Raw genomic sequence first — 72,089 nt, 5'->3', positions numbered from 1 at the left:
TCATTCTCACTCTGGATTCAAAATATTTCCTTTTGTAAGAGTATTTTCAAAATAACTTTTTTTTTTCTGAAACTATAATGGAATGCGTGGAACAATTACACACACTTTTCATTTCTCCTCTTAGATCTTGGCCTTTATGTCTGTTTAAAATTTCTCAAGATGGTTTCCATGTCTCTTTCTGGGGAGCAGTCTTCATCTCTTTGGTGAGTGCCACCCGGGGTCTTTCTGGGTTGTGAAACCATCAATGTCCCCTAGGCCTGCCTGGGGGATTGTTGGTGATACTAAGAATGAGAAGCAGATGAGGAGAGGAGATCTTTGATGTAAAAAAGACCTAACCAGTGTTTGGATGGTTGGATATGCAATAAGGGGCCCACGTGTGCCTGGGGTTCCCAGAAGATGTTCAAAACAGAGAATGTTCCAGGCAGAGTACTGGCGTGGTTTCATCCATGCTTGGTAGTCTGGCAGTGGGTTTATTTTCTGGGTGTGGGGAGGCCTCCTTAGTGGAAGAAGCTCTCAGAGGTGACTTTTCCTCATTTCCTACACTGCGAAGGAAAAGAGCAGAGCAGAGTGGGTTGGAGATCAGAGCACGGTGCACACATGGGGGTGGTGTGTGTGTGTGTGTGTGTGTGTGTGTGTGGCAGGGTGGGGGGAGTTCGCAGTTACTCTCCTCTGTGATTTCTGGTGTTCACTAGCAACTCAGCCTCTCAACTGTGATCTGGGGGGGCCGCTGGACACTCCAAGATATTCTCAGAGGATTTGTGAAGCCCTTCTTATTTTCTGACTACTTAATCCTGTGAAGCTGAAATTTCTTCAAATACTCTAATTAAAAGAACATACTGCCACACGTTGAAGGCAGAAGCAGATTTGAGAAACTATCGGACTTGTATTAAGACAGACATTAAAGATACGTGCAAAAACATAAAGCAATGTTGCTCTGCTTGCTAATTATCTTGTTTTGGAAAATATATTTTTTTTAAAAAAATTTAAAAATGTCATTTGTGTTACTTATGTGTTATTTATGTTAGCATATAGTGGGTTTATTTTCCTCTTAAAATAAATGTATACTTGAATATTTTAAAATGTTATCAGTTTTAATTTCAAATATGGTCACTATAGATAGGTAGGATCCACATAAACAGAAGTTCTTTGGGGTTCTGGATAGGAAGGGTGCAAAGGGATCCTGAGACCAAGGAGTCTGAGAATTGCTGCTCTAGGTAAGAGGTTGAGTTGTTCAGCCATCGCTGGGAAGGAATCCCTAGAGAAGGTGGATCTGTTACAGGCACCTGCTAACTCTAGAATGATCTGCCCTTCTGCTCTGAGCCAGCAGCTTGATCCTGTCCTCCAGGTGAGGTGCAGCTGATCCCGGTCCAGGTAGAGCTGACTTCCTTTATTTCACATTACTGTTTGATCACACCTTACTCTTCCTTGTTGACTGGCAGAGAATAACACCACCTAACTCATGCCTTCTTCCTTCTCCTGATGTCTGGATGAGAGGCAGCAGGAACCAGGGAGAACCTGTGCTCCGTCCAAAGGTTTAATCAAGAAATAAAAGCAAAAAGCTCTGGTCCTGGTTTTCCTATTGGCTTCAGAATGAATATAATTAGAATAATTAATGGATGAACACATGTTTTGAAATGAGTAATTGTAGGTCATGCTGCCATGAAGTTATGAAGACAAAGGACTCCTTCAGATCTCTGTTCCTGGCCACTCGGCTTCTTAGGGCAGGACTGGGGCCTTCTTCCATTCATAAGCACGGCCACACAGAGGCTGCTGACCCTGGAATCAGCTTGGCTTTCCTCTGTAGGCAAGTGGGCTTAGAGTCCTTAAACCCAGAATCTGGCAGGCTTACCCACCCAGAAGAGGCATCTCCGAAAAAGCCAGGCCCCCTTGAGTAGAGCCATTCACTAGATGGCAGAGAGAGAGGAGCTGAGTCAGCATCTTCAAATTATTCTCCCTCAACACAATTCCCTGAACATATGTCAGCTGCCACATGGGTGTCTTGCTCTGTTCTTCCTGCACTTCCCCTTGGCCAGTCGTCCTCTGGGTGCCATGGTCCTAGCCTCAGCATCCTTGAAGTTGGGAGGGTGTCCCTCCTCCTCCCCACTAATGGCAATGATCCTTGGTCTTGCTCTTGGCATTTCACAGTGGCCTCCACTGAGACACAGAGAACAGGTTTTGTGAATCACAGTTGCTGAATCCTGAAGGGCAGCTCTCGGTGGCACACTGATGGAATTCTTCACTCACTCTGAATCACAATATGAAGGTGGATGATGTGAGAGATGATCACATCACTTGTGGTTCAAACTGTGACAATTTTGAGAGTGAATGGATGTTCTATGAGTAATGACACCAGATTAACAAGGGTACTACTGGGATTGACTTTCTGTTCTTCGTGCAGCATGCCTGTTGTGTTAAGAGTAGGGTTCAGGTGCCCTACCCTGAGTCTGACAGTTTCCTTCTTGTTTTGGGGAGGTGGGTACCTGGGATGGAACTCAAGGGCACTCACCCACTGAGCCACATCCCCAGCCCTATTTCGTATTTTATTTAGAGACAGAGTCTCACTGAGATGCTTACCACCTCGCTTTTGCTGAGGCTGGCTTTGAACTTGCAATCCACCTGCCTCAGCTTCCCAAACTGCTGAGATTACAGGCACTTGCCACCGCACCTGGCGACAGTTTCCTTCTTATTTTCTTCCAAGAAGACCTAGGAAGTTCTCATACAAATTTCAGTCCTGCTGAACTGGTCTGACGAAATAAAAATAGTGATTAACATCTGTATAGCATTAACCACACCTTAAGCACTCTTCTATGGAATTGACATTTGTTAATTTATGCAATCCTTGTAATCCCATGAGATTGATGGTCTCTTTTTATTCCCACTTTATAGAAGAAGAAACAGGAACACATGGGTTTAATAGCTCAGCTAAGGTTGCAGAGCCTATTAGCAGCAGAGCCAGGATTTGAACCAAAGAGCTGCCAGGGCTGGTGCCTGTGAGCATGACAGCATCCTTTTGGCACCTTGCAGCCTTATTGTTTAGTTCAGCCAACGCTTATTGAGAGCCTCCAATGTGCCTGGCCATGTGCTGGGTGCTGATGGTGCCAAGTGAATAGACACAGTGCCTGCTCTGGTTCAGTTCCCCAGCAGAGAGGGTCAGTCCGGCCTACCTTAGTACTAGGAAAGTAATCTACAGGGTCTCCTGTGGGGAGGGCCAGCCCTATCCTCTTGCAACATGCAAGTTAATGGTCAATTGCAAGTTATCTCATTTGGATGACCACCTCTGAGTTACCTGGGTTCTCAAGTCTCAGACTTCCTTCCTGTGGGCTGTCCTTTGAACCAATAATTAAAATCCTTCCATCAGCGGCAGAGGGCCCACAGCAATAAACACCATTTATGAGACTGCCAAGGAGTTATTCTCAATAGATAAGGAAGCTTAATCAATGTACTGGTGACTTTGTCTATTATTGTCAACATCCCAGGTTGCCACCACCATCTTGTTTTGGGGGTGCTCTGACTTTTCAGAAAGAAAGATGGGAGTGGATTCTCCAGTAACAAGCATTCTTTCCCCCATCTACTTCCTCAAGAAGTATGATATATGATGAAGTATGCAATTTCAACTGCACCAGTATGGTCTCCCCTAAGAATTGGTGTTGTCAAAACACAGGCATTGGAATACAACAGGGGAAGGCTTTAATCTTGGTGTGGTCCAAGGGCTGTTTGCTTTTTGTTTTTTGTCATGAGCATATTTGTGAGAAACAGAGTGTTATTGTCCAGCACATCAGGGCTCCGTTCAGGCCAAGGAAGTCTGATCAAGTGCATCTGCTCTGTGGAGGGGAGAGGGATGGCAGGTCCTCATGGGCAAAGAAGAGAGCAAATGGTTAACAGTGTTGAGCTTGCCCTTCAGGAGAGCCTTCCAACAGTGCAAAGGCATGGCAGGCCTGTGTGTTTAAAATTAGAAAAATGACAAAAACAAGCAAGGAAGCCTAGTGGCCTCACTGCCCCCTGCTCATGACATAGTTTTACCTGCCGCCGTGATGATGTGGCACTGGGTTTCGTACAAAGCACATGGACATACCTCTGCCCATCTGAGCTCCACACAGCCCTCTATTTTTTTATTTTTATGTGGTGCTGAGGATTCCACACAGCCCTCTGACTGCTTTATTTGAAAAACTCTGAAGGAAGTTAGGATGTTAAAAATGTGCTTCCAAAAACGGGCATTTCTCAAGTACGGTTTTTCCTAAATGAAAATGGGTCCAGTCTGTGGAAGCTGATTTGTCAGCAAAGCTAAAGGAGCACTGTATGCTGAGTGCCCATCTCAATGAGAGGTCTGTACGCTGAGCACTTTGTTGGGCTCAGGAATAGGCTGGTACTTTCCATGGCTCATTTCTACCATCATATGAAACTCACATGAGTTTCATATGATGGTAGAAATGATGGGGAGAGTAAGTCTCACAGAGAGTAGACAGCTTGACAGCTTCGGGAACACTAGTTCTAGGATCCAACTCCAAGCTACTTAGATCACACAGAAACTTGTTGTGGGCTCACCCTATTTCTTCCTGTGTATGTTGAAAGGCTCCTTGGAGATGGTTCTTACTGATATGTTTGCATTCAAATTAGTGAACTTTATACTGGGGGCCGGAAATTCCTAGAGAATAGGGTAATATTGTGTGTGTGTGTGTGTGTGTGTGAGAGAGAGAGAGAGAGAAAGAGAGAGAGAAATAGATATTGAGATACTGAAGGATTCAACAGTCCCGAATCTTAGTAGATTTATTCTGTGAATTTTGTTATAAAACTTTTCAGACAACAAAGCTGAGAGAACATTGTACTGAACACTTGTTGATTTACCACCTAGATTCTATCATTAATATTTTATTATACTTATTTTATCATCTGTTAATCTTCTTTTTCTCTCCTACCTATCCCTGTATCCATCTGTGAATCTTTTTTTTTTGATGCATTTCAAAGTAAATCTGAGACATCGATAGAGTTCTCCCTAAATCCTTTAGGACGCACATATTTAACTAAAGTTCAATATTCACTTACAGGCCTTTCGTTTTGGTGCATGATTTACAATCAATGAAAGGCACAGTCTTGAGTACACATTCACTGAAGTTTTGAAAAATATGCACACCTGTGTAACAGCCAAACCCTTCTCAAGGCAGAACATCTTACCATCATCTTTGAAGCTCCCCAAGCCCCTTCCTAGTCGATTTCTGCCTCCCCTGGCTCCCCACAGGGACAACCACTGTTCTGATGTTTCTGCCAATAACTCTTGTGGAGGAGGTTCTTCCCCTTAGTATAATGTTTTGAGATTTACCCATAGTGTTCTGTGTAGTGAGAGCTGATTTCTTTTTATTGCTGGTTGATACTTCATTGTATGGATATTCTATAGTTTATCCATTTCCTCCTGATGAGCTTTTCCTAGTTTTTGGATTTCCTGAGTAAAGTTGTCATGAATATTCTTGTGCAACCTTTTTATGAATGTTTTTGCTTTTCTTGGGTAAATACCAAGGAGTGGAATTGCTGGGTCCTGGGGCATATGTATGTCTAGTTTATATAAGACACTGTTAGAACTTGTCAAAGTAGTTAGACCATCTTAACATCCTATTAACACCATATGGTATTTCTTCATGTGTTTGGTATTGTCTTTTTTTTTTCTTCCTCTCTCTTCTGAATGTAGTCATTCTGGTAAATTCTGGGCAGAAAATTGATCTTGACAGTAAAAATAAAGCCAGGTGTGGTGGTGTACATCTGTAATCCCAGCGGTTCGGAGGCTGAGGCAGGAGGATCATGAGTTCAAAGCCAGCCTCAGCAAAAGTGAGGTGCTAAGCAACTCAGTGAGACCCTGTCTCTAAATAAAATATGAAATAGGGCTGGGGATGTGGCTCAGTGATCAAGTGCCCCTGAGTTCAATTCCTAGTACCCCACTGCCAAAAAAAAAAAAAGTTCAAAATGCTTGGGATGTAGCTCAGAGTAAAGCACCTCTGTGTTTAATCCTCACTAGCAACAACAAAAAGAGTGATAATGATTGTTATGATGAAGTGATTAATAGCACTCTAGCACAAATTGCCATTGATGTTCCTTGGATTTCACTTGGAAACTCATCACTCTGGCCATTGGGTCTGACCTTAGCTCTCTAAGAAATGGCCCTGATGTTTTCTGATTGACAGACGTGCTCCCCGCAGTGCTGATTTTCAGGCTGATGCTTCTAGTATAAGAAGCTCACTTAGGGCTTCTTTGTGTAGCTCCGATACTTAGCTTTCACCCTTTGACATTTTTTAGCGTTACTTCTTTGTCAGACAAACTTCTTCAGCAGATTGCAATTTCTCTTCTTTTTCAGAGTTTTGCACCCAGCAAAATGTTGATGATTTAAATGTCAAAAGAGGCAGACTCCAAATAAAATGCAGAATAAACAATTTTGATGACTTAGACCTTTCTCTTCTGCCATTGTTACATTTCAAACCTCTTCTAATTCTCCCCCCACCAAAAAAAAAAAAAAAAGCCCACGTGAAAAAAAAAGTGAGCAAGGAGTCAGTTGGAAGAAGGGGCTCAGCACTGGGCTTTTTCATCTTGAGTGATTACCTTGAACCTGAGGCCTCAGTTTCCTCGATTGTAGAAAAACAAGGTTGGAACAAATGAAATGTAAGATGTTCTGCCTTTTTGAAATATCAAAAGTAACTTTCCATTTTGTTTAGAAGAAATCTTGAAAGCTTGAAGGTAAAGATTTCCCTTCTTTTAATTTTTTAAAAATTAGGTGGCCCTTTAATATTTCTTACATTCCCTCCAGCAGCTTCATGATCCTCTGATATATTCAAGGAAACAGGTCTCTCTTTTATATTTTGACTTCAAGGTTTCTGTAATTATGCCCTTGACTGAATCAGATGCTGCGGTTCACTCTGGTAGGAGTATCCTCTCTCATGCTGGGGAATTGTGTTCCTCTTGCATTCTCTGAGATCTTTTTGGACACACCGTATGCAACACATCCCCCCCCCCCACTTCCATTGTCATTCTGGGCTGTTCAGTGGTGGTGGTACAGAGAGAGGAGACAAAGAATGTTTAAGACAGTCTACTTGTAGGCAATCATTTTGAACAGAAAGGAAGGGGGTTGGAATAGCCAGAGAGGATTGGCTTCAGGGCAAATAGCCCAAATCTCAGTTCAAACAAGATAAGGGTTGAAGAGATAGAATCAGCTGATAAAGGTGTTTTGCTTTGCACTGTTGCTAATGCCTTAAATGTGTGGAGATTTTCCCTGGGCTTTCATTCTCTAAAGTCCCCAGGAAGAGAAAGTAGCTTGGTCATAGAGCAAACCTACCACTACAGACAACCTGCAGTCTCCAAATCCTGACAAGCTCTAAGGTTTCAAGCACAGAATTCTTGAGCAAACACACCAGGTGCCTCCCTGCATCGATTGTGATTTTTTTTTTTTTTTTTTTTGGTGCTAAACAGAAAGCACTGCAGATAATGCTGAAGGTCAAATGAAGGTAGAGAAGCCGCAAAACAGCAAGAGGCACCACCCAACTGCAAGCTAATTGGGAAGGAAATGGTTTCAAACTGCCAGACTGTGGCCTGATAACTGAAATCTCATAGGGACAAAAGGTTCGTGTCATTTAAAGGGGTAGCTTTGCCTATTTAAATTGTGCAAACAAAAGAAATGAAAACCCCCTCGTGGGGATGGGAAGTTCTATTAGCAGATATTGCCATCCTTGCTTTTATGCCCTCCTGTGTCACAAACCCTGAACATGTGCTGTGTGTCCTCAGGCATTCATTGGTTAATTTACTTATTCAAAGTAAGGCAACAACAACAACAAAAGCAACAGAAAAACCCCAAACAAATTACACACTGGGGCACAGACAGCATTAAGATGCAGTGCACAATTGTGATATGTGGGTTTTTTTTTTTTTTTAAAGAAATATGTGTGGTCTGAAATTGTACATGTGTTAAACTCCAGAGAAAGTGAGAAGCTTATAATGGCTCTCCTGGGAATTTAAAAAAGGGGTCTTTGAAGGTACCCCTGTATTGAGAATCAGGGATCAGAGGTAGGATACCAGGTAGGATTCCATGGCTGACAAGAGCCATTTTGGGCTTGACTTTAATCAAAGGGGCCACTGGAGGAGGCCACTTTTTTCCTATCATATGGATGTGGTAACAGTTGATTATGTACTTAATTATATCCTTTGGTTCTGAAGTCTTTATAGAACGCCCACAAAAGTAAACCTTGTGTATATTTCCTTATATTTTCAACCTGAATTATAATGAGTGAAATGATACTTTTAAACAGAAGAAAGCTGAATTATATAATGAGTGAATTAAGCTTTCAACTTGGCAGGGTTTTCAAAAAAGACCCTCCGACAAGCTACGGTGACAATGCTTGGCAGTTGGCAAGACATTGCCTACATTTTGCTAATAGGAAGATTAAAATCTAGAGAGGTTTAAAATATATTTATTTTAGCCAACCTTTTTCTCTGGGTCTCCAAGATGAATTCTTGGGTTTTTCCAGCCATGGACTCTGATCATCCTGTGTATTTTGTGGATTTCGTTCAGAACCCAACATCATCACCACAACATGTAACTTTGGTTTGATGACAGGCACCCATGTTTAAGAGAAAAGAATATGAGCTAGAAGTAAGAAAATTGAAAATCTGTCTGGAAGTGGTAGAGCATATGCACAAAGGTCTGGGTTAAATTCCCACACTAAAAAAAAGAGAGGAAAGAAAATTGTAAACTCAGTTACTTTCCATTTATGCTTCCAGAGAGAACTTTCTTTCTAGAGCAATGTTGCTAGTACTACTACTAAAACCCAAGCAAACTTATAGTCAAAAGGAATTTGATAGCAGACGTGGTGGCACAAGACTGTGATCCCAGCAGCTTGGGAGGCTAAGGCAGGAGGATTTCGAGTTCAAAACCAGCCTCAGCTAAAGCGAGGCACTAAGCAACTCAGTGAGACCCTGTCTCTAAATAAAATACAAAATAGGTCTGGGGATGTGGCTCAGTTGTTGAGTGCCCCTGAGTTCAATCCCTGGTACACACCCCACTCTAAAAAAAAAAGAAGGCATTTGCTATTATAATCCTTTATGTATGTATTCTTTATATATGGAAAGAGTTCATTTGAGATTTGTCTTTATTACTTAATCATTGCCTCATGAGATTTCCCAAACTTGAGAGCATTTAGAATCAAGAAACTTGGAAGTAACAGGTCGTATTGATTGTGTTTTATAATACTGCAGAGACTTTCCTTTCTTGTCCAGCATGGATGACAAGTCCCTGCCAGCTCTGGCCCACATGTAGAATTGGGAACCATTCCTATGAGTAAGCTTTACTTAGGGAGCTAGGCTTCTAGTGGCTGGTGTGTGAATAGAATATTCCCGTGAGAAGTGTGGTTTTCTGGGCAAACTGAGTTTTATTAAACTCTGAGCCCTGAGATGAGAAGACCAGCTCTACATGCAAAAGTGTGATTTGAGGGGAAATGAAAACTTACCTGTCCTATAATTTCTCCCTTACGAAATTTATCACAGTACCAGAAATGACCAACCAGTATTTGCAGGATTTCTTTGGTTTAAGGCTTTCTGTCCAGAAGGTCCCCATTAAAATGCAAATGTGCTACTCAGAAGGAGCTATTCATCAATCCATTCACACCTTAGCAGGGATTAGTTTATCAGATCAGAGGAAGGAGAATAAGGCCCCAAGGAATGGGAGATGGGAGGTCTAATTTGATTGGAAAGAGGCTGAGAAAAGTACTTCCAATAGGCCCTTTGCAAATGTATCTTCTGCTTCTTGCCACCATTGAAATTCAAATCTCCCCTTACTGTTTACTTCAATTCTTATCTTTTCCTTGTAGTATTTTCTGAACTACCTGGAGGGAGGTTAGTCTCCTTATCTGAATTACTAACTTTCATTACCTGTACCATTTATTAGTTAAATCTTATCTTTGTTGGCCAGGGTCAGGTGGCCCATACCTGTATCCCAGAGACTCTGGGAGGCTGGGGCAGGAGGATAGAAAGTTTGAGGCCAGCCTTAGCAACTCAATGAAATCCTGTCTCAAAATAAACAATAAAAATTATTAGGGATGTAGCTGAGTGGCAGAATCCCCACCACCAGTTTCAAGCCCCAGTACCCAAATAAATAAATAAATATTAATAAAATAAACAAATATCCTATCTGTGTTGTAGGTAATCTTCCCTTCCTATGCGTCTCAATGGCCAATTTTAAGGTCAGGTGCTGGAGTACTCAGGAACCAAGCTAGTGATCTGGAGGAAGAGAGGGTTACTTGGGTGGGAGGTGAGAACAACGACTCACCTGCTCACCACAGCATCTGGGGGATTCGTCATGAGCCTGCACCCAAATTCTTCCCCTTTGTCTCTTCATTTTGAATTGATGACTTCCAGGGTTTGGTTTTGGTTTATTGTTCAGGTGGTGCTCAGCCTCCGATCCAGAGGCCCCATGTGTGGTTATGCACCAAACGCTGAATGAATTGTGGGGTCATTCTGCCAAGTGGAGTAGCTGCCTCTGGTCGAGTAGGCAGCTCTGTGCCAGAGATGGAGGGACCAGTACCATTCTGAAAACCACTATAGCTCTGATTTTTTGGTCAGGTTCTGGCCTATAGAAATGAAGGCCTTGACAGAATCAGGTCACTGAAGAATGGTCTCTGGGTATCCAACCTCTGGGAAGCGGCTCTGCCTACTTAACCAACCTAAGGTCTGATTTTTTTTTTTTTTGAGTGAAGAACAAGGACCATGTTGAATGAAGGTTGTTCAGGTGGCTGCCAAATTCTGGGGTGCAGTGAGCTTTGATTAGGAAGCCTGCTGTTTATGGTTTCTGTTTGAATTTCTTACCTTGGTCATATGCCCACAGTTCTTTTCAACTGATTATATGGTAGGGTGTGGACGCCTTAGGCTTCTTTTTTTTTTTTAAACATATTTATTTATTTATTTTTTTAGTTATTGGCAGACACAACATCTTTATTGGTATGTGGTGCTGAGGATCGAACCCGGGCCCCACGCATGCCAGACGAGCGTGCTACCGCTTGAGCCACATCCCCAGCCCTGCCTTAGGCTTCTTAATATTCTGTTATATCACTTAGGATTTTTTTTTTAAATTGCAAACAGCATTGAGCTAACCTAACTAAAGTGAACATTTCATGATGTTGGTAAATGATCAGTTGATGGATAAAAATTTAGATGAAACTTAATCACACACTTAAATGAAGCCAACGCCACCATATTGCTCCAATTTTCATTTCTCTTCTCTTCTGGGTTGGTTGTGCTCTCAGGCCCAAAATCTCATGGACATTGCCAATGTCTGGCTTATGTGGTTCTCAGAGCACCAGGTCAAGTGGCAGAAGAAAAGCACATTCTTTTCTCTCTCCTTTCATGACAGCCTCTAAAAAGGACTCTGATTGTCCCCACTTGGGTCACACAGTTACCTCTACTGATTGGCCACCCTGAGTCACAGGCTCACCATTTCTGAATAAGGTGCTTTCTCTTGATTGACAGCTCCATCAGTATTGCATGGACTAGTGTGGAGGCCGGTCTCCCACAGAAACATTACAGGGTAGATAAAAAATAGTAGATGTCCATCTCACTCATAAATAGATTCACATTTTGGGTACTCAACTCTGTCTACTAATAACAATGATGGAAGGTTTCCTGGGAGACATCCAGTTTCCAAAGAAGGGAATGCTGGGTCTTGTGGGGGCTCTATGAGGGCACTAGTTGGGATATAGGAGTGGCCGAGAGTACTGAGGGTGAGGAGAGATTTACCAAAAAGAGGTTGGGGTACAGATGTTACTGATAGTAAAGATCCAATTTTTCTTATTTCACATTTTGGCCCATGGCTGATCCTGACCAACAGGAAGTATTCGCAGAGCCAAATGACTCTATAAAAATAACATGTTTTCCAGCAATTTCTTTTTGTTGGGGGAGGGGGTGACACACACAACACACTTTCTGGTTTTGATGAATAGTCCCGGATAGCAGGAGGCTTTATTCTGTTTTCCTACTAGATCAATCTTCGGGTCTCAAACTGTGTATCATAATTAGCAGTGCAAACCCCCAGAGACCCATCTCTTAGTCTAAAGAAAATATTATGTGGACTGCGTAGAGGATTCTTGTTAGCTTTTCTTTCTCCTCCTTTAATGGGTGTTTGGTGTCCAAACTGAGTGAGAAAGCCACTCTTAAGAAGACAGAGTCTGACGTTGAGATTTGTTTATTAATAAGTTCAAGCGGAATGGAAGAATTAGCTTTCATGTTTAATGACCCTTTATTAATTAGGCTGCAGTATCACAGAGAGAATTACAAAAAAAAATCCAACTACATTTGTTTGGAAGGAGAAAAAAAATTCTGTTAGGACAGTGTGAAACATTGAGATCCACTTCTTTTGGAGCTCTCTGGGGGAGTACATGCTTGCTCTTTACCCCTGGCCTTGAAGTACCTTCAAGTATAAGTTCATGTATAAGTTCTGGAATGGCTGAGTCTCTATGGCAGGAAGTCAATATCGAGAACAGAGTCAAGAGCCAGAGAAAGCATCAAATCTTTGATGACATTTTTGAAGCCCTGATGGAACCTTACCTAAAGCCTACCTCTGTGTGCCAATACATTTCCTTTTTCATAAGCTAGTTTGACTTCAATCAAGAGTTCTAATCGTCATGGCATGTAAAGATGAAACAGAGACTGTGACAAGAGGAGCCCTTGCATGGTTAAGATGATTAAGATAAGCGTTTGCGGTGTAGCATTTACTTCCCCTCTGTGCTTTTTCTTGACTTTCCTCTAATTAGGGTCCTGCTCTGTCGAAACCTGCAAACAAGCCTGAAATGAGTGAAATTTCCTGTCTGGGCTCCGGTGGGTTCAGAGAGGGTAAGGGTTTGATGTAGGTGTTAAGGCAAATGTATTTTTGTCATCTTGGGAGTAGTATTTCTACAAATAAGAGACGGATGTACAGAAGCAGCATGTTGAGTTCCCAAGAGCCCTGGGCAGGAGGCAGGAAAGAGTGGGGCTGGGCCTCTATTAGCACGTGACTTGGGAATTAGAACCCGAAGTGGCCAGGGTTCAACTTTTTCATTTATAAAACAAAATGATCTGAAAGATCCATGCATTCATGGGTTATAGCACCGGCAGGCCCGTCCAGGGCAGCAGGAGGCTTCTCGGCCTCCTGGGTGACCCTGTGGAGATGGAACTCTTTTGAGATGAGTTTTGGGGGCTGTTTGCTTGAATTTTTGGAATTATCACAGATGCCATGGGCAGCTACCATCTTATGAGAAGAAAACAGTTATGGCGGGTGGACCCCCTTCTGCTATTCATTTATTTGAGCCCAAAAGTCTGGATAATAAGCCTCTTTGAAAGATCAGTGAGACTTGACTGAAGTCAAAAGACAAGTGAGGGCCATCTCAGGGGAGCTGGAGAGCTGGAGAGACAAATGTCACCTACTTCCAAACTCTGCCAAGGGCTGCTGTCCAACACATGTGCACTGGAGCAGCCCAGTACCCTACAGTGGCCTCTGCACTGCTGTACTGGCAGCTCCAACAGCAGGGGCTACAAAGGGGCCCTGCAATGAGGCTGTTCTTGGCCATGACTCATGGACACCTTTGCAGTTCATGGATCTTGTTCTCTTTTTAAATTGAGATATAATTTACATATTCTAAAAGTCACTTCTTGAAAGCATATAATTCAGTGGTTTTTAGTTTATTCACAAGGTTGAACAATCATCATCACTATCTAATTCCAGAACATTTCCTTTTCCCCCCAAAAGAAACTCTATATCCATGAGCAGTCAATCTTTCCAACCCTTGGTTCTCACTCACTGCTTTCTGTCTCTATGAATTTTCCTGTCATGGAATTTCACATAAGTGGAGTCACACACTCCATGGCCTCATGTGTTTGGCTTTCTTCACATAGGTTCATACACATCATTCACTCAAGATGTATCCGTGGTTTTCTTTTTATGGTTGTATAATATTCCTTAGTATGGATATACCACATACACCATTTGATGGACATTTGGGTTATTTCCATTTTGGACTATTATGAACAAGGCTCCTGCGGATATTATTGCACTTTTTTTTGGACAAAGAAATATTTTTATTTCTCTGGGCATAGTCCTAGGAGTGGGATTAATGGGTCATATGGTAATGATGTTTTGAAGAACTGCCAATCTTTTTTTCCACATTAGGCATTTCTTTTTAATGGGAAGTACACAAAGAAAAAATAGAAATGGCTATCATCTTTGGATGGAAAGGATGGTGCTATGTTATCCTTTATGTATCTCTCTTATAATACACACTTTGGGCTCTTATGTTACAGTCAATGGTGAGCTGGAAAGAATTTTGATGTTGGAATTAGAGACAGTATACTAAAATTTCCTCATCTGTGAAATGTGCCCAGGATTGCTGTGAGTCATGAATGAGACTGAGGTCCAAGAGTTCTTGGCAAAGGCCCAACAGTGAGCAGGCATTGATTCAACATCAATGCCCCTTGACCTCCTCAACCAAGGGTCAATGTCATTGTTCTCTGTACGCCCAGCACCTGGCAAAAGGTTCCTGACACTCAGTAACTATTCCAAACTTGGTCGGTTAACGAATGAAAACATAAGAGAATGAATGAAAGAAGAGATCCACAAAAAAAAAAAAAAAAAAAAAAAAGAAAAAAGAAAAAAAAAATTCCTGCATGTAATAGGTGTTCAATAAATGGCAGGGAATGGAAAGAATTAATCCAAAAAAAAGAGCATTAAATCTGCAGGAAAAAAATATGCTCCTCTAAAAAAGTTCCCAACAGAAATATTTTTCTTGGCTCTTGGGAGCCTGCCGAAGACCGTTCATGGGCAACATATGTGCAGCTGTCTCTTCCCCTTTGAAATTAATTGGTCTTTGCTCAGACTTCTGTCTATATAGAGGAGAAACAACCTTCTGTTTTGGAGTAAAAATCCCGTGATGTTTCCCTGTCTCCCATCATCGGGGACCCAGTCCTGGGAGAGCCAGAGCAAGCCTGTCTGTCCTGCCTCAATGCTCCTGTTGACTGTTTTGGGTACTGGCATCCTGGGCCCTGCTGGGACGCAGTTTCTGGACATGCTGGGGACAGCCCTGCACACAGGGAGATAAGACAGTTAAGTTTAAAACAATCGAACGATTCCAGCCTCAAGTCCCAATCAAAGAGATTTACTATGTTTTTAAAAAGACACAAATGTTGACCTGACTGGTGAAAAGATCCACGGGAGGCTATGCAGAAGGAGCCGCCCATGAACCACTGAATAAATGTGGCTGCAGAACACGTTAGTCACCATCATCTAGAAATAGAAATCAACCTTGAACTCCAAGATTGAGAAATGCTCTTCAGATAGCTGGCACTGTTTGAGAACAGTTTTTTTGTTAGAAGATTTTAAAATGCACCAAAGATCTATCAATAAGAATCTGGGCAAATTTCCACTTTTGAACGGAATGATTTTTCTCTGCTCTGTCTACAGAGGTCAGGCAAAGTGCAATTATTTGCATAACTCAGGCAGAAAAATTCTGTAGAGGGGAGGGTGGGAAGGAGTGGAGGGTCCTTGTGTTACAGATGGTCTGTCCTCGTTGATCAGGCTCAAATACTTCACTCCTCATTTCTTCTTCCCTGGGAAGAGGGGACACACTGATCAATTCACCACAAAATACATAGCGTGGCATGGGTTGGACATGTGCTTCTGGTGGTAGGGGTCAGGAATGCAGGGTGGATGGAGAGGATAAGGGGTCTTTTTGAGGGGCTTTGTGGTTTGTGTTAGATACTCAATGTCTCTGGTGGTCGATGATGCGCTGTGGTGATCCTGTTTTATAGGAGAGAGAACTTGGGGCTGAAGGTGAACTAAATCTCTCTTTATTCAAGAAGGTCACCATGATTTGGCTAACTCAGAGACCATGGGGTCAGTATGGATCATCTGCCTGGCACTGGGAGAAGGGAGACTATTTTTATTGCCACTTTGGAAGAGCTCACATGTTGACCTTGGACCAGTCTCTCCATTTCCCTGTAGCTCTGCTTTCTCCACAGTGAGAACATCTGACTCATCCGTGTTTTCACACAGCAGTCTGAGGAGACCTAGGTTTTGCCAGAGAACTCTCCTGTGGCATCATGGGACAAATGGGAGGGGCCAGGCAGAGGTGGGTCCAGAGCCCCTAACTCTGCTTCCAAAGTCTTGCTTTTCCTGTTCTATACTTTGGTATTCAAAGATGCTGTTTACACAAAGAGAGTTCTACTAAAAAATGTTTGGAAACCCATTGGACTCGTGTGCCTCCTGAGTTCCCTTCTCACTTTGAAATTCAGATCCCTGCCCCATACAGTGGGGCACACCTGTAACCCCACCAACTCAGGAGACTGAAGCAGAAGGATTGCAGGTTCAAGGCCAGCCTCAACAACTTAGCAAGCCTCTGTCTCAAAATAAAAATAAAAAGGACTGGGGATATAGCTCAGTGATAAAACACCCTTAGGTTTCATTCTCAGTTAAAAAAAAGAAAAAATCACAGCCCCCTGAACTTTGGACAGTTCTTTGTTCCTGGTTTCTTTTCTTGGTTCTGGGAGTAGCAAGATGAGGCTGTGGGCCCAAGTCTTATCTCAGTTTTCCTGTGAGAGCCCGTTTCTATAATTGAGGATCTGCTACAAATTCATGTGTTCTAAACCCTTGGAATGGGAGCAGAGAAGCCTGCCAGCTCTCATTACAAGTTCCACACACTTTGATGGCCTCATTTAGGCAAAGGTGAGTCTCTGCATCTGGTGTTTAAATCGCACAGCCCAGGAACTTGTTCTTTTAGAGTTTCCTAGAAGAAAGGGATGTCTCACAAAATGAGCCTCCAGAGAGGTAGGAGTGGGCTATTCTTTGCTTAAAATATATTGCCTGATGGCCTCAGGGCTTGCTTAGGAAGAGGGAGGAGGAGGCAGTTCAATGCCCTGTAACTGGCCGCTTGGTCTCTATGCAAATGAAGTGACCATCTGCATCAAATAATTATAAGTGGTCTCCCCTGACTGATCTCCATGTGTTGACACAGACTGAGAGGAGGTGCCCCCTTTACGGCCGCTGCAGCCCGGGGAGGAGAGGCTGGGGAGCAGATCACGTGTACTCCTTCACTTGAAGGCACACAACCTGCTGAGTGGACAGGTGCTGGCAGTGTGATGTCCATGGGCAATGAAGCCTGCCTGTCCTACAAGCTGACATCTATATCTCCATCTATCAGGATTTTAAAACTGACACAACATAAGGAATGTCACTCTCTATTACTCTATGTTCACATGTGTCTCTATTGCACTGGAAGCCCTGTGAGCAAATATCTTGGTCACAACAGCCCTCTTATTCTAGCTTGATGGGGTAAACCGCTGTGGGGCAGGGTGGGGGTGGGGCGGCAGTGGTGAGAGTCACTAACTTTCTGGTTTTGTTTTCCAGCTGTGGTTGCTATCCAGCTTTTGCTGAAATGGTTACGTGATTGGTTTTTGTGTTGATAATTCTGGCCAAGTTCAACCCTTTCCTTTGTTGGTTAAATATACTTGGCATTTAGATCTGATATCTGCACACTTTCGTGCATGACAAGTTTTACTTGCTGATTTTCAAAACAGTGTTGCTTTGGAACCCATGTGCTAGCACCAGTGTATCTTGAGTTTGCACAGCCAACTCTTCCTTGTCTGGGGGTTTCCTGATTCTGTCTTTGGCTCTCTGCCCATTCTTTCTCCGTTGGCACTTTTGTCCTAAGAAAATCTTGGGCTGGGCAGTTTCAGGTCCAACTGGACAGACACCATCAGGTGAGGGTTTGTGGTTCAATTTTATGTAACTAGGAGCAGGGAACCTGCTTCTGTTTGCTGAGAGAAGCTAAAAAGGCTTCTGAGAGGTTGAATCAGCGTTTTATAACTGGGAGAAGATGACAGATATATTTCCATTGCATTTTAATGCAGAATTTAAGAAGGTCACTCCAGAGGAAGGGTTTCATATATACCAAACCTCAGTTGTTTTTAAATAAAGACACATACAGATCTATTGGATATTTCTTTTAATAGAAAATAAGATCTATCTATCTATCTATCTATCTATCTATCTAGCTATCTATCACCTGTCAATCATTCTAAAAATCTAGCATTCATTTGTCTTTCTAGGTAAATGCACTTCAGGATTTTTCTAAGTAAAGTGAGAAACCTCAAACAGGACATATGCAGATAAGAATAATTTATTAATGAAAAGGACTAAACTCTTAAAAAATTTTTTTCTGTGCTGGGAATTGAATCCAGGGCTTCAGATATCCTAGGCAAGCACTGTATTGCTGAGCTACACCCCAAGTTCCTCATTGTTTTTTTTTTAAATTTTTGTTTTAGTTGTTTATGGACCTTTATTTTATTTATTTTTATGTGGTGCTGATGATAGAACCCAGTGTCTCACATATGCTAGGCAAGTGCTCTATCACTGAGCTACAATCCCAGCCCCCCTATTGATTTTAATTTGTTTCCATATATACAGTTATTTTACATCATTTTCTTATTTGGTTCTTATGATAAAATTGAGAAAAATTATTATTAAACTTTTTAGATGAGGAAATGCAGCTCTGAGAGAGGAAAGGAGATGGATATAAAGCAATAAGACAGAAATTTGGAAAAGACAGAAAATCAGGGTAGAATTTGGATTATTTGTTTCTAGGAAGTTTTTGTAAGAATTCATCAGTGAATTCTTCATGTGAGTATTTTAAATTATTGATTAAATTCCTTTATTGTTCCTAGGGCTATTGAGATTGTGTATTTCTTCTTAAAGGAGCTTTAGTAATTTGTGTCTTTCAATTTTTCTAATCATCTAGTTGCACATTTATTGGCATCCAATTAATAATATTCTTTTTTTGTAATAGCTATATGATCTGTAGTGATGTTTTATATTTCATTACTGATGTTGGTGATTTGTTTCTTCTCTTCATTTTTCATCAGTCTGGCTATAGGTTTATCAATTTTGTTCATATTTATAAACACCAACTTTTGCTTTTCTAATTTTTCTGTTTTCAATTTCATTCATCTGTGTGTGTGTATGTGGGGGGGACAGTAAGACACAGAGCCATCTTATTGCCCACAGTATGATCTATCCTAGTGATTGTTCTGGATACACTAAATACACACACACACGCACACACACACATTCTGCTGTAGAGTGGAGTGTTTTACAAATTCAATTGGGTCAAGTTCATTAATGGAGCTGCTCAAATCTTCTGTAGTTGCTTTAATTTTCTATCTACTTGTTCTATCTATTATTAAGCAGCAACTTTAATTGTGGATTTGTCTATTTTCTCTTTGACTTTTACCCATTTCACTTCATGTATTTTTGCAACTGTTATTTGGTGCATACATTTGGATATTATGGCCCTCTTGATGAACTGACCGCTTTAAAAGCATAAAACTGTCTCTATCTCAGATAATCGGTGTTTTAAAATCTATCTTGACCACTTCAACTTTCTTTTTTTTTTTGGTACCAAGGATTGAACCCAGAGCTATTAACCAGTGAGCCACATCCCAGCTCTTTTTTTAAAAAATATTATTTTTTTATTTAGAGACAGGGTCTCACTGAATTGCTTTGGCCCTCATGTTAAGTTGCTGAGGCTGGCTTTGAACTCGCAATTCTCTTGCCTCAGCCTCCCGAGCTGTTGGGATTGTAGGCATGTGCCACTGTGCCCGGCTCCAACTTTCTTTCTTTTTTTTTTAAATATTTTTTTTAGTTGTTGATGGACCTTTTTAAAAAACTTATTTATATGTGATGCTGAGAATCAAATCCAGGACTTCATACACGCAAAGCAAGCGCTCTACTACTGAACTACAGCCCCAGCCCTCCAAATTTCTTTTGAAATTATATATATTGAAATTATATATATATATATATATATATATATATATATATATATATATATATATATATAATTTCCATCCTTGTAACTTATTCATATCTTTACATTTAAAATGTTTCTCATAGATGCTATATAATTGAATTTTTTTATAATCTGAGAATCTCTGCATTTTAACTTGAGTGTTTGGATCTTTTATATTTTGTGTAATTATCCATAACTGAGTTTGAATCTCTTATCTCGACACATTTTTTTCTATTGGTCCCATCTGTTCTTTGTTCCTTTAGTCTTCTTTTCCTGTCTACTTGTAGAATAATTTATTTTTTACGGTTTTACTTTAGTTTTTTACTCAATTTTTTAAATATAATAAAACTTGCTGAGTTTTATTATATTTAAAAAATATATTGTTGAATTTTGTCCTGGTGCACTATCAAGTGACTTTGAGTTAATGTGTTCTTTTGATATACTTTTAAGCTTTGGTAGAACAGATTCAGAGCAACCTTTAGTCTGAGTCTAACTGAATTCCATTATGAAGTCAGTATCCTTGTATGGATTCTACTTAATTTCCGTATTTCAAGATCTTCCTGCTTTGTCTGATGGGGCACAAAATCATTCTCAGTCCCATGCAGAGCATTCTATGTATTCATTTCTGGTCATTCTTTTTCTTACCTCTGGAAATTTCTTGTGTTGCATGTTCAGTTCGGTACTCAACCAAAGACTTGAGGAAGCTCATCCACAGATCCTGGGAGTTCTTTTGCCAAGTAGTTTTTGGTGCCTGATTTTCTGCTTCTTCACTATTAGCTTTCTTGGCTTTACTGAACTCTGATCTCTCTCTCTTCTACTCAGCAAAGCTGCTGGTCTGGAAGCCTGAGAACTGACTTCATTACCTGTAGTCGGCCATTGTTCTCTTGAACACAGTCCCACAGTGCCATGGCTTAATGTCTGAAAACAAGCCATACATCTAGTCCCATTTTCTTCTTAAGGCAGGAAGATAAATTCAATTTCTTATTCCATTCATAAGCCAAAATCTTGTCTAATACATCTTTTTTTTTTCTTATTAAAAGCATTTTAGAGTTGGAAATAAATTCCGAGGATGCATAAGGTCAATTCTTGGTCTTCCACTTCTTTGCTTCCAAACCTCATTATAGCTCACTTGCTTCCCAGAACTCCAGAACATTTTGAACTTAGTTTTATTGATAAGTGGATTAAAAATAAAAAAGATGGGTTGGGTCTGTTTATTGCACATGGAATTCTTCATGACTATGTGCTGTTTGCCTCCTTAAACAATCCATAGTACCGCCTGATGATTCTGCAGACCTATAAGAGATGGTCATATTCTTGGTTTTGACCAATTTGCATTTGTTTATTTATTTATTTTCTTTCTTTTCTTTTCTTTTTAGTACTAGGGATGAAACCCAGGACCTCATGCATGCTAGGCCAGGGTCCTTTGTCCTGAGTCCTTTCTTTGTTTATTTCATTTTGAGACAGGGTCTTACCAGGTTGCCCAACCTAGCCTCAAACTTGCCTCCTGCTTCAGCCTCTAGAGGAGCTGGGAGTAGTGTCACTGCACACTGCTGCATACATTTCTTAGAAGAATGCAGATTACCAGTGTCTCTCTGTGTGTCCATGAGAAACTTTGAGTGGCAAGTTCCACTGGTGGTAACAGAAAAGCTCAGGAAATGAAGTTCTCAAAAACTTATATCAAAGAACCCTTAGAGACAAAGGAAAGTGAGTGTGTCCCCTTGAGCGAGACAATTGAAGCAGCAAGCTGCTACTAACATTTTATTAAAAATCTCTCATTTTGCATTAAAAATCCATGAAGAAATCCATGAATTTAACTGAATGTCTCATAGGTTGAAATCACATATTCTTCACACTCTGTGGCTGGAAAGACTATACCACATTTGGCTTATTTTTTCTACTACCACCCAATTAATTTTAGGAGTTGGCCTGAGAAGCACCCTACTATGCTTCCTCCATTTCTGTCAACCACATGTAAGATTAGGCATGATTTTTGGGGATAGGGGTCTCACTATGTTGCAAGTGCTAGCCACAGACTCATGATGTCAAGCGATCCTCCTGCCTCAGCCGCCCAAATAGCTGGGACTATAGGCTCATACCATGAAGCCAGGCTTAGGTATAATTTTTACTTTCTCCTTCTCCTTTGAATCTTAGTACCACAGTAGAACAGGAATTGATACCTTGTTACCTTGATTTTTGGAAGTGGCTCCCACCTGCTCTGTTGGCCCCATGAATGGGCGCCTTCTCTGTGGCGACATGATAAATGGCCTGTGTTAACATGTCTGGAGCATTTCTTATGATTCCCCCAGAGTCTGGAGGCAGAAAAAGGACCCAGCCTTTAGTGACGTATGAAGTTAGATCAAGGTGGCTAAGAGCTCTGAGTTTTCTTGAAACCATTAAGGATTTAATTGATTTTCAGTTAATTACTTTTTCTCTTTGATCCCTGATATGTAGACTTCTCTACCTCTCTGCCTCTCCCTCTTAGCTGTAGGGAGTGGTATAGGAAAAGGGGGACTAGAAGATGGGTCAGAAGGTCAGCTCCTGAGTGCCTAAGGCAGAGGAAAGAGCCACATTGTTATTCTGCTAGTCTCAGCTCCTGTGTGCCTAAGGCAGAGGAAAGAGGCACACTGTTATTCCTGCTAGTCATCTGAATGTCTTTGTGTGGTAGGGAGATCTGAAGTCATTGCTTTTAATTTACTAATGGGAAACAGAGACTCAGAGGGGTTAAATAATTAGCCCATGGTGACGGGTGGAGTAGAGAGAGGGAGGAAAAGGGGACACTCCCCAATCCCACTGTTCTTAACATTGTGCTTCCTGTGTGGTCCAAACCCTCAACTAAGTGACATCTGCACTTTTAAAAAAATACAGATTTGCTTTTCTAAAGCAAACACGTTTTATGAAGTGGAGATCAAGTCAATGTAACATATTTGGTCCAATCAAAGAATGAGTCGAAATCAAGTCAAACCTCAGGGTGCAACAGGACAGCTAATTCATGGAAGTTCCCTCATTGGTCACAGCACCGAGCTCTACTTGAAGCTTCTCTCTGTAGGGACACCTCCAGGGGCATTTATCCTAGAGTAATCATGAATGTCCTTGCAAAAATTAGTTGCCAGAATTCTATGTGGAAAGGGCTAATCTTTATTTCCCCAGCATTTTAAAGGTGTTACTTTAAAAATTCTATATGCAATCTATAGTGTAAATAAACTGCTGTCTTTATGTAACGTACACATAATTTCATACCTAGGTCTAGTCTGCTAGCCGTCCTTGGACACCTGAGGTATGCAATGAGAATAGCAGATAAATCCTAAAAAATCCTTTGTCTTAGAGTTACCACGTTCCATATCCAGTTTGCAGTTAGTCAAGGTGTGGGCCGCTGAATTCTTTAAGAGTCAAAATGGACTTGTGGCTCAGTGGTAGAGCACTTGCCTTATGTGTGAGGCACTAGGTTCTATTCTCAACACCATACATAAATAAATGAAAAAAATAAAGGTCCATCAACATCTAAAAACAAATTAAAAAAAAGTCAAAATGCAATATCTGGCAACTAGTAGAAAGTCGGAAATTAACTTACTTTGTCTTAGACTGTAAATCTTTCTATTTTATAAGGTAAACTCTTCTTATTTCCAAGACTATCCTTAAATCTTAAATAGAGACTATTATTTAAATAAAGGTTATTTTCAGGTGCAGTAGTGCAGGCCTATAATCTCAGTGTCTTGGGAGGCTGAGGAAGGGGGATCTCAAGTTCCAACCTGGCCTCAGCAACTTAAAGAGGCCCTGAACAACTGAGCAAGATCTTAATAAATATAAAAAAGGACTGGGGATGTGGCTTTAGTGGTTAAGCACCCTGGGTTCAATCTTCAATCCCCAATACCCCCCCAAAAAAGGTTAATATTGTAATCAATGCAAAGAAAAAAATGTAGAGCTTGGTTCAGATTAGAGTGGTGCTTGAACTTGGTTCTTTTGAGGAGGCTATATTCCTGCTGTTTTGAAAATCCGTCTCTATTTGACCAGGTGGAGCAATCTTACTGTAATTAAGAAGAAATAGTGGGTTCATTCTTTGGAGCTGAGCTGTGCAGTACAATAATCGTTAGCCGCCTGTGACTACATAGCACTTGAAATGTGGCTCAACTGGGTAGATAGCACTGCTGTGGACCTCTTTCTACAGTGGTAGTTTGTTTCTTATTATCAAAAAAGCAAGAAGCAAGGGGGCATGGTCAACTGGGCAGACCTGAAAGGAGGGCTAAGCTAAGGAAGTACCTGAGCACTAAATTCTTTCAGTTCAGCCTCAGAGTGTTGGTGAATGTGGCAAGTACCTCACCTCTCATGATTCTTTTGGGATATCTCTGGGTTTTCACTCTTTAAACTAGCATTGTCTAATAAAATATAATGTGGACTGCACATGTAATTCAGAGTTTTCCTGTAGGCCCATTATAAAGAGAAAAAGAGAAAGAAAAAAACAGGTGAAGTTAATACTATTAAGATGTATTTTATTTAACCCATTATATAGAAATTATTGTCATTGAAATATGTAATCATTGTAAAAGTCATTCATCTTTAGACTGGGGTCCAGAATAAAGGGAGAATACATCCTGGCTGTATTCCAGTTTGTATAGATCATACTAAAGTATAAGTATGGTCTTTGAAGAAATTTATCAACTTAGATTAATGTGTATCTCAAGAAATCTAACTGCAAGTAAAAAAGAAAAGAACTAGTTATCTATTGATTGCCTAAAATGTGCTGGTTGCTTTTTACATATTATTTCATGAAATCCTCACCTTATTAGTGTTATTATCAGTCCCTTTCACTGTTAACAAAACTGAGATGCAGAAGGATTAGGAAGTCTACCCAAAGAAACAATAGAGGAGCTAGTACCCCCAAGAGCCCCTACTGCCTGAAGGTTGACATAGCCTAATTCATCCTAAGATTTTAGAGCACCCTATACCCAAGGATAGTTAACCTTAGATTTGATCATTAAGCCCTTTAAAACCAAGCAAGAAACAATACTTGATTTCCACTTGTAGTATTTATTTGATAAGTCTGATACATTTAAAAAATGAAAAGGTGAAGAAAAACACATTCATCTTGTAAATAAATGAATAAATAGACACATAGGTGTATAAATAGAGGATATTTTTGCAAATGGGAAATACTGGACACAATGGCTGTTGTTGGATAACATTGGGCAAGTATGCTATTCATTTGCCTCTCTCTCTCTCTCTCTTTTAGGTACTGGGGGTTGAACTCAGGATCGCACTGCCACTGAGCTACATCCCCAGCCCTTTTTATTTTTTATTTTGTGACAGGGTTTCAGTAAGTTGCCCAGGTTGGCCTCAAACATGCAATCCTCCTGCCTCAGCCTCCTGAGTCCCTGGGATTACAGGTGTTTGTCACTATACCCAGCTTCATTATCCTCTTAATGTCTCTTTTGTCAATTCATGTTCTTGCTGAACACTTAGAGTTTCTTATATGTTTATTGGCTACTGAATCTCCTCCCAACTGGTAAAGTGAGGTAGAGTCCAGGAAATACAGTTGTGGGATGTGATCCTGATTTCTTTGCTAAGGCTCTAGCTTTCCTTTCCAAATAGTTTGGTTTCTTACACACTATAATCAGGGCCATTTTCCAATTTGGAAAAACCTAGGCTGGTTGTGTGCAGAAAATGGACATGGTAGGTGGCTTCATGAGTTAAGCACAGTGGATAAGGACGACTGGCCTTTGAAGGACTTGGGGAGACAGCAGAGACTTCAGAGGGAAAGCTACCAATTGAACATACTCAAAATAACATACAAATGAGCACCAGGTCACTTTGTTGTTGAAGGCTGAGTACTCTAACTGATGAGCAAATATGCCACAATTAGTTCAAGATCAAGCATACACATTGAGCTACAACCTCATTGTGCAAACTCATTCAAGAGCAATTTCATCCCAAGTGCTTTCCTTAGTACTTCCATGACATTCAACAGATGCAAAGATTAAAAGCCCTGGTTGCATTTGGAGATTAAATGTAAAGGCGTGCAAACTATTTTTTCCTGGTCACATGAAGTCTCTGGATCATTGTGGTCAAGTTAGATTCCTCACTTTTGGAGAGATGAATAAATCCATTCTAGAAGCTTTCTGTATGGGAAATACTAAATTAATGGAAATTGTGGTATATTTTCTGAAGGTAGTGGGCACATTTAACTCAGACTAGGTGAAGAAGGACATTACAATGCACCACAGTTGTTATGGTTTTAATGTGTCCCCCAAGTTTCATGTGTTGGAAATTTAATCCCCCAATTCATATGTTGATTATATTTGGAGATGGGGTCTTTGAGAGATATTTAGAATTAGATTAGGTTAGGTGGGGCCTCCATGATGGGACTGGTGGGGTTTTAAAGCAAGAGAGACCTGAGTTGATACATGCTTGTTCTATCATGCCATGTGCTGCCTTCCACCATGTAATGATGTGGCAAGAGGGTCCTCATCAGATGCCACCCAGATGCTGGTGTCATGGCTCTTGAACTTCTCAGCCTTCCAAGTGTGAGCTAAGCAAACTTCTATTCTTTATAAGTTACCCAGTGTGTGTTATTAAGTTATAGCAACAAAAAATAGATTAGGACATAAAGAGTTTTGTTTTAATGTTTTAAAAACTGTGAGGGGGATTATCAAAATAGCTAAAGACCACTTTATGCTCTAATAAGATCACACAATCAGGATATGCTGATTTGTTTTAGATGTGATTGTTGTTTTTATATTATAAGTCCTTGCTGGTCTTGCAAATATAGGTTTTCATGAAGAAAAAAATGGAGATAAAATGACCCCCAATTCGAACCAAATTGCTATGGTATTTTGGTGTGTCAATGGAATTACGTTCTTTACAGCAGTGATTTTTAGTCACGTGCACTGAGTTAGATTGATTGTCAAATTTGGGGAACAGAAAGAATTTCCCTCTGGGGTGTACTGGCAATTATTTCTCAGTTGTTTTTGCCCTGCCCTGGAGCATGAAGCCAATATCATTTTTAGGATCAGGTGAGTTTATCCAACATGATCAATTTCCTGTGATTGTCTGCTGTTGTCACTGGGGGGAGGGGAAAGCATCCCTCCTTGATCACTTTGACACTAAAAGCTGTCATTTGGAAATTGACCAGGACATAAAAACTCTGAGCCCCTAATGACAGCCACAAAAAAGATCAAGAGACTTAAATGAAGTCGTGGGGAGAGTCGGGATTGTGCAAAGCAGGTCCCCCCTCGCTCATGCCTCTACTGCTCCCTCTAATGAGGTACAGCACTGGGTAACTGGTGTCAAGTCACAATGCATCAGCCTCTGGAGTGTTCTGGCAGGGCCTGAAGAGTAATGTGACATGGCAGATACAGTAGAGGATAATGAGTCAAATTCTCCCCGTGCTGAACATTGCCTGATAGGAACCGCAGGTGCTGAAGAAGGCCATGTGTCACCATTTAGAGGAGCAGTGGGCTCCACTGCCACATCTGGACAAGGAGACTTAGTTGATGCTTTTGTGGATTTGCTGGGAACCTGGCCAAATCACGTGAGTGAGATTGTCCCCTCGCTAGATGGATCTAAGAGCACTTTATCTGTTGCCTGGAGCCTCCCTCTTGGGGTCTATTTCTGTCCTCCAGACCTTTCAGCTTGCTGGCTTTTGAAGGACTTGGGGAGACAGCAGAGACTTCAGAAGGAAAATACAAATTGAGCATACTCAAAATAACATATAAATGAGCATCAGGTCATTTTGCTGTAGAAGGCTGGGTACTCCAATAAGCAAACATGCCCTCATTAGTTCAGGAGCAAGCATGCCCACAGAGCTACAGCCCTATTGTGCAAACTCCTTCAAGAGCAATTTCACCCCAAGTGCTTTCCTTAGTACTTCCATGAAATTCAACAGGCACAAAGATGAAAAGCCCTGGTGGAACACAGTCAAAATAGCAGAATGAAGTAAGAAAATGACAAAATAAGAGGAAGAAGAGGAAGCCAGAAATAGTCCCAAAGAGGGAAACATTCATTTCGTTGTAGGAGGATGAAGAGTATACAAAAGGGGAGGAAGAGGGAGAAGTCATTGGGAGCAAATCTTCTTTTCAAAATTCTTAATTAAACATTTCAACAGACAAATAAAAATTGTATAAGTTTATGGGGCCCACTGCGATTTATTTTTAATTTCATTTTACTTATGAAGCGCTGGACATTTAACCCAGGACCTACTAGTGTGCTCTACCACTAGGTTACCACTAGTAGTACTTTGTTATATGTATAGATTGTAGAAAGATTAAATCAAGCTAATTAACATACCCATCACCTCACCTACTTATCACTTTTTTGGAGTGTGTGTGATAATATTATTTAAAATTAATCTTCTGGTAGACAATCCATTATTTTTTACTATGGTCACCATATATTGCAATAAATCTCTAAAATGTATTCTGGAGGCACACTTCCAAGAAGGTTTGCCCTGATGGGGATTAACTGGGTGGTAACTGTAGGCAGGTAGAGGGTGGTTGGAGGAGGCGGGTCCTTGGGGCCACTTTTGAAGTATATATTTTATTCCTAGTCTGCAGGGAATTTTATTCTCTGTCTCTGTGCTTCCTGGTGGCCATGCGTCAATCCAGTCTCCTCCACCACACTCTTCTGCCATGATTATCTGCCTCATCTTTGCAATAGAACTGGCCGTCTATGGACTGAGACCTCTGAAACCTTGAGCTCAAAATAAACTTTTCCTCCTCTAAAATTGTTCTTATCAGGTCTTTTGGTTATAGTAACAAAACACTGATTAAAACATATGCTGATGGGCTACTTCAGTGGAGAGCTTGGAGATGCAGGGGAGAAGGGTTACCATGGAGAGTTGGGTGGAGGAGAGTCTGCACACACTATTCCACACAGCACGGAGTGGTCCTTAGTATCAGGGTATAGGGCAGAGCATTGACAGAGATGTGAGTGGGTTGACAGATTTATTTGGGAAATGTCAGGGGCTAGAAGGAAATTCTCCTTCAAAGAATAGCCTGACATTTACAAGAAACAGCCCCCTGGGAGACATCCTGCCTGGGAGACATCCTGCAGCTACCTATCTCCCTGGAACATCCTGCGGTTATCAGATCTTGCAGCTGGCAGTTTTACCACCCACATCCAGCAATTGCTGATTAGAGAGCTTCCCTATCCCCAGCATATAAATACCCCTGTGTGAACAATAAAAATTTGCAGCTTGATCAGAACTCCTGTCTTGCTGTCATCTCTCGTGTCTCTTGTCCCTTCATTCCTCCCCACCTAGGTTCGCTGCCCACGTTGATGTGTCCTGCTTGTCGGGAAAGGGAAAGAAGCCAATATGTCCCTCGGACTGTTTATCTCTTCCCAATAAGCATGAGATAGTCAACAATTATGAGACAAATATATGAAGTGGTGGTTGGATATTTGAGAAGAAAGGAAAAGGTATAAAAATCATCTTTCTTTTTTTGAAAGTGGGGGAGTAAACTAAATAGGGGAGCATGGCAGGGTGTGCAAGCAGAATGAGGCCTGAGGAGTTGTGTCATGAATTTAATGAGGGAACATGAATGTGTTTTCATCTCGGGACTCACATGTCTGCTGTGGCTCCTCTAAGGCTAAAGGAAGCCTTTGCAACATGATGAACTGCCTGGTCTGAACCAAGCAAGACCCAGGCTTGAATCCTGGCTTTGTTTTTCACTGTTTTTTAGATTTAGAGGATTTTTTTAAAGACATTACAAATTAGTTGTCTTATAAATGAAATGGAAATAATTCCTACTACAATTATTATTCCTATCTAAAGGGACTGAAGTTTGTCCTTATAAACTTGCTCCAGGCACTGACTTTTCTTAATGCATGCTAACTTTTGGTAGCTCATGGATATGGGAAGAAAGTTCTGGAAGTGCATCTCAAGACCTGGTGCAGTCCCTCAGCATTTAGCACATTAGAAATTGCAGAACTGGACTGGGGATGTGGCTCAAGCAGTAGTGCGCTCACCTGGCATGCATGGGACACTGGGTTCCATCCTCAGCACCACATAAAAATAAAATAAAGATGTTGTGTCCAACAAAAACTAAAAAAACATAAATATTAAAAAAAATCTCTCTCTCTCTCTTAAAAAAAGAATACAAACAACAATAAATTAAAAAAAAAGAAATTGCAGAACCAACATTTTCTTAGATGCATAGAAGAAGCTGTATGATGGTAGAAGGTTTTCCTACAGTTTTGAAGACCGATAATAAACAATCAGTTCCTTAGAAAATAAGACTTAATCCAGCATTTTACCACTTCCTCCATCCTGCAAAAACCCTGTTTAATTTTCTTTTGAATAGTTGTCCAATTTAATTGTCTTTATTCAATCTGATTTAATCTGATTTCTGTAGATGAAAAGGAAAATTGGTGGAGGGAAACCTTATATTCGAATGCAAGAAAATTAAATAACTTGCAAAAAAATGTGATGCAAGTTTCTGGAGAAAAGCATTGTTGAGTGCCAGGCAAGTTAGGTATGACTCTCTAGTCATTTATACTGAAGCAAAAAGCTAAGCACCAAAAAACCAAATTACCCAATCAATAAATGGGCCAAGGACCTGAACAGACACTTCTCAGAAGATGATGTACAATCAATTAACAAATATATGAAAAAATGTTCAACATCTCTAGCAATTAGAGAAATGCAAATCAAAACTACTCTAAGATTTCGGTGAAAGACTTATACAATGAAAACTACAGAACCCTAAAGAGAGAAATAGAAGAAGATCTTAGAAGATGGAAAAATATACCCTGTTCATGGATAGGCAGAACTAACATCATCAAAATGGCGATATTACCAAAAGTTCTCTATAGGTTTAATGCAATGCCAATCAAAATCCCAAAGGCATTTCTTGTAGAAATAGAGAAAGCAATCATGAAATTCATATGGAAAAATAAACGACCCAGAATAGCAAAAACAATGCTAAGCAGGAAGTGTGAATCAGGCGGTATAGTGATACCAGACTTCAAACTATACTACAGAGCAATAGTAACAAAAACAGCATGGTACTGGTACCAAAACAGGCAGGTGGACCAATGGTACAGAATAGAGGACACAGAAACCAATCCACAAAACTACAACTACCTTATATTTGATAAAGGGGCTAAAAGCATGCAATGGAGGAAGGATAGCATCTTCAACAAATGGTGCTGGGAAAACTGGAAATCCATATGCAACAAAATGAAACTGAATCCCTTTCTCTTGCCATGCACAAAAGTTAATTCAAAATGGATCAAGGAGCTTGATATCAAATCAGAGACACGCCGTCTGATAGAAGAAAAAGTTGGCTACGATCTACATACTGTGGGGTCGGGCTCCAAATTCCTCAATAGGACACCCATAGCACAAAAGTTAATAACTAGAATCAACAAATGGGACTTACTCAAACTAAAAAGTTTTTTCTCAGCAAAAGAAACAATAAGAGAGGTAAATAGAGAGCCTACATCCTGGGAACAAATCTTTACTCCTCACACTTCAGATAGAGCCTTAATATCCAGAGTATACAAAGAACTCAAAAAATTAGACAATAAGAGAACAAACAACCCAATCAACAAATGGGCCAAGGACCTGAACAGACACTTCTCAGAGGAGGACATACAATCAATCAACAAGTACATGAAAAAATGCTCACCATCTCTAGCAGTCAGAGAAATGCAAATCAAAACCACCCTAAGATACCATCTCACTCCAGTTAGATTGGCAGCCATTATGAAGTCAAACAACAACAAGTGCTGGCGAGGATGTGGGGAAAAGGGTACACTTGTACATTGCTGGTGGGACTGCAAATTGGTGCAGCCAATTTGGAAAGCAGTATGGAGATTTCTTGGAAAGCTGGGAATGGAGCCACCATTTGACCCAGCTATTCCCCTTCTTGGTCTATTCCCTAAAGACCTAAAAAGAGCATGCTACAGGGACACTGCTACATCGATGTTCATAGCAGCACAATTCACAATAGCTAGACTGTGGAACCAACCTAGATGCCCTTCAATAGATGAATGGATAAAAAAAAATGTGGCATTTATACACAATGGAGTATTACTCTGCATTAAAAAATGACAAAATCATAGAATTTACAGGGAAATGGATGGCATTAGAGCAGATTATGCTAAGTGAAGCTAGCCAATCCCTAAAAAACAAATGCCAAATGTCTTCTTTGATATAAGGAGAGTAACTAAGAACAGAGTAGGGTCGAAGAGCATGAGAAGAAGATTAATATTAAACAGGGATGAGAGGTGGGAGGGAAAGGGAGAGAGAAGGGAAATTGCATGGAAATGGAAGGAGACCCTCAGAGTTATACAAAAGTACATACAAGAGGAAGTGAGGGGAAGGGGAAAAATAATACAAGGGGGACAAATGAATGTCAGCAGAGGGGGCAGAGAGAGAAGAGGGGAGGGGAGGGGGGATAGTAGAGGATAGGAAAGGCAGCAGAACACAACAGACACAAGTATGGCAATATGTAAATCAATGGATGTGTAACTGATGTGATTCTGCAATCTGTATATGGGGTAAAAATGGGAGCTCATAACCCACTTGAATCAAAGTGTGAAATATGATATATCAAGAACTATGTAATGTTTTGAACAGCCAACAATAAAAAAAAAAAAAAAACTACTCTAAGATTTCATCTTGGGGCTGGGGATGTGGCTCAAGCGGTAGCGCGCTTGCCTGGCATGCGTGCGGCCCGGGTTCGATCCTCAGCACCACATACAAACAAAGATGTTGTGTCCTCCGAAAACTAAAAAATGAATATTAAAAAGTTCTCTCTCTCTAAAAAAAAAAAAAAAAAAACAAAACAAAAAAAAAGATTTCATCTCACTCCAGTCAGAATGGCAGCTATTATGAGTACAAACAACGATAAGTGTTGGCAAGGATGTGGGGAACAAGGCACACTCATACACTGCTGGTGGGGCTGCAAATTGGTGCAGCCAATATGGAAAGCAGTATGGAGACTCCTTGGAAAACTTGGAATGGAACCACCATTTGACCCAGCTATCCCTGTCCTCAGTCTATACCCAAAGGACTTAAAAATAGCATACTACAGGGACACAGCCACACCAATGTTTATACCAGCACAATTCACAATAGCTGCACTGTGGAACCAACCTAGATGCCCTTCAATAGATGAATGGATTAAAAAAATGTGGCATGTATACACAATGGAATATTACTCAGCAATAAAAGAGAAGAAAATCATGGCATTTGCAGATAAATGGAGGGAGTTAGAGAAGATAATGCTAAGTGAAGTTAGCCAATCCCCAAAAACCAAATGGCGAATGTTTTCTTTGATATAAGGAGGCTGATTCATCGTGGGATAGGGAACAGGAGCATGGGAGGAATAGATGAATTGTAGATAGGGAAGAGGGATTGAAGGGAAAGGGAGGGGTCATGGAGTTATTAATGATGGTGGAATGTCATGATCATTATTATCCAAAGTACAGGTATAAAGACATGAATTGGTGTGAATATACTGTGTATACAACCTGAGATATGAAAAATTGCTCTATATGTGTAATAAGAATTGTAATGCATTCCACTATTATATATATAAATAAAAATTAATAAATAAATAAAAAAGAAATAAAGACAAGTGAGCATAGAGAAGAAGGAGAAAATATCTGAAAAGAAGGACAGGATAAGAAGGAGAAAGTGAAGTAGGAGGTAGCCAACGGAAAGGAAGAGATGAAGAAAAGCAGAAGCACAGCAGGAGATAGATCCCTCTCTACCTAGGATGATCATGCTAATTTTTTTTTTTTTTTAGAGTGGAAAGTAGAAGGCTTTGTTAAAGGACAGCAGAGAAGACTTCTCCCTACAGGAAAAAGGGGACCCAACAAGGTGGAGAGGCAGAATTCGTGGAAAGGCATCCCTTTTTTATAGCTAAGGTCTTTTTTTTTTTTTTTAAATAGCTAAGGTCTTCCCACATTCCTGTCCTTTGTTTCCCTTTATCCTGCAGTGATAGAATGCAGGTGGGAAGGCCAAAAGGTGGCAGATGGGTGGCAGTGTGGAGCAAGCCGTTTTGGAGTTCCCTTTTTTAAAAATTTGGTCTATCCAGTGGTCCATGATAGAAGTCCGATTGAGGCTGCAGGGCCATTTGAGTGATGGGTGGTCTGGGTGTAGATCTTGGTGGGGAACCTCCAATCTGTTACCATTATTTACCGGTGACGAGTTCTTGCTTCCCCGAATGCTGAAGTATAACACCAGAGAAGCCTGCCGGGGCAAGGGTAGAGTGGAAAGTAGAGGCTTTATTAAAGGACAGCAGAAAAGACTTCTCCCCAGAGGAAGAAGGGGACCTGAAAGGCCGATCATGCTAATTTTTAATGTAAGTGTTATCAATTTTAATGTAAGTGTGGCAATTCCTCTATATACATATGCAAAAATCCACATGTATGTTCTCAGTAGATACATATCTTATAAAATTGCAACTTCTCCAAGCATGAATTTTAGTACCCTCGTTCTTAACACTTAATAATATATGATAAACATCTTTTCATGCCAAAAAATCGAAAAGTTCATTATTATGACTAATATGCATACAGTGTTATGAATGTTTAATTTACTTTTATTCAGCATCCATGCCTTTTATAATTGAAATCTATTATGTTTTAATTAAAATTTTGTTTCCATAAAAGAAAAGAGTATACATACATGGATACATAGCTTGACTGATCAGTTCCATTAACACCTGCACATTCCTCATCCAAATTCAACAACTACTTTCTCCATTTGTACAGTATTTTTCAGAAAAATCTCTGACACCATAACATTTTATCTCAAAAAAAATTTTTTTTGGTCTGGTTTTCTAAAGACTTTTTAAAAAAACATCACCATAGTATCACTAACATACCTAAGAAATTCATCAGTGAATTCTTTAATATCATTACAATCTTTAATATTAATTTAATATTGTAATATTAATATTAATATCATGACCATCTTTAATATCACGAAGATCTTTAATATTGTTAAATATCCAGTTGGTGTTCACATTTCTAATTGTCTTATAATTTTCTTTTATACTCTGATTTTTACTGAACTTACACCATTACTTTCATCAAATTAGGACCACAAGAGATTTTTTTAACTCAATTTCTTTCATGTTTTATCTTTTTTCATCGTTCTTTATGTTAGGAGTAGTTTTGGTAAGGTGGAAGTGTTAAAATGAAGAAAGTTAAAAATGGAATTATTTGAGAAAAGACAGTTTAATCTAAATGCTATGATTTTGATGACATAAAATTCCTAATTTATGGACTTAAAGATTTAGTAATTAAGACTGACACTTAATGGTTCACTGGGCGATAAAACAACAACCAAAAAGGAAAGAATAGAAAAAGAAAATATACCACTGTCGCGAGGAAAAAAATATATTGTGAAAGCACTGAAAAGTTTTGCTGTAAATAATTTATAGTTTTGCACATTCTTACATTTTTGGATAATAGGAAATCCATGTACTAAATTTTTTGGAAGGGTACTAGGGATTGAACCCCCGGGGGCACTTAACCACTGAACCACACCCCCAAACTTGTTTATTTTGTATTTGGATACAGGGTCTCTCTAAGTTGCCTAGGACCTTGCTAAGTATCTGAAACTGGCTTTGAACTTGTGATCTTCTGCCTCCCAAATCACTAGGATTATAGGCGTGCATGACCCTACCTGGCTCCATGTGCTAATTTTAAAGACGTGCTTCTGTATTCATGCAAATGAGCCCTTTTTAGTTGATTTTATTTTGAACATTGATATTATTTTAATTACACTATTTAGCCAGTTTTAGGGAGTATTTCAATGAGGGTCAAAAATGTCCAAGCAATATTTTAGCCAGATTAAAAAATCAATACATAAAGGGTATTTATGAAAGGAAAAAATAAATTTTAGGAGCAATCTGCTTCTGATCTTAATTGACTCCACTGCTAAGGTTATTAAAAAAAAAATCAGATTATCCCATCAATTTTTATCAGACTTTGAGAGTGCTTGGTGATACATTTAGCCTCTGTCAACAGTATGACTTGAATGAACAATTACACAGAAATTTAGCAATGTGAGGAGTATTTCTAGAAAGGAAGATAAGAAATTGTCCAGCCTGCTTAGTTTTTTATCCTTCACATTCCTTCTCTCTATGCCTCAATATGGTCTTTGGAAACCTCCTGTGTCTTAGAGGCACTTTAGAAGTCCGAGGCTAGCGTTCTTAGACCCAGCATGAGAAATCCCGGCCTAGCTCCTCTTGTGGTGCATGTGGTCAGTAGCTACTGAACGTGAACTTGAGCATGCTATCAGTGGCAGAGTTTTGGCTTGAGACTGCATAAATTGGAACTCCTACAACAGTATAGGGTGTGTGCTGGGTAGCGAGAGGAACACAATGGGGCAGGACAAACAGGTTCCCTGCCCTTCTCTGGAGCCTCTGCAAAATGCTTCCTGCATTCCTCCTGATTCTCTGTTTTTATAATCCACTGAAAAATCATTTTCTCTAGGGCTTGTATTTTTGCTTTGTTCTGCCAGTTCCTCTTTCAGTGATGAGTTCTATTCTGAACTTCAAGCTCGTGTCTGGGTTTTTCTGGCATCCTCCAACAGATTCCTCCATTAGCCTTTGATCAGAACACTACCCATATTTTTTTTTTTGTGGGGTACCAGGGATTGAACTCAGGGGCACTCAACTACTGAGACATATCCCCAGCCCTATTTTGTATTTTATTTAGGGGCAGGGTCTCACTGAGTTGCTTAGCACCTTACTGTTGCTGAGGCTGGCTTTGAACTCGCAGTCTCCTGCTCGTTTCTAAGAATTCCTTTCTCCCTGCTCTGTTAACCCTGAGCTGATGTTGACGACCACCCATTGACCTCCTACCTGCTGGACAGCATGCCTGTCATGGCTTCCTTGACTGTTGTTCTGATCTTTGTGGTTGTAGGTCAGTATATCCCAACCAGCCGTGGCCTCAGCTCAGACAGAAGGTGAGATAGTGTGCAGATATTTCCAAGAACCTGACCTCCCTGAACTCATTTCTTCCTCCTTCCTATATAGATATTACCAAGACATATCTGGGTGACAATTTGAAAACTCTGATACACATTTTGATTTGCTTAAGGTCAAGTAATGGAAGTATGGAGACTGCCTGTCTCTACCATTTACTGACTGGGTGACCTTTGATGAGTCACTTGACCTTTCTGTATCTGAAAGTCCTTATCTGGAAAATAAAGATAATAACAGCATTCATCCAGCAGGGCTACAGTGAGGATTAAATGAGATAATCCCATAAGATGCTTAGAAAAGTGTCCAGTACATGGGAAATGCTTGGTAATGTCAGCTACTATTGTCATCATTCTTAGTAGTTGAATGGATTAGATGATGTATTAATTTTCCTTTAACCATTTGGCATTCATTCAGAGTAGTTGAATGTCTCTACAAGCTTTTGAAGAACACAAAAGATTAGTGATGTTGGTAATGAAATAAGGTGAGAACTGATATTGGAGCAGTAGATTTGGTAACGTGGATGTCACCTGTGACCTTCACAAGAGCAGTTTTGATGGGATGATGGAGACAAGAGTCAGATTAAAGTGGGACCAAAGAGAGAATTATCCAGAACTCACTGATTTCTAGAGTCAGAGTCTACTCCAGCCAATAGTCACTTGGGTTTTCAAGGAGTAATTCTTGCTAGGCACCATGGCTCATGCCCCAAATCCAGCAGCTCATTTGCAGGAACACAGATGCATGTCTCTAAAATTAGCACATGGAGTTGGACATTGTTGTGCACACCTGAAATCTCAGTAACTTTGGAGACTGAGGCAGGGGATTATACGTTCAAAGCCAGCCTCAGCAATTTATCTAGGTCCTAAGTAACTTGGCAAGATTCTGTCTCAAAATATAAAATAAAAAGGGCTGCAAATGTGGCCTGTCTCTCCAGGGGGCACTGATGAAGACCATGTGTCTGGACAGAGGAAACATCACCATACTATCTTCCTACGACTTCTTGACTCTTCCTTCCTTCGTCTGGTTAACTTCTCTGCCTCAGGTTACTCATACAGGAAACTTCTCCTAGAAGGTTTCCTTCCATTCAACACAAATCCATCCATGCAGATAGATGCCTGGAGATGAACTTCCCGGTAATGCTCAACATATGCCACCTTTATGGAAATCAGTCCTAAATTCTTATTAGTATTGTCAACTCATAGCCTTTTGCTCAGAAGTGTCCCAGTGGATGATAAATACTCTAGTGGGTACCTAGTCAGGATTCACTCTCACCTTTCTAACTTTTTCCAGTAGCAAGCAGGTCTTTGTTTAGGTTTTCATCCTACATCCGTCAGCATCCTTCAAAAAAGGAAATGTGTACTTGTTGTTTCAAACAGAAGGGGGTTTAATACAGGGGTTTGATTACAAAAGCATTCAAAGGTTGAAATAAAAAGTGGAACATGGAAGAAATGACAGCCACTAACAGTTGAGAATAGCTACCATGTCTAAGGCTGGCAATACAAAAGGAAAAAAATGAGGCTACCAGAACCTAAGACGTCAGAGAACAGTTCAAATGAGATTCAAGGGATATTAAAACACAAGCTTCTGTGAGAAACTCCATGAGAGGGGGAAATTTTATATTGTTTTCTGATGAATACCAACTGCTTGCCATATTCTAAGTCTCAATAATTACTAGATGAATAATTAAGAAAGTTTTGTTGGGGTATTGTGAGAAAAGTCTCCTCAGTCTTTATTAGAAGAAAAGATGGTGTCTCTTTTATCGAAGGTATTAGGTCAGTGTGAAGCCTGGAACTTCTGCCGCCATTTTGCAACATGGGTAGGGGGAGCCAACTTGGGTTGGCAAGTTGACTGACTTGTAAAAGACAGAGTGGAGAGGTGGAAAGGATTAGATCCTTTCCTAATGACATTTTTGTGTTCCTTAATCAAACAGATCCCCAAATTTATCTTCCCATGGATATTTCAATTATAAGAGAACAAATTTCTTTGATTATTTAAAAGATTATCCTAACTAATACAGTGGCCTATATTCCATTCCTCTGATGGCTTGTTTGGTTTCCATTGAGGTTTGAGGGCGAGGACTTAGTTTGGAAATGAAACTAGTCATCACCTTGACTGATTTCTTATATAGGCAAATGTAAATTCAATCTTATGGATTTGAATTGGAAAACTTCTATTCAGGGATGGTATCTAAAGTTGAAGTCACTTATCCCAATAATGCCCTCACAGAGATAAATAATTTGTCACAATGTTTATTAGACATTTTTTTTCCATAAACAACCTTGGATTCAAATATTTGGGACCTGGAGACAAATTCATGATCTGAATTTTTTTTTTCTTTTTTAACCTGTTGATGCCTAACGATGCCTACTAAAGAGGCATCATTCCTGTGTTTCTCAAGATTTTAATATCTAAGAGGCTGTCATTAAAGTCATAAGGACAAAGCTTAGACTCTATTTGATTTATTAAAAATACACCACCCTAGCCTGAAGGTCTCAGGGTTTGCAGACAAAACACTTCAATTACATTCAAAACAGCAGCTAAAATTTCCTGTTAAGAAATTGAAATATCAAAAAAACAAAACCAAAAAAACTCACCCGATATGGAATGCAGCAAAAGAGTAGGATAAACCTGGTACCATTTCTTCAAGGTCAACTAGCTGGCAGGCTGATGACCCAGGAATTGGAAGGAGTTGCCAAGCAGGACTGGCCTCATGAATGCCAAGTATTTGTTCCATGACTTACTATAATTTAAAGGGCACGGACTATGCCACTCTTAAGACCACCATCAAAAATAAAAACAAGAAGACTTTTGTTTTATTTTAACACAATACCTGAAAACTTCCCAAATAGTTATTTTGGATGAAGAAGTACTTTTTAAAAAATCATGCAACTGAGGCCAATGAAGGAGGAAAGCCCATGAGTCATTAATATTTTAATTCTAAATTAGTCAATAGTATTGAATCAGTTGGTTTTCTATTACTGTACTGAAATGCCTAAAGCTGGATATTTATAAAGAAAAAAAGGTTTATTTAACTTGTAGTTTTGGAGACTGAAAGTCCAATATGGGGAAACTCCATTAATTTGGCCTCTAGTTAGGGGTCTCTTGTTTTGATCACATCATGGCAGATGGTGTCATAGGGGAGCAGGTGTAAGAGGGAGAGATCAGATGACCAGAGAGAAAGTTAGAGCTCTGGGGGTCAGGGGGCTGGTAATGACCTCCCATTAGGCCTCACCTCTTAAAAATCCCATCACCTCTTACTACTGCCACCTCTTACTATTGCTGGGGATCAAATGCACAATATATGCATCCTTGGGGAACACACTTAAACCATATTGAAACCACCATAATTTTATCCTCCAAATATGCAATTGAGACCCCTCTTCTGAGTGAATGGTCATCGGATTGAAGGAAAGGGGGAATTTTGAATCTTGAGATGCCATGGGAAACACCAGGCCAGGATAAAGCAGTCTGGTGAGTTTGCGTAGACATTGTGGAGCATGAGGACAAAGGCATGGGGGTCCCAGGGAGGAAGCAGAGCAGTGCTGATTGTGGGAGAAAATTAAAAAAAAAATAACAACTCTACATTACATTCACTTTTCAAAGGCCCTTCCTACAAAACTCTGTTTGGCCTTTGCCAATTAGTTAAGGAGACAATAACATAAAAGCTGCAGCTTATTTTTATTGTTATGATCAGTTTCTGATTTTAGTAGATCTGGGGTGGGACTTACAGTGTGGAGCATTTCTAACAAGTTCCCTGCTGCTGCTGCTGCTGATGTTCCTGACCCCATGATGGCATTTTGAGAGCCACTGTGGCAGAGAAATTCATCTGGAAGTTAACTTCAAGCAGAGAGTATTGCCAGAAATACAAAGTTTATTTTTAGAATAAAAAGTTATAATGACCAAGAATTGGAGCTTTTATTCAGAAGGCTATATTCGATTGGTTGGTGTCACTTACCCTGACAGTCTCATAATAGAAGTAAAGCATCTGGCACAATGTCCATTAAACATTAGTTTTCTCTTCCTTCCTACACCCAGCCTTGGGTTCCGAGGGATCTCGAGAGGTTGGGAACTGATCTCTAGAACATGTATGAGTTCACTAGCACTGTGCAGTAGCTGTTTGTCACTCTGACAAAATACCTGAGAAAATCATCTTAGAGGAAGACATATTTATTTTGGCTCACAGTTCCAAAGTTTTCCACTTGTAGTTGCTTGTCCTCATTGCTGTGGGCTTGTGGTGAGACAGAGCATCAGGGTGGGGAGCAGAGCTGCTCATCTCATGGTGGCCAGGAAGTGGGGCGGTGGGGGACTCTTGCCCCTGGTGACCTACTCCCTCCAACTGGACTCCATTCGTAATAGATGTTCAGCTATGACCTCACACATTGGATTAACTCCATCAATGAGGTTAGTGCCTCGGATCCAGTCATTCCTCGCAAGTCCCACCTCTGAACACTGTGGCAACACATGAGCCTTTGGAGGGCATTTCAGATCCAAACTATAACAGGCCGCCATAACATGTACCCAAAACAGTGTGACTTAAACAATTGGAATTTATTGCTTCACACCTCTAAAGGTTGGAAGACTGATATGGAGGTGTTGCCAGGGTCATGGTATCTCTCTGCTAGTCTTGAGAAGTTTTTCTTGCCTCTTCTAGCTTCTAGTGTTTGCTGGCAATACTTGGTGATCCTTGGCTTGTAGACCCACTGTGCCAATTAATGGCCACCTTCTCCTGTGTCTATACGTTGCCTTCCTTCTGTGTGTGCATGTCCAAATTTTCCCTTTTGGTAGGGACACCAGTCACATGGGGCTAGGGCTGCACTTATGGCTTATTTGAATTTGATTGCCTCTATAAAAATCCTGTTTCCGAGTAAGGTTACATTCTGAAGTACTGAGGGTTAGGACTACAACATACTTTTATTTTTATTTTTATTTTTATTTTTGGAGGGACTCATTTCAATGCATGAGAATGTGTTTAACAACTATTGTTTCTAAGAATCAGAATAATAACTAGATCCTATATGTGTTTGGAACTATGCAAAGTAAATTAATTAAACACAGACATGTGATACCTAAAGCAGACTTTGCTGATAGTAGAAGATTTAGTAGAAAAAAAAAATACAAAAAATTTAAGGAATACAGCTAGATTACCAAAGGACGAACTCTTCTTTGGTCTGACCAAAATGGTTCATGGCTCTCTCATATGTGAAACCATAGTATTTTGCAAATACACTATTATTAAAAATTTTTACCTTCTATTATGGCTGGTTATCTCCATTAATCTCTAAACTGTCGGCTGCTCAAAGATAGGGACTTTTTCAAATTATATTTATTTCTCAGGGCCTGGCACATAGTGGGTGTTCAATTTGGTGAATTGAAGAAATTAAATCAGGACCCACTGGGATTTTGGAAGGTGTTTTCTGGGGTCTCTGCTTGTCTTTTAGGTAGAGAAAAATTAGAATGGATATGCAGAAAGATCTACTGGTGCTGTCAGAAATTGCCCTGCACGGATGCCTCTTTGAAGTCCCATTTTCATTTAAAAAATTAATGTTGAGTTTGCATTCTGCTCCATATGCATCCCTGTTTATTTTAATACAAAAATAATGTTTCAAATTACTTCAATCAGTTACTTAATTCTTCTCCCCTCTTTCTACCCCTCTCCAAATTTGAGAAAAATGGTCTCACCTAAGAGTTAGGTCAGGTTTCTCCTATGAGTGTGTACACCACCTTCCATCCACAGAACAGGGGAGGAACAGGGGACGACAGGGAACAAGGAAGTGGATGGCTGGACATTGAAAACTCTCAGGGAGCCCATGAAGTTGCCAAAGAGGACAGGAAGGTTGTTTACCTTGGAGAGAGCTGGGCAAGCTGGTGTGTGGAGTTAGCGTGACCTAGAGGTGATGCATGGGGGAACCCCACACTTTCCTACTTTGTCCTTTTATTTGGTGGAGGAGGAGGGTAGTGGGAACAGCATATAGGCGACAGAAGGGAGAAAAGAAGGGAAGGAGGAGCATGTAGGAGAGCCTCCGAGAGACTCTGGAGTCTGGGGTATTTTGGTTGTCATCTTTGGGAAACGTTAGGGATGAATTTCTTGAAGGAGAGACTAAGTCTTGATGAGTAGTAGGACAATGTGAAATGACTGTAGGGTCCTCAGAAAAGTTCAGAGAGATGAGGATGATTGGAAAAAGACAGCCTTTGGCAATGCTACTGAGAATCTACAGGAGAAGAAAGTTTCAATGGTCCCAATTACAGGGATATCGGGAAAATCTCTTTAACTGTAGGTCTGTGGGGCTTGGAGGGACAGAGCAGGAACTGAGCCATTTACTCAAGTCTGCAGCTGTCCCCGTGCAAGCTCTCAGCATTTCTCTTTACCTATTTTTGTTTGTTTGTGGTGCCAGGATTAAACCCAGGGCCTTGCCAAACATGCACTCTGCCACTGAGCTGCGCACCTCCCAAGCCCCTCCTTACCTGTCACCATCATCCGGCTCATGATGTCCACCTCCCAAAAGGAATGTGCTTCTGCATGCTATAATCAATTCGATTTTGGTTCTAATTGCTCTGTTCCTGAAAGTGAAGGAATAATTGCATCCGTTTCTTATCAGCGATTTGGTTATTGCCTGGGATAATACCTTAGAAAAGAAGAAAGTTAACAAAAAAGAATTGTATTCCGGAAAAGGCAATTAGAACACCCTGTTTTTTGCTCTGAGAATTTGGCATGAGGAATTTGATTTCACCTAGCATTTTAGATGACTTCTCCAAAGGTATCATTTCACCCCTTGAAGGCATCCTTGCAAATTAGCACAGGTCAGAATGAAAAAGAAACCAATCCAGTTCCGAAAGAAACCATAATACAGAAAAGAACGAGAATGAGGCAGAAATTTGGAACCTATCACGTGATGTCTGCTGGCAGACACAGCTCATGCTGTTAGATGTGATTCTGACACTGCTCTCTGGCTAGAACTGGTGAGAACTTAAAGTATTTTATGGGTCATGAGACTTTTTGGCTCTATCTGCAAGCTGCCCTAAGGAATTGTCTTTTTTATGTTTTAACTATTCCTTCCAAAGCTTACTTTTCACTAAGAGTAGGCAACCAGAGAGGTCTTTGTCCAATCCATTACATAATCCCTCCAGGAAATGCCGTGACAGGGTACAGTTGATGAAATAGAAACCCTGGGACAGTGACCTTTCTCCCAGATATCCGAGGACATACTTTATGCTTCACTGGGCAAACATTCCTCCTTCCAGACTGGATTCAGTTCTAAAGATTTCTTTCCTTTGCAAGGGGCCAGGAGATACAATAGGTTGCACAAGTGTGAAAGAGGTTTTTCTTTCAATAAAATTATTATCTACTATTCCTGCAAGGTGAAAGTGGACATTCATTGCATGATTAAATAGAGTGGTACCAAAAAAAATAATAATAACCTGATCCCTGCCCTGGGGAGGTAACAGTATGCAAGATGAGATTCAAGGAGAAAGCCAAAGGCAGCTCACATTGTGAGTGTGTTCTCATCACCTTGCTGTGTTTTGATAGTTGTTTTCTGTTGGTATACTAGTTAAGAAGGATAAGTGTGGTTCTTTTTTGAAAGTTACCTTTACTTTTTTCCTACATATGCGAGGTGTTAACTTGCATCTTTTTTTCTGTGAAGGGCATATATATCTGGTGTGTGTGTGTGTATATATATCTATATATCTAAATATCTATATATCTATATCTATATATCTATATATCTATATCTACATATATATGATTCTTGCAAAATTTATTTAAGCTTGTTAATGCTGTATGTATTTACTTATGAAGCCTCAGGGCTGATCAGCAGCATCAAGGAAAAAAAAAGCCAAAAAAAAAAAAAAAAAAAAAAGAAGAAGTAAAGAAAATAAAAAAAATACCCACAACAATAAAACCCTTCTTGCTTCAGGGGACTGTTACTTTAAGAGTAATTATTCTGCAAGTGACAATGACAATGACTGTAACATGAGCTCTTACTTAGAAATGACAATAGAATCTGCGTGTCCTTGAAAATTATAGTTCCTGTAAGAGTCACCCAAAATAGATAAAACTAAGAGCCTGGGTGTTGTTGTTTATTTGTGGCTAATTAGTGAACTATATTCTTTCTTAAGCAGAAAAATGACAAGCTGTCTCTAGTATACAAAGGGTCAGAAAGTTCTAAGCCAATTTTTCTCACACTTGGGCAATGCACCTGCTCATTTAGAGGATAAAAATGATTTCAGCTCTGCAATATTGTCTTAAATTATTTTTGTTATGATGTTACTCAACTTTATATAGAGACAATTCATGTGTGATGAAAAAGAATATGCATTTTAAGAAACAATGGAGTGCTGGGCTGCTTCTATGCCCATTAGGTAAACATTGTTGATTATGTTGTTGAAATCTTTGTGTTTGTTAAAGTTATTTTTCTGTTGGATCTACCTGCTGCAGAGAGGGGTGTATGTATTAGTTTACTAGGGCTCCGTCAACATACTCCCACACATCTGGAGACTTAATCCGCAGAGATTTGTTGTCTCAGTTGTGGAGGGCAGACGTGGGCATCCAGGTGGTGACAGGGCCACACTCCCTCTGCAGGCTCTAGGAGAAGCTCCTTTCTTACTTGCTTCCTGTTTCCAGTGGCTGCAGGTATTCCCTGGCTCATGAACTCCAATTGTTGCCTCCACCTTCATATGTCCTCCTCTGTCTCTTAGAAGAACACTTGTCACTGCATCTGGGGCCACTGAGACAGTGCAGGATAATGTCATCTGAGGATCTTTAATTAGATTTCTAAAGGCTCTTTTCCAAAATAGTGGGAAAAAAGGAACAAGATTTGAGGCATCAGGGTGTGGACATACATTTGGGGGCAATCATAAAGTCCTCTATAGTATATTAAAATTTCTCACCATTCTGACATCTCTCTCCTCATACCTCCGCCATGTATTTGTGGTAGTGTTATTAGGTAACTATGGGCTCAGGATTTTTTTCTCTGATTTATTGTTCCTTTTATCATTACGAGATGACCTCCTAAATTCTCCTTGATATACTTCATAAGTAAATACATACAGCAAAATATATACATTTTGCTTTAAGATCTACTTGGCTGATAAGAACGTAGTTTTTTCCCCCAACTTTCTCTGGCTTGGTATTGATATGTTGCATTATTTTCTATTATTTTACTTAAAATTTTGTGTCTTATTGTGTTTTAGAGGGTTTTTTTTTTTAGAACGTCTTGTAGTTAGACTAAAAACTTTTAAAAAACTTGTTCAAAAGTAGAGAATATAGTGCAGTGAGCCTCTGTATATTCATTAGTCAGATCGTATCAAGATTTGATCACATTAGTTTTCCCTTTTCCTTTAAAAAGATTCCTTTTCTCTTTGATCTTTCTTGCAGAAGTACTTTGAAGCAATTCTCAAACATTATGTCATTTTACCTCATGTATGTTCAAATAACATAAATGTTTTATAACAAAATGTTATTATTATATCCAAGGAAATATTAATCCATTGGCATCATATAATACCCAATATGTAATTCCTCCAATTTTCTTGTGCTTTCTTACAGCTGGTAATTTGAATCAGGATCTAAACAAGGTCCATGCACTTGATTTGTTACGCCTCTGAATATACAGCAGTTCTACTTTTCTAGTTTTCTTTTTTGATGCTCTTGATTTATTCCAGAAATAAGTTAGTTTCTTGTAAAATCCCCCTTATCTTGCATTTTTAAAGTGAGTTTTTACCTTTGAATTATCATTTATTTTGTTCTATAATTCCCTATATTTCCTTCAAATGGTAATTATCCAATCTGAGAATTTCTGTCATAACTGGTAAATTTGATCCATTTACATTGATTTTCCTGACTTATAAAATGTATTTCTGCCATTTCTTTTGGTGTTAACTGCCTGCTTTTAAAAGTATTTCTTTGTATATTTCTAACTTAATTTTTTCTTCTTTTCTCCTCTGTTAAACATTTAATTTCTCTTCTTTCAGTGACTATCTTTAAAAATTTTTAGATGATCATTTGATTAGATAAAATTAACATAGTAATCATATCTTTAACATTTTTATTAAAATGCACCATTTTGTATTACATGTTATTGTTCCCCAATATTTTATATAGTCAAAGCTTATTTAAATTTATATACATCTAATCAATTACTTTACTCATAATTTCTTTTAAATTTAGTTGCTAATTTTGGAGTTTGGAGTCCTTAAAGTATGCACTTTGGTAATTATTTCATTGGATGTTAAAAATGAGAAAATTTTTCAACATTTGTCTAAAAATGTTTTTTCTTTCAGTACCCTCACTACTGAGTGACAGTTTAGGTGGGTATAGAATTCTGGATATCTTTTTTTATTCCCCTTGGCACACCAAAGAAATTATTCCATTGTCTTCTTTAGTTACTTTAGTTACTGAGAATTTATTTGCCAGTCTAATTTCCTTTTGGTTGTATCTGTTCTTTTACTCTGGTTCTAAGATTTTCTAGTTCAGGTTTTACAGTGGCATATTGTGGGGTATTTTTACTTTACTTATTGTGCGTAAGAGTCAAATGTTTTACTTCATCTGAAGATTCATGCCTTTAATCAATTTTGAGAAATACTCAGCTATTCTGTTCATTCTTCATTCTTCTGAATTCCTAATAAATGATTATTAAGCATTTTTATTCTCTTCTAAATGTGTCTTAGTTTTTCTTATTTATCTTTTAAAATCTTTCCCTATTTTAAAGTTTTAAACTATTTCTTTCTACACTTGTTTTGTTTGACTTATTCATATCATTCATTAATGTGTCTTTCAGATAGCATCTAATTGGTTCTTTAATCCATTCATTGACTTTATAATTTCAATGTTCATTTTTTTCTTTAGACCTTCTGTTTAGTTATTTTCAATTCTATCTGAATTTGTCATATTTCTTTTTTGTTTATCCTTTTGAATCTCTTTAATCTGCTTACATATACTTTTCTATATTCATTTTCAGGTTGCTATGTTACTACCTATAGTTCTAGGCATTGGATCTTGCTATATCTGCTTTTTCCTGTAGTCTTTTATTATGAATTCATTTGTATGTAGGACTTACAATTTTTTTTTTTTTTTTTTGGTGCTGAGGATTGAACCCAGGATCCTGCACATGCTAAGCACATGATTGATTCATTTTAAGTGAGAATTCTCTGTGACAAAATTGTGGTAACATCCTTCCAAAATGAATCTGCATTTCTTCTGTAAGGTACCCAAAAGTGATAAGCAAGTATCTGCGAATGTATTCGCTCAGAATTTCCCAGGCCTTGTGGATAGCAGCATTTAACCCTTGAGACCACCAGAGGCTCAGTCCAAGTCAGGTGCTTTCTCTTAACAAATGTTCCCTACACTGAGCCACCGCAGGGCTTTTCTCTGTCAGGCCCCTGAGTAACAGGCAGAGATTTTCCTACTTCTGCTTCTCCAGGGTAGCAGCTCTTGAAGATCTAGCTTTACATGTGAGTTACACTTTCAGTTGTCAACATCTTGTGACTCATTGTAAAACCCAGGCCTTTGGGGGGGGGGGTGGGTTGTGACTCAGTGGTAGAGTGCTTGCCTCACAACTGGGTTTGATTCTCAGCACCGTATATAAATAAATAAAGTTAATTTACAACTAAAAATATATTTCAAAACAAACAAACAAACACTCAGGCTTTTAGGTTTCACTGCCTTCAGTTAGGCCCCTTCCCCAGGCCTGCCACGCTCACTCATCAGCACAAATCAGGTCAGAATTCAGGCTTCTGTTTCTTTTTTATTTCTAGTGTCCTTAGACTCTTTATCTCTCCTTTTCTTTATATATATATATATATATATATATATTTATTTATTTTTTTGTTTTTCGGCGGACACAACATCTTTCTTTGTATGTGGTGCTGAGGATCGAACCTGGGCTGTATGCATGCCAGGCGAGCGCGCTACCGCTTGAGACACATCCCCAGCCCATCTCCTTTTCTTCTTTCAAGCTCAACTACTCAACTTTCAGGTAGCATTTCTAGGTATCTGTAGATGAAGATTTTTTAAATGTTGTTTTAATCTACCATTTTCTAGAATTATTAAAATATCAAAGTTCTTTTTTTAAAGACCCATTTGAAACAATTGTTCATGAATATGTGTGTACATGGACATACACATGCATGTGTGTGTGTCATATACATGTAACTCTCATTTCCAGCATAACTACTGGACATTCCAGCACAGGGTGTGTCATGTGATATATAAATTCACTCATCATGCCATTTGTAGATCCTGTTTTGATGCGATTTCTTGCAAACTTGATCAGAGCCATAAATGCCATTGGAGATACTGAAGTCACATGAAAGCTCTATGCTGCTATAGAATTATCCATGTGACACCCAATATCCTTGTATTAATATTTGCAATGATCATCAAACTGGAAATACAAAATTAAAAACAATTCTTGAAGAGATCTCTGGATTCTAGAATAGCTATCTGGTTGATGAACACTGGTTTTAGAAATACTGCCCTAAACTTAGTCCCTAGTTTTATAACTGACTAATTTTAGGAAATCCACTCTTCTCCAGATCCAAATCAGATGCCCATTCTTATGTAATTTGGAGGGAAGAAGGTAAAAAAATTATATCTACTGTGTTACTTAGGGTTCTCCAGAGAAATAGAAGTAATAGGATATGTACAATATGCAATATATAATGTATGTTTTTGTGGACACATCCCCCAACACGTAGTGTAGAGAGATTTTAAGGATTTGCTCACACAACTATGGAGTCTTGGTGAGTCTAAAATCTGCTAAATCTGGTAGGGCAGATGAGCAAGTTAGAGACTCAGAGAAGAGCCAAAATCCTAGTCCAAAGACATTCTATTGACAGAATTCCTTCTTGCCTTACAGGGTTGGGGGACAGTCTTTATTCTTCTAAGGTCCCATCTGATAGGATAAGGCCCACCCACATTATGCAGGGCAATTTGCTTTACTTGAAGTCCACTGATTTCAGTGTTAATCTCATCTCCAAATACCTTCATAGAAACACCCAGAATATTATTTGACTTATATTTTTTTGAGACTATAGTCCAACCAACATAAAAAGACTGCAGCATGAAAGTATCCATCACACACACTTTATGGCTGTTGTCCATTACCTGGTTATGTGTTTTTCTGTCTGACTTGTCTCCTAGGCTCTGATCACCTCGAAGGTGTTCACCATGGCTCCTAGAATTAAGTAGATGCTGGGTGCCTGTTTATTTAATGAATGAATGAATGAATGAAAAGGGAAGCAGAAAGGAAAATTAAAATGTATTTTAATTATCTGACCTTGAGAAGGCACAGATTTTCTGCGTTCTTAAAAAATTTGTTTGCAGTATATACAATTACAAAGCCTAGACCTGTTTCATATTTGATAATTATGGTGCACTTGACCTTTGCCAGGCATGATGCTAGGTGCTGTCCACATTTCTCACTGGCCACAGGCAGGTGTCTGGATAGATCAACAAACTCTTACCTCCTTTTCCTGGAGAAAAGATGGGAAGGATTCTTTGTCATCCTGTTTAGTTCTGAAACTCTCATATATAATTTCAGAGATTAATTTAAGGGCTTTGGTTTTGTTTTGGTTTTTGGCGTGTTGTGGGAGGCAGGAGTTTTGAATTTTCCCATCTTGAGTGCTATATGTTGCACAGGCTGACCTCGAACTCTTGGACTCTAGCTATGTGCACCACCAGGCCAACTTAATTCCCTTTCTTCTTTGTAAGAGTCCCTCGTGGGGATGCTAGCATAGTTGAGTCGCAGACTGAATTGCGTTCCCTCAAATGCATATGCCAAACTCCTAACCCAGAATGCCTCAGAATGTGACTGCACTGTATTTGCAGATAAGGTCATTAAAGATGTAATTAAATGAAAAAAAAAAAAGATTATTAGGGTGGGTGCTGATTCTGTAAGACTTGTGGCCTTATAAGAATAGCAGATTATAGAATGCAGACACATGCGTGGAGGGAAGGCACAGAAGATGGCATCCACAAGTCAAGGGCAGAGGCCTCAGAACAAACCATCTCATTGGCATCTTGGTCTTGGACTTCTAGCCTCCAGAGATATGAGAGAATTCATTTTTGTTGTTCAAGCTACCTGGTCTGTGACACTTCATTATGGCAGCCATAGACAGAGAAATTCAACTGTGGATTTTGTCTATAAATTGGTTTCCATCATAATCAGATTCTTCATTTTTTTTTTTTTTTTTTTTTTTGCAGCCAGACTTGATACCACCTGGGTTCTTCCAGTCAGTGCTCTTGTGAAACTTGTTACTTGGAGCAGAACATAAATAGTTGAAAGACTACTTAAAGTCAGATGAATCTTGACTTCAGACCCTTCCCTTCTGCTGCAAATGGTTACGGGGTTTAGGATAAATTTAAGAAGGATTTGGCATTATTCTGCGTTCAATTAGCAAAACCAGACAAACCAGAGGGATTGTCCTGCTCTGTCTTGTTAGACGGTTCTGGTGTAGTTAAAGTGACAGTGAACTCCAGTCTGTGGTCCAGATCTGAGCAGGAGTCAAAAGCTGTGCTATCTGTAGATTTTGTCCCAATTTTTGTAGTTGATTGCAGAAAACAAAAACAAAACAAACAAAAAAAAACTATGGAAGGGTCAATGTAATTTCCCTGCCACCGCTGGAAATCTAAAAGAGAATGGCCCGCTGGGACAATATCTTTGATTTCCTACCTAGTTTAATCCTTTTTATTAGTAGTAATTTAATATGAATTATGGCAGATTCCCTTTCTTCTTTCTCAATGAACTCTATCTTGTACTTTAGAAAACTCTCAAAAAATGTATGATCCTATGTTTTATGAATGTATAATTTTGTTTTCTTTCATTACTTAATTCAGAAAAAAAACTTCCTTTTATCATCACACATTAAGACATAATCCCTATTTTAGATGATTAGATAATCAAGTTTACACATTACTCCTGAAAATTCTCTATATAGGCATGAGTCTCTTTTCTGCCATTTTTTTTTCAACTTCCTGGCTCCTCTTAAACTTCAATGAGAAAGTATCTCTTCCTATCCTTGATCAAACAGCTTAATCTTCTCCTGCCTACGATTTTCAATTATACTGGCTTTGAAAGGTCTGAGGACATTGTCTGTATTAAAGACACTGCAGTCTAGCATTCTTATAAGCTGTGCAGGCTCAAATCCCATATGAAGTCTAGATCTCAATTTATCATAACCCCTGGGCATGTCCACATTTCCTATAAACAAATCGAAATTATTTCCCCTTTTGATCTGGATAGACTAAAAAAGAAATCTCTCTTTTGGGGATAAAGCTTTCTTTCTTTCTTTCTTTCTTTCTTTCTTTCTTTCTTCTCTCTTTCTCTTTCTTTCTTTCTCTCTTTCTTGTTATGGGAGCTTGCTTCTGATAAAACAGGAAAGGAGAGTCCACCATCCCTTATGTAAGTTTCCTGCCTCTTTCTCCTTAGTTGGCAGAAGGACCTCAAAAGGTCTCCTCAGGCCTCTTTTCAGCTTAATTCCCACGGACATCTCCCATTATGGCCAAGACAATCGATAGGAAATCTGAAATGAAGCAATATTAAGTGTCACCCAGAGGACCTCTCAGTTGGAGTGGAGAGTGCCTCTCTTACCTCCATCCCCAAGACCTGCCAAGTATAACCTGTGCTGTCGGTTGTTGGCAGAGCGTGTGCAGGTGGGAGGTTTGTAAGCGCGTCTGTTCCTTTCCCTTGGTTCCAAAGCTTGTTTATGTTTCATTATCTTTTTCATCCAAGGTGAACATGAGCTATTAGGCACTGCTTAGAAAACAATTGTTTGGCTTATGTAAGGGAATTTTCTCACATTCTTGCAGGACTGATTTTCTCCCTGCAAAGCACAAAAATATGCCATTTAATACATTTTCACCTTTTTTCCTTATACAGTAAAGAAAAGATTCTTGGATATTTATTTAAAGTTTGGTCATACTGAAAAAGGGAGGACTCCATGGAGGCCACACCCCAGGGGGAACAGCTTTCACACACAAAAAGCAAAATGCTTTTGTTTCTTGGGTTTATCCTTCGGCCCTTCCTTTAGATCAGAGTCTAATTGCATGTGTATTGTAGATGCAAAACCCGAAATGAACAAAAGGCCAGCCATTTTTACTCAAAGAATCCTCTGTACAGGTCAAGGAAATGCCAAACTTAACAGATGTCTTAGACTGTGCCCTGCAGGTCAATAAATTAGAGTTTTGTTGAACCAGGAAGAGGAAGGAATTCCAGAACTTCAGGTCCCCAAATGGAAATGCCCCTTAGGACAAGTCTAAACTAGGGAAATAGCACTGGAGTTCTTCCAAGTCAGTTGGCCCAGTCTCCTGTAACTCATTTCTGGGCCCCCTGAAGCTGTTTGTTTAACTCTGCCTTCTACAATGCTACAGTGTCAAAGGGAGTTAATCATTAGCAAGTGTGAATAATGTCAGTGTAACACAGGAAGGTTGCAGTTCTGTTTGGTGGAAATTTTAAGTCTTTTTTTTTTTTTTTTTTTCAGAATTAAAGAAGAAAATGACCACAGAGTGTTAAGGTAGCATGGAATTTTGAAAGCAGTTAAATTCACTTTCTAGTATTTTAAATCCCCCTTGTGTTCCTAGAGGAGAAGGTGGTGTGGTTCCCTCTAGGTGATGTAGTGTTACAGATGCTTGTTGATGGTCTGATCTAGCTCGTCAGTTTAAGGCCAGTCATTGGAGACCAGTGTTTGGAGAGTGGGTCTGAGGATCCACTGAAAGGTTTAGGTATAGGGACTTCAACCTCCCTATTCTGCTTCTCTGGCAGAATCATCAGCTTCCGCTGTTTAAATAGTATGGACCCATTTGGGACCCAGAGCTTAAGAGACCTCCTACTTGTCCCCTGGGTTGGGGATCACAATCATTCCAACACCTCTCTCTGGATTAGAACCACCAAAGCCCTGTGTTCTGAAATCTGGGCTGGGAATGGGTATAAAGCAATATTCCAGTAGGCATGGAAGGATGAATTTTCCATGGGCTCATCTGAATTCTAGCTGAAAAGAACCTGATCCTCCTGGTTTTAATCAGCCTATTTTTTTTTTTTTCCTTGCTGTCACTAAAGGATCTGATCAGAACAATTTTAAAGGAGGAAAAGTTTATTTGAGGGCTCACAGTTTTGGAGGTCTTAGTTTCAGAGACTCTATTCCTTGGGGCTCAAGGTGAGGCAGACCAACATGGCAGAAGAGTGTGGCAGAGGGAAGCAGCTCACATGATCATCAGATAGCAAAGAGAGAAACTCCACTGGCCAAGCCACGCCCCAATTCCCACCTCCTCCAGCCACACCCTACCACTTTAGTTACCACTCAGTTAATCCCTATCAGGGGATTATTTCACTGGCTTGAGACTTTACAACCCAATTATCTCTTTTTTAAAAAAAAATATTTATTTTAGTCGTAGGTGAGCACAATATCATTATTTCATTTTTATGTGGTGCTGAGGCTTGAACCCAGTGCCCCACACATGCTAGGTGAGCACTCTACCACTGAGCTACAACTCCAGCCCAGCCCAATCATTTCTTCTCTGAACCTTCTTGTATTGTGAGCTTTTAGGGGACACTACATCTAAACCATAACAATCCTCAAACATGATCAAGAACTCAGTAACCACCCAAATGTCTCTCAGGTCAAGAGTCTTAGGCTTGAAGAGGCCCCTAGCTAAGGTCTCCATTACAGCAGGTCCTGACCCTGGAGCGTCTCTGAAAATCAGTCACATTATCATCACTACAATTAGAAATTTCTTCCACAAAGGTGTACAGACAGACTTCATCTTTTTATGAGAGTAGATCCCCCTCAAATGTGTCTTTCTTCAGTTAATGCACCAAAGCTCATCACCTTGAGACTCAATCCAGTCGGTCACCAAATACTAAGGCCCCCAAATCTCCAATTAACTCTCATTTTTTTGATGCCTGGACTTAGTTTGGTCCTTGTAATTTCTCTCTTAGACTCCTTTTAGTTAATCTTCCTGACTCTCAAATTCAGTCCAGATGTTGCTAGAGTCACCTCTTTAAATGCATAATTGCTCTGAGCACTACCCTGTAGGGACAGTATTCTCCCTTCTGATGGGTCAAGTCCAGCCCTTGGATGTGGCCTGCTATTCCCTTTACTTCCTAACCAGGGCTTTGCATTTCACGCCAACTCCATCTCCACTCTCTCCCACCTTATACCACCTGATGGGGTTTTATTTGTCATGGATTTTCATACCTCTTATCTTCTTGCTATTTCCTCTCCCTGGAACACCCTCCACTCAAGGCCAATTTATAAGTTCCATTTAGCTGTCCTTAGGAAGCTGTTGGTTATTCCCATTTTCCTTGTCTCCCCTATATCCTTACCCCCTTGAACTAAATACCCCTCTTCTATACCTTCTCAAGTCCCTGTCTGTTGTATATTAAAGGACTTATCATGTTGGATCAGGAGCATTTCTTTGTCTCCTTTCTCAAAATATACAGAGCCCATCTGGTTTATTTTTGTACCCTCTTAACACACTAGAAGAGCCTGGTAGAAGTTTGTTGAAGTGCACAGAACTGAAGTCTAGGCAGCACATGTGTTTGAGTCAATAACCTTGATTCAAAATGCAGCACTTGGTTACACTGCAAAATGAGTCACCTAACTTGGTGGTTCAACTTGCTGAAGTTTGCAGTTACTTGGAGCTCAGGAGATATGGCCAAGGAAGCTGTCCCAGTGGAGAGGAGCAAGTCTGTTGAGGAGTCTTCTGGGAGAACATCCTGGGCCCCCTGCCTGGGTTCTGACCTGATTAGTCAGGAATGGCAGGACATCAGGATTGAAACAGTTCCTCCGTGGGATGCTAAAGCTAAGTTTGGATTTCATCGGACACCCCCCCCCCTTAAGGATAAATAGGTGTACTTGTTGTATTTCCTGGTGTCATGTGGTTTGTAAGTTCTTCCTCTTTCTATTCTTCAATCAAAGACTTTCTTGTTCTTGAAGTTGTAGGGACAGTTAGAGAGTTGGACCAAGTACTGGAGAGAGTTGGACCAAGTATCAGAGAAACTTTCCAGTTCTTGTCACATGGTAGGTAGAGTCATTATCTATGAAGCAAAAATACTGATGCCTGGGCCTTGACCCTAGAGCTTGAAGAAGACATGAACTTCTCTATCTGCCTCTCCCTGTATGGTAGTCTCTACACACCATTACTGCTCTTTGGGGAAATAATTTTTTTTTTTTTTTTGTCTTAAAGGTTGCTAGGAGCCAGGTGCAGTGGCTCATGCCTGTAATCCCAGTGGCTCAGGAGGCTGAGGAAGGAGGATCATGAGTTCAAAGCCAGCCTCAGAAAAAAAAAAAAAAAAAAAAAAGCACTAAGCAACTTAGGAAAAATAAAGAGGGTTGGGGATGTGGCTCAGAAGTTAAGCACTGCTAAGTTCAATTCCTCCCTCCCCACCCCCAAAACAAAAGGTTGCAAGGAGAGAAGAAGAGCCAATATTAGGAGAAAAAAAAAGAAAGAAATTGGGAGTAGGGGGTAAAAGTGCATCTGATACTCAGTGGGAACAGTACCAGTAACAGAATTAGGATCCATTTAGTGACACTAAAGTTAGCCATGGGAAATTGCTTTCACTTCATGCTTCTTAGTGATTGATCCTTGCATTTCATAATAATGGTTGTAAAGCAAAGGGATAGCCAGCCTTAACTCTGTGTGGTTTAAAGTGTTTTATCCTGGGGGAATCTGGTAGTGCAGTGAGATCCAACAAACAAACTTTCTCCTCTCATACCTGCCCAAGTGGCAACCTGACATAGCAGTCCAGGGTTAAAGTCATAGAAATGGTGATTTATTTCCCATTAGTGTGTCCCTCAGAATTCTTAATAGCCTGCCTTAGACAGGGGGAGGAGAAAAACCAAATTCTCTCTTTACACTTTCCTCTTATGGAAGCAGGAGGAATAGCTAGTTTCAGCTTGCCACACGTAGCTACAACTTGTCACATCCATCCAACCCCACCCCGAATCACTGCTTACTTGCTAGAACACTTGAAAGCAGCAATGGAGAAGCTAGTTTTAAAACCCCAATTCCAAAGAAGTCCAGTATATGATTTTTTTTTTTTTTTTTTGGTACTGGGGATTGAAACCAGAGTTGCTTTACCACTCAGCCACATCTCCAACTCTTTCTATTTTTAATTTTGAGACAGGGCCTCACTAAGTTGTTGAGACTGGGCTCAAACTTGTGATCTTGCTGCTTCAGCCTCTCGAGTTGCTGGGATTCAAGGTGTATACCATCATGCCTGGCCCATGATTCATTTAAATAAAAGGTAGAGCAAGAAAAAACGCAAATGTAAGTACTCCTCTGAGTTTTCTGTTTTCATGAGGCTCATCTGATAATGACATTCAGGAAATGGTGATCACACATGTGGCCTTTTACATCGTGGAAGGTTGATGTAACCCATGCCTTCTTAAGTGGTGCTTTCTGCTCTAGGTTTAAGAAGGGAGTGTCTTTCCCCTAATGTCTTGGGAAGGTGTCTTGAAGTTTGTCACTTTCAAGCCCAAAGTTCACTTTTCTAACAATGCAATGAAGTTCCCCTCAACGCTCCATGGAGTGACGTCACTGGGGCACCTCCTCTGAGCCAAGGGGATGGATAATAGTGCCTTGGTGCCTTCTATAGTCATTGACCTGAGCAGCAACCAGCAGTCTGGCTCCTTCCTCCACAACCTCCATGTTTTTCTTTCAATTTTCTTTCCCATGTGAGGACATTTCTGGGATAATTGTGACCCCTGTCTTTCTAATCCCAGGGGGCAGCAAAGATGACTAAGGTTTTCCTTTGTGCCATAGTTTACATCTGTAATGTCCTCTGAAGACCCACGTGGTAAAGTCTTAGTCCCAACTTGATGTTATTGGAGGTGATGGAAACCTTTAAGAGGTGGAGCCTAATGGGAGGTTTTAGGTCAATGAAATCATGCCCTAAAGTAGATATGGGGACCCCAGCCTCTTCTTCTTCCACTCTTTTACTTCCTAGCCTCCATGAAGAAATAGTTTTGCTCTATTCTGTACTCCCTGACATGGTCCCAAAAGTAATGGAGTCAATTGACTGTGGCCTGAAATCATGAGCTAAAATAAATCTTCTCTCTTTATAAATTGATTATTTAAGGTGTTTGTTACAGTAATGGAAAACTGACTAACACTGTTTCTCCTGTTTTTAAACATCTGTATAATAAGGAAAAAATGTAGTGTGAAACCCTGGGTTCAATCCCCATTACTGGAAAAAGAAACTGTCCACCAAACTTGAATGGATGTCTTATTTTTAATACTCACATTTCCTATTTTTCCTACTTAAACATTGCAGTAGTAGTTTCTAAGATGATCTTAAATGATTTCCCTCTTCTGATACTCATTCCTTTGTGTAATCACTACCTCTTGAGTAATTTGCTTGTAATAAATAGCACATGTCGGTCTTGAGGAGTTGTCAGTTTCATGATCATATTACAAGAGGTCGTCCTGATGTCCTTTTTTGCTGGTAGACTCTTCCTGGAGGTTTGATGAAACATGTTGCCACATTTAGGAAGCCCATGTGGCAAGGATCTAAGGACAGCTTCCAGCCAATTCCTGGCTAGACATTGATCCTACCAGTCCAATATTCCCTTCAAAATAAATTCTTCTAACCACCACAAAAGCAAGCTTCCAATTAGATTCTTGCCAATTGATCTTTCAGATGAGGCACCAACCCTAGCTAACTCCTTGATTGTAGTTTTGCAATCAGAGAAACTAGCTATATTCTATCCAGATTCCTGACCCAGAGAAGCCATGAGGTATAAGTGTGTATTATTGAAGTGATTAAGTTTGTAGTAATTTGTTTCAAAACAGCAAAAAGTTAACACAAATACAAACTTGACGTTTTTATATTGTCGTACACAATTCTTCCATTGTTATTGACATTTGGGTATGTCTTAGCAGAAGTGTAAAATTATGGTGGGGAGAGAGGTTTTCTTGTGTGCTTTGGCATCTCTCTCAAGTTCTTTAGTGGTAGAATCAATTATTTAGCATATAATAAATGACCATTCTATTCTTACTGAATGAATGAACAAAGATATTTTTGTCTTGGTGTTTTCAAAAAGTGACTTGGATTCATGCTTTCTGATATTTGGCATCTCTGACTCTGCTGTGTTTGTGTAGTTGAAAGAGTCATGCTTATTTATTCTCAGTTAATGAAGAAAAATGGATTGTTTCCACAAAACGTCACTGTTAATTTTTTTCCTAGGATTTTGGAGAATGAGTGTTCCTACTTCCTGCAGGTTCACATGTCTCTTCCAGACATAGAGATAACAACTACATGGGAGGCCATTTGTAGCCACCTTCCCACTACCCTCTAGAGGAAGTAATTTTTGTCATTCCATCCTTCATTGAACAAGAAGTTCTCAAAAAGTACCACTGACTTCCCTGAATGGTTTCTTTATCCCCACTCCACTGTGGGAGCATTTTTGCATTGGGATGACCAGAGACCTCTCTTTAGTCTATATGGTTCAGAAATCGCCAACTTCACCGTTGGTCCCTGGCCACAGTCTTTCCTGGTGGGTAGAACAGGGTAAAGCTTATGGTCACCCCTGCCCCCACAGTATTTCTAGTTCTTAACTATGCTGCCTGTCAGCAGGGTACAAGGACTCATGGCTCACTATGGATCCATGAGAAAGCCAGTTAGTAAATTCTTTTTATTTGAGGGAACTTGCAGATTGGATGTGTTTAGGCAGTGTTATCAATGACAATAGTTCTTGGAGAATGTTGATTCATGGGTCATTTTCAGCTTGGAAGAGTTGAAGAGTGTTTGTATTATTCAGACTTTGTCAACAGTGACTTGAATGAGATTGTTCTTGACACACTAATCATCTTTGTTGATTTTGTGAAGAGGACGAGCCTATTAGCAAAGACACTAAATAACTGAATACAAATCCAGAAATATTGGGCCTGTGGGTGAAAGTCTATCAAGATAGACTTCAGCAAAGATAAGTATAAAGACCTAAGTGAGTCCAGCACACACACCTTCACCACTGTTCATATGTTCTTGTCTCTCAGATAAGGGAGATTGGGTTGGAAGCCTGCACTTGGATGCTGTATTCAGGTGTGGTGCCTGAGGGTGTGTGTAGAGGCAGGGAGGTATTGTTTTGGGGGAGATGCTGAACAAAAATACTGGCTAGGCTGTTCAACAGAGTAATAGTCCAAGAGGCTGGGGGACTGGGAACCAGATAGAGATCTGTCTTGGAGAGGGTGGGGGAGGCAGATTGTAGGCAGAGCCTGGGGCAATTCCTGTCTGTTGTACTTTTTTTTTTTAATCTTTTGTGTGGACCTTAGGCATAGGTGGGGAGGGAACTGTTACAGGCACCAACCAGCCAGGTGTCCAGGAGCAGAAAGGGGAAGCCAAAGTCTAGAAGCAGTGGAAAAATGGCTTGGGGATTTGAGTTGAAAGTGTGACCTGAGTTAATAAGAAAATGAGATTCCTGAAAGAGTGCATTTGATCTCAGGCTGGACTGACAGGTGTCAATGGCATTCACCATGAGTCTTGGTCTAACATCACTCAGTGTCTTGAGTCCGATATGGGCACCACACCTGATATTATTGATATCTGGAAGAGAGGCTTCATTCATTCCTTTATTTACCAGATATTTTCTGAACACCTACTAACTGCCAAATGCTTTTCTAGACAATGGGAACTTAGCTATGAATAAGATAGCCAAGGTTCTTTTTCCTAGTAAGTTTCTGTTCTAGTCAAAGGAGTTAGGGAGAAACACTGCAGTTCATGAATACATTAGATCATCATGTAAGGGAATAAGCCACATGGACAATACAGTTGGGTGATGTGCTAGAAAGTGACTTAGTGGTGAGTGTGGGTGGGATAATTTACTTATTTAGGGTGGCCAGAGAATGCTTCATTGAGGAGCTGAGATCTGAGGGATGAAACAGCTAATGGAAAGGCCCTGCAGTGGGGAAAAGCTTAGAGAACAGAAGAGGGCTGGAAAATCTGGGAAGCAGAGAGCCAGGGAAGACTGGTATGGTGAGGTAAGGTGGGAAAGGCAGGTAAGTCTAATGGTCAGTGAGGAGCTGCAGAATGATCCCATTTATTTATTAAACAATCATCTAACAGCACTTCCTATGTGCGGAGCCTTGTTCTAATTTTCTCACAGGTATTAACTCATCCGTCAGCAGGAAAACGATGGTGCTAACTAAAAATCAAGTTGTGTTTTGCAGTGGAAAATGCTTTCATCACCGTTATTACATTCAAGACACACAAAGATCATGTTAAGTCGTTTTTTTTTTTAAACAATGATTTTACAGACCTTGAACATCAAGCACAGAGAAGATGAAATGATTTGTCCGAGAACAAAATCCTGTGCTATTTTTATTCGGAGTATCATTTTTCACTTGGGCAATAACTGAAGGAACAGAGAATATTTAACCTGGAGAAGATAGATCTTAGAGGTGATGTATCTCCACCACGTGCAGAGATGCATCACCATGACTGTGTTTAAATATTTCATGGGCTATGCTAGTTCCTGCCTCTCCTTGCCACTTGCTGGCCACAGTGACCTCTAATACCTGACTAGAGATCCCATGAGTCCTTTTTCCACACTGGGTGGTAGCTAATATTTGCTGAGTTATTGATCTTTTGTTGTTGTTGTTGCAATTCTTCTATTTCATGAAAATCTCAAGGGTAATGGAAGAATGTTTAAAACCATTCCAATTTAAGATTCAGACCCTTAAATTAGGGAGGGAAGAAGAAATGTAGCATATAGTTATCAGGATGTTGTTCTCATTGGTTCTTTCAACTCACAAACATTTCATTGAGCATTTCCTCTGGGCAAGACTCTGTTCTTGGTGCTGGGAATAAAGAGATGAAGGAAACAGGTACAGGTCCCTCCCCTGTCCCCCATCCTCCATGCAGTTATTCTCTAGAGGGAGAGCTAGACAACAAGCAAGATAAAAACAAATATCTATGCAATTTTAAATTTTATTAAACTCTAAGGAAGCAATGAAATGTGTTTTTGTTATCACTGCATTATGATCCCCACTGATATTTTTGCCATATAAAATCAACCAGAGTCATTTATTTTGCATGTGAATATGAAATTTTGACAGGTCTTAGTGGGAATAGCTTATAGCTGCTTCACACAGTGCCAGCTGCGGTGATTGAGCATCCATTTCCATGGTGGTGGCTCACATATTTGTTACTGGCTTTCATTTGGAAACTCTGCTGGGGCTAGAGCTGGGAGCCTCATTCCCCCCCTACTTGAGCCTCTCCATGGGACTGCTTGAGCTTCCTTATATCATGGTGGCTAAGTTCCTTATATCATGGTGGCTAAGTTATAAGACCTGAGCCTGGAAATGGACTGCTATATTCTATTGGTCAAGAAGTCACAGAACATACCTAGAGTGCTTATAAACCCAACTCTTCATGAGAAGAATGTACAAATAAATAAGAAACACCATGGCCATCTTTGATTTTTTAAGTAACATCTTTGTAAGTTTATATCTTTAGGTCTACTACAGAACATTCAGTTTTGCCTGCAGATTTTTACTACAATTAGAATGTGGTGACACTGGTTTTTAGGTGCTTGGTTTAGTTGGATCTTATGGTCTGACCAGCTCATGAGGTAAGGGTGATTAATTAACAGATGTCAGGGACTGAGGTCATAGCTCAGTGGTAGAGTACTTGCCTAGCATGTGAGAGGCACAGGTTTGAATGTTAGCACCACATATAAATAAAGATCCATTGAGAGAGAGAGAGAGAGAGAGAGAGAGAGAGAGAGAGAGAGAGAGAGAGAGAGAGAGAGAGAGGCCATCCAAGTTGTAAGTACAGGATTGGGGAATATAGCTCAGCAGTATAGCATGTGCCTATATGTGTGGGGCCCTAGGTTTGGTCTCCCCCACCTCCACTAAAAAAGGTAAGAAAACAGATGATTATATTTATCCCTTGATTATATATATATAATAACACACTATCTTTATTAAGCAAGTAGGTAAAAGAGCAAATATTGAATTTACATCCCTTTGTTAAATATGGATTCTTAAAACTTCAAAGTCAATAGGTTTTTAATTAAGCCCATTCTGTCATTAGGTTCTGAATCTAGGGGGGGTTACATATCTTAGGATATCATAATCTGTCCATTTTCATGTCCAGAGCCCTTTGATCTATTTTATTTAACTATCAACGACTGTCACAAACATGAAGAAAAAGCATGCTTAGTTTTCTGGGGAGCTCCAGCCTTCTTGTCTCTCACCCTCTGGCTGACTCCCCCTGCTGGGGAAGACAGGAACACCTGTGCTTGAATTCCCTCTCTAGCCCTTATTTTCCTTGGGTCTTTGATTGGGTGGTCTACCTTCCTGGGATTCAATTTCCACAACCATAAAATGAAAATAAGACTAACGTGAAAGTTGTTTTGAAGGATTTAATAAACCACCTTAAGTGAATTGCCGGTGCATACAGTATGTCCTCAATAAAAGCGAAATTTCCTTTCTCTTCTCCAAACTCTGACCAATTTCTCTTTCTTGCCTTGAGGTGAAGTCATCAAGAGAACAATGGAGTGCCTGGTGGCTCCCTTCACCAGGCCTCTCTTCAGCTCTACCCCAATCATGAACTAATTTGAAAACCCTTGGGGGCTAAAACACAATATTCCTGATTAAAAAGAAAAAAAAAATTATCCATCTGCACTCACACCCACATTCATCCTTTCTCTCTGCTCACTTAACAGTGAGATAAAAACATGTCTAGCTCACTTAGGAACTTGTCTCTGCATTCTGTTACAATAAAAAAAAAAACCAACCAGAACAAAGCACTTAGAACAAATTTGAATACAAATAGAAGATTTGGAGACAGTTACAGATGGTTTTCTTACAGCAGACTTTTCCCTTATTTTCCTTCCTCTCACTGGTGTCCTTGATCTTCTACTTTGCCCTCAACCCTGCCCAAGGGGAGGCAAGGGGGAAAGAAAGGCAGCTCCCTCCCAAGTTCAAGCTCTAAACCCTGCAGACCCTTCCCACGTGTTCCTCAGAGCGCCTAGCTGCGCTTAGCCATTCCGGAAGGTTTGTTTATTCCTTGGATAGATTCTGTTTGCAACCGGCAGATCAGGAGAGACGAGAGGAAGGAATTACCTCGGATGGCTGGAGCGGAGAACTAATGAAAGGAAGGCTCCGGGGCTTTGCCAATGGGGCATCTGGCCGGAAAATCTGTGGATGAATCAGCACAAGTGGATGCTCGCTGTTTCAAAAATGGCCCAAATCGCATATTCTAGTGATCCTTTGTGGACGGTATCATATTAAAAGTGAACTTCAGTGAGAGCATGTTAACTTTTATTGGTGGTTGAGAGGTCAGAAGCCAAAGATCTTCCACTGGGTCTTTTGAAAGCAAAAGGCACCTTTTAATGTCAGCATTCCAACTTTCGAATCTTACACTATGTTACGTGTGCTGTTATAAATTGTTATCGTCACAAAGATATTATAAGACCCATCTTTTCTCCTAGAATCATGAAAAGGACTCTCCTTAATATGAAATTGGATATTAAAAGCAGTTTCTTATCCATGTGTCCTGAAGCAATCAGTGACAACCATGATTAATTAGTGCATGGGTGAGTCCTGGAATGCTAATTGTCATTCTGTGGTTCAAAATCACAACCTGGGATTTTTTTTCTTTTTTTGTATTTTGCCCATATGTGCCTCTGAGTATCCAAATCTAAATATCACTTGCTTTAGAGACTTGACATAGTTTCTATACCCATAGTCTATAGGCAACTGGTAGTGCCAAATATCTTATATTTTTGTACAGCCAAATGGTTGTGCAAAGTCACACTTACAGGGTGCAAAAAGGAAATCATCTGCAGAGTGTGATGCTACCCAGTCAATAGAGAATGAGAGTCACAGGCATGGGCAGTGGAGTGGACTCTCTTGGAGGAGAACTCAGCTTTCCATTTAATGATGGATCATCTTATACTGTTATTTAATCTTAATAAACCCATTTCTGTAATATTGGGTTAATGGTAATTACCTCATCAGCTGCTTACATGGAATTAATGGGATAATTCAAATGAAAGATTTATCACAGTATTTGGCACACAGGGGACTCAATGAATATTGTTGATGCAAAAATTGGTGTTATGCCTGTACTCTTGCTATAAATTGGAAAAGTTATTTAGCTTTTTATTTCTATTCTTTTGTTTGTTTGTTTCATTTCGTTTTGGGCACTGGGGCTTGACCAGGGTGCTTAACCACTGAGCCACATCCCCAGACCTTTTTTATTTTTTATTTTTGAGACAGGTACTTGCTAAGATGCTTAGGGCCTTGCTAAATTGCCAAGGCTTGTCTTGAACTTGCAGTCCTCTTGCCTTAGCCTCCCAAGTTGCTGGGATCACAAGTGTGCACCACCATGCCCAGCTCTGTTATAGTTTTATAAATTCTTATTTATTACTGTGGCTAAGTTGATTTTAGTACTTATGAAATACCAGCTTTCATTGGGATTTTCTTTGCTGTTGAGAGCCACAGCCGAGTTGGGATGGTGCCTGGCATTTCCAGAAGGAGTGGTTGAGAGGTGATACCAGCAAGCCATTAAGATGATGATAATTAAGTTAAGCTGTGTATAATTGCTGTGACTGGATGATGCTGGATTGGGGCAGGCTGTGTATTCAGTTGTATATGGACCCCTGCAATATGGCGGCTCCTGCTGCCTCGGTCGCCAGCTACTTTTGAGTTCTCGCGGGGTTCCTGTGGAGTTCGTGGAGCCCAGAGGAGGGTGAGGGAGTTCCCAGGAAGCGCACATGGAGTGCGGGTGAGAGTTCGGGCAATAAAGTAGTTCCTGTTTGAACCTACAAGTGCCTCGTGGCGGCTCGGTTATTTTGTGCTCAGCCAGACTGCGGCACTTTGCATGTGTGTCTCATGGTCTCAAGACCTCAGTTTTGTCTCAGAAGATAAGAGCTGGGTCTCATAGCTCTCTGTGATTTCCACCTAGACTCAGTAGTAATTTGCCTTCTGTGGGTGCTCAGTGCTACTCATTGACAATGGTGAGTGACGAGTAGTGTGTAATGGGTGACTATCAGAGGTTCAGCTTTCATGGGCATAAGAAGACTTCAAATTTGTAGGAGAAAAGAATTTCATTTTTCTTTATAGCTAGAAATGCCACCCTTCATCCTGGACCCTCATCTTACAGCCCCTTGCTCTCATCTGGTGAAATGAGAAGATAAAATGGGTGGACTTACATCATCACTAGGGGCAACACAATTCTTGATGAAGGGTTTAGAAGACTCTTTTTGTGTGTGTGTGTATGTACTGGGGATTGAATTCAGGGGCACTTGACCATAGAGCCACACCCCCAGCCCTATTTTATATTTTATTTAGAGACAGGGTCTCTCTCTGAGTTGTTTAGTGTCTTCTTTTGATGAGGCTGGCTTTGAACTTGTGATCTTCCCATCTCAGCCATGACTGCAGGCGTGTGCCACTGGGCCTGGCTTGATTTGGATAAAATGTATTCTATGACACTAATATTTTTTTAAAAATTGTGATAAAATATATAAAATGTATCACATAAACCTTGGTGTGTGTGTGTGTGTGTGTGTGTGTGTGTGTGTGTGTGTGGTGGTGGTGGTGGTGGTGGTGGTAGGGGGTAGATGCTGAGGATGGAACCCAGGGCTTCCATCATACTTTGCCAGCACTCCCCCACTGAATTACACTTCCAGCTCGTAAACCATTTTAAGTCTACAATTAAGTGGCTTTAAAGTAGATTCACACTGGGTACAGTGGTGCATGCCTGTAATCCCAGTGACCTGGGAGTCTGAGTCAGTAGGATCTCAAGTTCAAGGTTAGCCTGGGCAACACAGTGAGAGCCGGTCTCAAAATAAGAACTAAAAGGGGTTGGGGATGTGACTCAATGGTAGAGCGCCCCTGGGTTTAATCTTCAGTACCAGAAAAACAACCAATAAAGTACAATTGCATTGCTGTGCTACCATCAGCATCATCTATCTCTAAAACTTATTCATCTTCCCCACCTTGGTACTCATTAAACATTAATGACCCAACCCCTTCTCCTGGCTTCTGACAACTACCATTCCACTTTCTGGCTCTATGAATTTGGCTACTCTAGGTTCCCCAGTGAGTGGAATCATATGGTATGATCCTTTTGTGTCTGGTTGATTTTACTTAGCATAACATTCCTAAGGTTCCACCATGTCATAGCATATGTCAGTATTTTCTTCCTTGTAAAGACTGAATAATATTTGGTTGTATGTATATACCATATCTTGTGGATCCACTCATCCATGGATGGAAACTTGGGTTGCTTCCACCTTTTGGCTGTTGTGAATAATGCTGCTGCAGAGCATGGATATTCATATGAATATAGTATATATATTTCATATAGCATAGTATACAAATAGTTATGTAGTATATGTACTATATTCATGTATATAGTATATATCATATACTGTACATATAGTATATAGTATATATGAATATAGTATATGATATATAGTATGTGACATTTATATACTATATTCATACATATATATAAATTACATATATACACACTGTATATGTGATGACAGTGTAGTGTAGACTGTTATTATGTGCCTGCTCATGCTCATGTAACTGTCATTAGTTTCCTTCATTATATGAAGGCCGATGCTGGGACCATCCTGTAGTGATATATTTTATTTCCTGTTTTCCTGCAGACACCACTATGTGGATTATTTCCTGTCATGTATCCATCACACATGGCACATGATATGTGTAGGCATCTCAGGTTAGCTTCTGTTCTAGTCCCTTTTATTTAGGAAGATATTTGAGAAGAGTCTTAACTGCTTAAAATTAAAAGCTGGGAATTACCTGCTTGGGTTAGAGTCATCCAAAAAAGAAAGATGTGAACAACGAGACCGACTTCAGACAAGCCCAATTACTACTTGTTTCAGACGCATCCTGGAAATGCAGCTTCTGCCACTCTGCGCCAGGCTGCTCACTGCCGTTTGAACCAGTGTCAGCTTCCTTGTTGTTTACAAGGCAAGGGCCCCAGTGGTGATGCCTCCATGGCTCAGAGTGTATAGGGCAGCCTCAGAGCTGCTATGGAGAATTCGGAGATTCCAGAATTGACTTCATTTATTTTTCTCAATCTGAAGATCAGGGATCCTTTGAGGTGTTAAGTACTGGGCACTAGTGTTCTCAGATGCCTGACTGCTCCAGGGAGACATTGCAGCTCAACTTCCCACAGAGTGAGCCTCCTCTCTTCCTGCTCCTGACACCAGAAAAGTGTTTGTGACATTGCAAAAATGAAGCAAAGTCATCCCTCTTTGGACTCTGCTGCAGCATCTGTGGTCATCTTTTCATTGACTCTGAATTTGCTTTTGACCTTCAGTAGGTCCTCATGGCATAGCCAAAACAAAAGGATGAGGAAATAAAAACCATAGATGCACAATAGAACAAATTAAAGTCTTTAATCAGCTCTGGGTACAAACACCCCACATAGCAATAAGGCTTTCAGCCTATAAGGTGATTTTGAGAAAACCCTTATGATCTACATAACTTATACTGTCATCTGTCACATTATAGCATGCCTAGCAAATGTCAGACACTTGTGGTACTTTTCTTCTATGTTCCTTCTTTCTCCTCCATTTTCACTTTGGTGGCTTTCTGTCCCTGTGACAAAATACCTGAGGTAATCAACTTATAAGGAGGAAAAATTTATTTTGGTTCAGTTTCAGAGGTTTCAGTCCATGGTCAGTTGACTCAGTTGCTTTTGGGCCTGTGGTGAGGGAGAACATCGTGGTGGGAGCACCAGGCAGAGGAGGCAGAAGAAGCTGCCATGGTAGGAGAGAGAGAGAGAGAGAGAGAGAGAGAGAGAGAGAGAGAGAGAGAGAGAGAGAGAGAGACAGGAGAGAGAGAGAGAGAGGCTGAGATTCCAATATTTCCTTCAAGGGCTGGCCCCCAATGACCTAACTTCCTCCCACTAGGCTCCACCTCAAAGGTTCCACCACCTCCCAGTAACACCAAGATAAGGACCTAGCCTTTTAAAGCATGGATATTTGGGGGGACATCCCAGCCCAAACTATAGCAGTAGTCTAAGGGATAGACAGTTGGAGCACTGGGTACTTTGGTGAAGGGTTGTGGGGAATCAGTAATCCTCAGACAGCTTATCTATGAGAACAAAAATTAACACTGGGTCTGGGGGACCTGGAGGGATTAATGCTTGGTACTTCAAAAGTTTTCTGAGTATGTTTATTGGAAGAATAAATGAGTGAAGGAGAAGCTTCCCTGTGACCAGAGATATCCATTGGCAATTGATATCTGATATTAATTCCATTGTGCAGATGGGGAGACAGAGTGTTTGAGAGAGTGATTGATTTCCATGGGCTCCTCCCGCCAGCCGATGACTTGTTAATGCCCAAAACAAAACCAGACTTTTGTTTCCAGGCTCAGACCTGAAAGTGTTTGTGCTAGATTTATGCACTCACCGACCCGTTCCCGCTGATGGCCACTTTGATAAATCATTTCAATTAGAAGCAGATGTCATCATGGCACACTTGGAGACTTGGCTTCCTAAGATTCCAAACAGTGAGGTTGCTACTTTATTTTCCTGTCTGTGTGTGGGTCAGTGTGGGTTCAATCCTCAGGAAAAAAGCAAAAACAAAAGCAAAAACAAATAAGCCAACAAAATTAGCTGTGGTGGCATTTGAGTTTTCAGGAGAGCCAACGTACAGTCACATGCATTACTCTAGAAATTGTGGTCAGCCTTGTTTGGAAAATGAGCAGGAAAACGAAGAGCTTGGTTTGTTGCACAAAGTAATCAGCGAGCACCCACATAGCCATGGAAGTTTCTGGGAAATCTGAACTGGGGAATGTAATTAAAACAGCCCTTCCTGGCAGTTTTGTGACATTTGGCACCACCCATCACAATTTGGGAATCTTGACTTGCAGGCAGAGATCTTCTCAAATCTTTTCTGTCACATTTACTATTCACATGGCTTTTATTTTCTTGTAATAATTTCCCTTTTTTGATTATAAATTGAGTATGTGGCAATTCTGCAGGAATTTGGGGGTAAATAAAATATATTCATAAAGATAAAATAAGCCTTTTTGGGGAAAGATAAAATGCATTTATAAAGATAAACTAACTCATTTTTAATTTCATTACCACTTTTAACATTTTGCGATATATCCTTCTCTTCTTTCATATATATATTCTTCCACCACATTATGGGATCTACTATATATACATTTTTTGTACAATCTGCTTTTTTTTGTTCACCTAAAAGATACTTTGTGAGAATTTCTCCATATAAAGAAATAATCTAAACAGATTTTTTTTTAAAAACAGGGTGCTGTTTTCAGGTGTGTAGCTGTATCATATTTACTTAGCCATTTCCTTGTGGTGGTTTCATAGAGACTTTTATAGTCCATATGCATATGGGTAATGCAGCATCTATTTTTATACCTTTAGACTTCCTTTTAGAAATGCATTTATTTTGTGAGTAAAGTATTTGCTCTTCATTTTGAATCTTTGGTTCCCCTTGGGATCCTGGAATTAAAGCAAAAATTAGAGTGAGAGGGAGAGAGAGAAAGAGAAAGAGATAGATGGGGGGGGGGCGGCGGGAAGAGACTCTTCCTTTCTTCCTCCCTCTCTTGCTTTAATGAATGTCTACTGTGTGTCAGGTTTAGTGCAAGCCCAAGGAACAATAGTGTGTGTGGTTCTCCCTTTAATAAGCTTGTCACAGAGGGTAGATGCTGCTGATGCTTCCAGTGGGTTAGAGGAGAAGAGCAGATATAGTGGCCATCTGAGGTTATTAGCCTGGTCGGAGAGGTAAATAATTTCTGAGTTGATGTGATTTGAGACGTGTTGCTGAAAAGCACGTATGTGTGTGGGAGTGTGTGCTTGCACACGTGTACACTTCATGGATGATCAAGGTCATGTGGATGAGAGGGAGAAGGTTGGATGTGTTCATGGGTACTCACCCAAGAACTCTGGAGAGGCTCAGTGCTTGCATTCTTGGTTCATTCCTGAAAATAATAACAACATACAATTCCTCTTTGCAGAATTCAAAGCTTATTTAAAGTCCCATGAAATTCTTTCTTACACCCAGATGTTGCATAATGTCACATGCTTTTATGTCACTTCCCATGTGTATTGAGCAAATTGTAACCTCTTAACACCAGACAAATAAAGAAGAGAAAGAAAGAAAGAAAGAAAGAAAGAAAGAAAGAAAGAAAGAAAGAAAGAAAGAAAGAAAGAAAGAGCAATTAACACCAGCTGTTCCCATCTCCTACTTACTGTTCCTAGGACCAAGTTCTCTTATCCCCTGAGCAAGCTCCTTCTTGGGTTAGATATAGCTGATATTTAGGAGAAATTGGGCCACATCTTGTTCTTGTATTTCTGCTAACAGAAAGTCATAGGGTCAGACTGGGTCTTGGGTGTCATCTGATCAGGCAGGCTGCACACTGTAGTGGTTTGGCCTCAGTCTCTAGGTGGGAGGAAGTCATCCTAAGTGCCTGCTGTTCCCTTCACTTCACACTCTGTTACTCACACTCCTGTCTATGAGAACAAGGCAGGCTTCCCACTGGCCCACCTCCAGAATTCTTCATTACAATGGGGACTTCTTTCTCATTGACATTTTATTTCTAAGATTCTAAGTTCCTAATGCAGAATGGAGCTGCTCCTTATCCTGTGTAAGGTGACGTGGTATAGTTGTACTTGGGACAGAAACATTTTTATTATCATGTCATCTTTGATTCAAATACTCAAAATATCCAAATAAAAAGGAACTAGATAACTAGACATAAACAAGTTTAGTATATGAAAAGCAATAACCACGTTCGTTAGCAAATTTCCCACACAACAGTGAAACATGTATTTGGAGACATACCTATACATATGCTAATAAAAAATTATTATAATTATCTATAGATCTGAGAGTATTTGAAAGAACACTTTTTCAGCTAGGTATATAGCTCAGAGGTAAAGTGCTTGCCTAGTATGTACAAGGACCTGGGTTTGATCCTCAGCATTGCAAACAAACAACCCCCTCACCAAAAAACAACAACCAAAAAAAAAAAAAGAAAGAAAGAAAGAAAAAAAAGACCCCCCCCACATTTTTATAAAATTATTATTCTTTGAGCAGTTAGAATATGCCATATACGTTGGGCACTGTGGTGCATGCCTGTAATCCCAGAGGCTCGGGAGGCTAAAGCAGGAGAATCACATGTTCAAAGCCAATCTCAGCAACTTAGCAAAATCCTGTGTCAAAATAAAATATATATAAAAAAGGTTCAGTGGTTAAGCACCTCTGGATTCAATTCCCAGTTGGAAAAAAATAAAAAGAATATTCCATATACTGAAAGCTAAATTTTTAATTCCTAATATTTGAAAAAGATTGGAGTTTAGAGAGG

The 72,089-nt window shown here is 40.0% G+C and overlaps 1 long non-coding RNA gene across 2 annotated transcripts; it reads right to left on the bottom strand.

Moving 5' to 3' along the window:
• Positions 1-15,442: 15,442 nt before the first annotated feature.
• Positions 15,443-43,704, bottom strand: LOC139702190 (uncharacterized). 2 transcript variants are annotated; one of them, XR_011704769.1, is made up of 3 exons: positions 43,647-43,704; positions 43,229-43,389; positions 15,443-15,591 (listed from the first exon to the last, which is right to left on the bottom strand). It is a non-coding gene; the product is annotated as an uncharacterized lncRNA (long non-coding RNA). The 2 variants fall into 2 exon arrangements; XR_011704768.1 differs by lacking the exon at positions 15,443-15,591 and adding an exon at positions 41,676-42,340.
• Between the last annotated feature and the right edge of the window lie 28,385 nt (positions 43,705-72,089).

The sequence above is a fragment of the Marmota flaviventris genome, chromosome 16 (assembly GCF_047511675.1).
Source record: "Marmota flaviventris isolate mMarFla1 chromosome 16, mMarFla1.hap1, whole genome shotgun sequence".
NCBI classification, from domain to species: domain Eukaryota; kingdom Metazoa; phylum Chordata; class Mammalia; order Rodentia; family Sciuridae; genus Marmota; species Marmota flaviventris.
The sequence above is the reverse complement of the archived record's forward strand: the minus strand, read 5'-3'. Positions and strand labels throughout refer to the sequence as shown.